Here is a 72,089-nt window from a genome sequence, read left to right as displayed (position 1 = left end):
GAAGCGTCTGGAGCAGTTGTTAAATCGGTTACTACTGCTACAATGGCAGGTTAGCAGGATCTAATAGAGTTTGAACGTGGTGTTATAGTCGGCGCAATAGCAGTGGGAAACGGTAAAACGTCAAATCTCCTGCATCGCTGCGGCCGGAAAAAGATCCCGCAAGAACTGGACCAACGACGACTAAAGAGAATCGTCCGGTTTGACAGAAGTGCAACCCATCCGCAAACTGCTGAGATTTCAATGCTAGGCCATCAACAAGTGTAAGCGTGCGAACCTTTCAACGAAACATCATCGATATGGGCTTTCGGAGCCAAGGCCTACTCATGTACCCTTGATGACTGCAAGACATGAAGCTTTACTTCTCGCCTGGTCCTGTCAACACCGAAACTGAACTGTTGATGACTGAAACATATTGCGTGGTCGGACGGGTCTCGTTTCAAATTGTATGGAGCGCATGGACGTGTACGGGTATGGAGACAACCTCATGAATCCATGGGCTCTGCATGTTAGCAGGGGACTGTTCAAGCTGGTGGAGGATCTGTAATGGTGTGCGGCGTGTGCAGTTGGAGTGGTATGGTAGCTCTGACAGGTCTAGATACGACTCTGACAGGTGACATGGTGACATGTACCTAAGCATCCAGTTTGATCACATGCATCCATTCATATTCGTTATTCATTCCGACTGACTTGGGCAATTCCAGCAGGAAAATGCGATACCTCACAAGTCCAGAATTGTTGCAGAGTGGCTCCAGGAACACTCTTCTGAGTTTATGCACTTCCGCTGGCCACCAAAATCCCTAGACATGAGCATTGTTGAGATATCTGGGATGCCTTGCAACTTGCTGTTCAGAAGAAATCTCCACCTCTCATACTTTCAATGATTTATGGACAGCCCTGCAGAATTCATGATGTTAGTTCCCTCCAGGACTTCTTCAGACTTTAGTCGAGTCCATGCCACGTCGTGTTGCGGCAGTTCTGCGTGCTCTCGGGGGCCCTACACGGTATTAGGCAGGTGTACCAGTTTCTTTAACTCTTAAGTGTATATTATTCGCTCTGAAGTATTGGTTAAAAAAGCGGGTGAATAGTTTAGTAGGGTGGGCCCCCCTTTTTAAGTAGCTATTTTGCTCCTAATATGTTGTTTGTTGTTTCCGTCTTCCATTTGGGTATAGGTTTGACGAAGCTCTATTCAACACTATACAAGCCTCTGCATAACAATTGCAACCTACGTAAGCACCTGCTTACTGTAACCAGTTGTCTTTCTCAGTCTATAGATTGTTACTGCGGGATTTACCTTCATTGCACCTACTGATCCCTGCTTTTATGCGTGCCACTGATTTCTGCCGGTTGCATTCAGTACTTCTACATTTGATTTGCCCACCAACTCTTCCTCTTTCTTCTGTTGTGTCAGATTTCAAAATCTCCAATTGTTTTCTTTATCGTCCACGTTACAGTTCCGTATAAGGCGACAAACCAGACACTTTCAGGAAATAATTAGCAACGTTAATATTTATAGCAGAGGTTAAGTTATTTCTGTTTCTCACAAGCGTTTATGTTGTTATTGCCAGCAGCACTTTTTCGTTCCAGTTTGCCATTGGTTCCTGCTGCAGTTTAGGACCAATAAGATGGAAAATGCAGTGGGAGAGGATGCAAACCTACGTTGCGTAACTCACTAAACTGATTCAGAGTGGACATTATTTCGAAATTTTGTTCTATAAACTTTCTTTAAGTTCAGTCGTCGTTATACGTTCTTCTTAGGCTGTCGAGAAGTGAAGGTAATGGGAGGAGAAAATTTCTTGTCGTTGAAAATATTCCTTTCGCTTAATTCAATGGCTATGAAAACGTGCAGTTATTCCTAAGATTCCTTACATCATACACTGCTGCCGACGTTTTGCTAATGAATGTTGTGTTGTACAAACATAATGATTTATTACAAAATTTTCTTCTATCTACATTAAAATGTATGGGGAAGAATGTTAAACTTGAATTACTGACTTCCTATCCTTCTCTTACGAACTGGCCGTCAGTTGGTTTTCCACGACCCGTTACGAAGTAAGTATATGACACGTGTCTCGTCTGCTCTCCCTTGGTGACGTACATTAGAAAAAATTGGACACAGTTATGTTGTTTCATTTCCAGCTTTGAAACTAATAAATTAAAAACAAATAAAGAGTAAGGCTTAACGTCCAGTCGACATCGATGTCATTAGAGACGGAGCAGAAGCTCGGATTAGGAAAGGGTGGGGAAGAAAATCAGCCGTGATTTTTCAGAAGAACTACCCAGGCATGTGCCTATTGCGATTTGAGGAAATCACAGAAAACATAATGGTGGAATGCAGATTTGGATAGCGTCCTCCCGAATGCGAGTCCAGTGTAGCACTGCACCGCCTCGCTCGGATAATACACTCCTGGAAATGGAAAAAAGAACACATTGACACCGGTGTGTCAGACCCACCATACTTGCTCCGGACACTGCGAGAGGGCTGTACAAGCAATGATCACACGCACGGCACAGCGGACACACCAGGAACCGCGGTGTTGGCCGTCGAATGGCGCTAGCTGCGCAGCATTTGTGCACCGCCACCGTCAGTGTCAGCCAGTTTGCCATGGCATACGGAGCTCCATCGCAGTCTTTAACACTGGTAGCATGCCGCGACAGCGTGGACGTGAACCGTATGTGCAGTTGACGGACTTTGAGCGAGGGCGTATAGTGGGCATGCGGGAGGCCGGGTGGACGTACCGCCGAATTGCTCAACACGTGGGGCGTGAGGTCTCCACAGTACATCGATGTTGTCGCCAGTGGTCGGCGGAAGGTGCACGTGCCCGTCGACCTGGGACCGGACCGCAGCGACGCACGGATGCACGCCAAGACCGTAGGATCCTACGCAGTGCCGTAGGGGACCGTACCGCCACTTCCCAGCAAATTAGGGACACTGTTGCTCCTGGGGTATCGGCGAGGACCATTCGCAACCGTCTCCATGAAGCTGGGCTACGGTCCCGCACACCGTTAGGCCGTCTTCCGCTAACGCCCCAACATCGTGCAGCCCGCCTCCAGTGGTGTCGCGACAGGCGTGAATGGAGGGACGAATGGAGACGTGTCGTCTTCAGCGATGAGAGTCGCTTCTGCCTTGGTGCCAATGATGGTCGTATGCGTGTTTGGCGCCGTGCAGGTGAGCGCCACAATCAGGACGGCGTACGACCGAGGCACACAGGGCCAACACCCAGCATCATGGTGTGGGGAGCGATCTCCTACACTGGCCGTACACCACTGGTGATCGTCGAGGGGACACTGAATAGTGCACGGTACATCCAAACCGTCATCGAACCCATCGTTCTACCATTCCTATACCGGCAAGGGAACTTGCTGTTCCAACAGGACAATGCACGTCCGCATGTATCCCGTGCCACCCAACGTTCTCTAGAAGGTGTAAGTCAACTACCCTGGCCAGCAAGATCTCCGGATCTGTCCCCCATTGAGGATGTTTGGGACTGGATGAAGCGTCGTCTCACGCGGTCTGCACGTCCAGCAAGAACGCTGGTCCAACTGAGGCGCCAGGTGGAAATGGCATGGCAAGCCGTTCCACAGGACTACATCCAGCATCTCTACGATCGTCTCCATGTGAGAATAGCAGCCTGCATTGCTGCGAAAGGTGGATATACACTGTACTAGTGCCGACATTGTGCATGCTCTGTTGCCTGTGTCTATGTGCCTGTGGTTCTGTCAGTGTGATCATGTGATGTATCTGACCCCAGGAATGTGTCAATAAGGTTTCCCCTTCCTGGGACAATGAATTCACGGTGTTCTTATTTCAATTTCCAGGAGTGTATATTCAGTGCAATGACTTTAATGGTTGTAAAACGTGAAGACTTCCAAGTGGCGATTTTTCTTTACACATCACTGACACTTATCAAAAAGTAATAACATTTACAGATTGGAAATTCAGATGCGCAAACGCAGAACAGGGCTTCTATAACCAACGTACATTTGTTTTAAGATAACGTACTGACTGTAAGCGCCTTACAGATTCAGCGTGTCATTACATCGCTGGTACGTAGCATCATGGATTTTGTACACACGGTTCATAGGCATCTCAGTAACATGTTTTAGATATCTGGGATGAACTGAAAGGCTATAAAGGATTACCTCCAGGTTATTTCGCTTGTATCCGGCAAGATTCACCGTCTCAGACACTTGTTTATGAAAATAGAAAAAGAAGGATAGCCACGGTTAGTGTTTATGTTTTGTAGTGCATTTTATCCGATTGCCGAGTATTTGTTTAAAAAAAAAAATTTGCTGCGCGGTATTTCATTTTCACTTTCTGGTGCAATCAATTTAATCTTCGGTCATCTTTAATGAAATTGAAATGTTAGTCGTACATAATAATTCTACACGTCATAGATACTTGTAAGTACAGTTTCTTAATGTAACTACTGTAAAGTAAACATAATGGCTTGGAAATCTGTGCATTCAGGGGTAAATGACTTTGTCACATATAAATCTTATCTGCAGGTTAAAACTGCTTTTTGTATGAACGGTTATGACGCAACACGCTACAACACAACCGTATTTATAGCACTTTCTTCGTAAACGGACAGCCATATAGTCACATAAATTAGCCCTACGGTATTAGCCCATCATTAAAATATGTCTCAACATTGTTTAGACATTTTGTAACACATGAAGTACCTCTCCGTAGAGTGATAATCGTAATTAGACCTTTATGGTACTTACGAAAAATAGCTTCTCCACCTTTGACGTGTTCCTGTGTGCGTTAGTATCGGAGACAGTTACCCATAAATTCTGTTATCAATTAACATAAGTGTAAAAACTGTGCAAATGCTGTGGCACCATAGTTTCGATCGTAGCACAAAATGAAAACAAATAGGGTTATACAAAAGTCATGTAACAATTACAGTTTCATGTTGGCGACGTGCGCCGTACAAGATCTCACTCCATAGATATTCATACTCTATGGCAATTAAAATATTCTGTGACCTGTACTTCTACGAGCAGTTTTAAACAGCTTATACGTTAAAACAGATTCTGTAGATTGCTGTCTCCAGACCACGTTAGCATTCCATATAAGTATAATTCCTTTTCCGTATAAATATTTTTATGTTCTCTTTGAAATTATTTGTTTCCAAAGGAGATTTTTATCTCTGACCGAGCACGACGCGTCATTCCAAGGTACAACGCAGCTCACTAATCCCTTCAAAAATGAGGAACAGGTTGCATATCTTAAGAAAATTGTTGTAATTCCACGCTGTAAATGTATCACGGAAAATAGCTATACATAATTAAATATTATATGCAACGGTTTAAAACTAAAAAAAAGCATTCAGTGATGATGAAAGAAACATTCTGCGATCATTGTTTAAAAAGATGGTAACTAATTAATTTAGATAATTTCTTAGACCTGTTATGAGCAACTGATACACCTTGCGTATCTCTGTGTTATCTATTGCGTGTTGTGCAACATGTATACGTACTTTCATATGGCATGTAATCATGTTTTCCATCTGACTAACGTGTTTAGATCTTTAAAACAGGTTACATCTGACTTTCAGAGCCTATCTATTGTGGTGGATTGTATACATCGAAACGGAGCAGAAGTCAAAACAGTGTGTGACACCAGTGAACGTATTCTGAAGTTGGTGACGTCGATTTTAACGGCAGTAAACGTTGTGCTCAGTCTATACGAGTTGAACAAAAAATCCTCTTTTTGATCATTTTGCGAAGATTAAAACAATAAAAGATGAACGCGAAGCATGTCTTGATAGAAAAGCATGATAGAAAAGTCCTTGATCTCTAAGGCATCTGAGAGATTTGAAGAACGAATTGTTGAAACACCCATCCTTTGTTTCATATATGGCAGCCTCTCACTTCGAGCAGTCTTTGCAGTCCTGCTCAGATAAGAAACTAGACTGGAAAGTAGGCGTTGTTTGGACCTAAAAGTCACAGTCGCTCGCTGCCACGTCCAAAAACATCTCCTACCCTCTTCTTTCCCGAATGTGTTTCGACGCAGTTCCATAATTCTGAATGGGCTCTTTCATCAGGCCATTTTGTGCTTCCGAGAAGCTCTGTTACGACTTATGTCCGAGTTTTTTGGATTGCAGTATGAATGTGCCGCGGATATGGTCGGCTGCTGTATTGTCAACTATTGACGGTATGTCTTTAGTGCAGTGTCTCCAATTACGACCTTTACACTGCAGAGTGCCTTTTACAGAGCGCCTTAAGCACCCTACTACCAGGGCCCTCAGCACATCCATCTATATTTCCTTTTACTTTTACAAATCAGTTTCTCTGAGAAACCGAACTGTCAAGACAAGCAGTTACTGATAGACTGCTTGTTCCGCACTTCCTGTGTCCTAATGTGGGCAACATATACCGTATTTTACGGACTATAAGACGCTACGAGCTATAAGATGCATCTTAATTTGTAAACAATTTATTAAACATATCAAGATTACCATTTATGTTTTTAGATTTCAAAGCCGGGCTAAAAGAAAATTTAGTTTATAAAACTGAACTAACCATTAAAATCCCTGAAAATCGTCATCAAAACTTCCTTCTTTTTTCTTCTTCTTCTTGTTTTTCTTCTTCGTCTTCGTCTTCATCGTTGACTTTTTCATATATATAGGATGGTCTTCACTGCCATCGAGAGCGTTATCTATGCTGCACATCTTGAAAGATTTAACAATAATGTCTTTTCTCACTCTAGACGACGGCTGTTTTACCCACTAACAGACATGTTTTATTGTAGGAAGTCTGAAGTTCCACGAGAATTCATGTTGGGATTCATTCATCATCCATTTCTTCCATTTCTATGGTTTATTTATTGAGACATTAAGAGGTTGCAATTGTGAAGTAAACCCTCCCGGAATAACAACATGCTCTGTGTTTCCCTGTCTCAGTTTCTCTTTCACAGAATTTTTAAATGACTACTAAACTTATCTAGCAAAAGAAGAGAACTCTTATTCAACAAAGCACCTTCCTTCTCTTCCACACCCTGTTAGTCCATATTTCACACCAGCCTCGTCCATCAAATCCTTGTCATCTGCGTCAATAAAACAGTTTTGGAAGGCTTTGGCACTGTTTCGCGTTCTTAAATGATCATTGGATTAAGTTCAATACCGTCAGCACAACATGATAGCACAAATCTAGAGTGGAGTTTCTCATGTCCACTTGTTTTTATAGTTACAATTTTAGCACCTTTCATGGCAGCGGTTCTGTTACTCGGCACTTCAAATATCAGGGGAGTTACGTCCATATTCGCTTATTTCCACACTGACTTTTTTTTCGTGATGTTGAATAATAAAGCGATGGGAATATAATATTTTCTCTTCATACTTTTGTGGCATTTTCTAAGATATTTTGCTTTTGGTTCGCGAGCTAAGCCCATGACGCTTCATAATCCTATAGCACAAACCAACTCCACTCTTAAAATCAGTTATTCCACTGTAGCGCTAGCTTACGAGCGTGTATTTGAATCATTTTTGTTTTAATTCCAATGCCGTTTTGACGGTTTCATTAAATCTATTTCAATAGTCATCTTCTAGTTTTTGTCATTTTGTATTCAGTCTTGTATCTGCACATATAGTCTTCCTGGAAGAAAGGATACTGCGGAGACATGGCTTAGCCACATCCTAGGGGATGTTTCCAGAATGAGACTGTCACTCTGCAGCGGATTGTGCGCTGATACGAAACTTCCTGGCAGTGTGCCCGACTGAGACTCGAACTCAGGCTCTTTGCCTTTCGCGGGAAAGTGCTCTAGCATCTGAGCTACCCAAGCACGACTCACGCCCCGTCCTCACAGCTTTACTTCAGCCAGTACCTAGTCTCCTACCTTCCAAACTTCACAGAAGCTCTCCTGCTGTTTCCAATTCTTTTTTACTAGCCTTCCAAACACGTTTTTTTTTTTTTTTTTTTTTTTTTTTTTTTTTTTTTTTGTGGTGGGATGAAATGCTGCTCAGCTGCTCTGATGTTCTTCTGCATGTGCTATTACTTTCAAATCAAAGCCCGCAACATATGAATTACCTTTTACTTTTTCCATTACGAAACTAGCTACTAACAAAAATAGGTACTGTTAGCGATAACACAAATCACTTTTAATTCAGGCTAGACAATGTTCTGTGTTTGTGATGGCGGGGCGGCGGGAAGACAGTGTTAGGAAGCTTGTGACACCACCCCCCCCCAAAAAAAAAAATCACATCCGTCCATCGGTCCACGTTTACTGCCAGTTGAATCCAGAGTTGCCAGGTAGAGATAGGTTTCCCGCAGCATCGAATATTTGTAATACTAGCAATAATTTAAAAGATAATTCTGGACATTTTTACATTAATTTCGAGTATAAGACGCACATAATTTTTGGATGGAATTTTTGGAAGAGAAAAGTGCGTCTTATGGTCCATAAAATATGGTATATACCAGTTCGCCGCCATGTGTCGTTATAGTGAGGTAATTATTTCAGTCGAAGTCCACAGTGATAGTACCACAAGTTAACTTTAATTATAGGAGAGCAGAGAGAGACAGAGAGAGAGAGGGTTTGGTAGAGAACGTTATGTCCGTTAACAGGTTCGTCACTTACCAATATTAACACATTTTCTTTGATCACAGGGTTCCAGGACACATGGTGCTAAACAGCTCTCCGCTGGTAATGTTTTTTGTTACCCCTAACTTTTCTGTCTGTTCGAGGCTGACGCTTCGCATGTGCTCTCCACGTTACGTCGAGGTAGATTGCTGTACTTGACTAATATGTTGTTGCTCTAACCAAGGAAGGTAACGAAAAACGTAGGTCCGTAACTCCACTTTTACCTTTAACGTAGCCTAGAACTATCTGACATCGCATTACTATCGTATCTGACCAGCGTTTCGGTAATCACGCTAAAGGAGGTCTCCGTTTCGGTAAGAAAAGCAGGCACTTTGTGTCTTCTTCCTCCATCAGTTTTCTTCTCCATCTCCTTTGCCTTGTTTTTGTTCTTCTGCTTGTGTTCAGGACTGTAAATTCGGCTAGACTAATGTTTGTATTAATAGTACTTCACTTTGTCAGTCCATCGGCAGCTGATAGTTTTCTGTGTTATAAACACTGAAGTGCCAAAGAAACGGGTATCGGCTTGCCTATTCAAATACGGAGATATATAAAAAGGCAGAATACAGCGCTACGGCAAGGACAAGAAGCGTCTGGAGCAGTTGTTAAATCGGTTACTACTGCTACAATGGCAGGTTAGCAGGATCTAATAGAGTTTGAACGTGGTGTTATAGTCGGCGCAATAGCAGTGGGAAACGGTAAAACGTCAAATCTCCTGCATCGCTGCGGCCGGAAAAAGATCCCGCAAGAACTGGACCAACGACGACTAAAGAGAATCGTCCGGTTTGACAGAAGTGCAACCCATCCGCAAACTGCTGAGATTTCAATGCTAGGCCATCAACAAGTGTAAGCGTGCGAACCTTTCAACGAAACATCATCGATATGGGCTTTCGGAGCCAAGGCCTACTCATGTACCCTTGATGACTGCAAGACATGAAGCTTTACTTCTCGCCTGGTCCTGTCAACACCGAAACTGAACTGTTGATGACTGAAACATATTGCGTGGTCGGACGGGTCTCGTTTCAAATTGTATGGAGCGCATGGACGTGTACGGGTATGGAGACAACCTCATGAATCCATGGGCTCTGCATGTTAGCAGGGGACTGTTCAAGCTGGTGGAGGATCTGTAATGGTGTGCGGCGTGTGCAGTTGGAGTGGTATGGTAGCTCTGACAAGTCTAGATACGACTCTGACAGGTGACATGGTGACATGTACCTAAGCATCCAGTTTGATCACATGCATCCATTCATATTCGTTATTCATTCCGACTGACTTGGGCAATTCCAGCAGGAAAATGCGATACCTCACAAGTCCAGAATTGTTGCAGAGTGGCTCCAGGAACACTCTTCTGAGTTTATGCACTTCCGCTGGCCACCAAAATCCCTAGACATGAGCATTGTTGAGATATCTGGGATGCCTTGCAACTTGCTGTTCAGAAGAAATCTCCACCTCTCATACTTTCAATGATTTATGGACAGCCCTGCAGAATTCATGATGTTAGTTCCCTCCAGGACTTCTTCAGACTTTAGTCGAGTCCATGCCACGTCGTGTTGCGGCAGTTCTGCGTGCTCTCGGGGGCCCTACACGGTATTAGGCAGGTGTACCAGTTTCTTTAACTCTTAAGTGTATATTATTCGCTCTGAAGTATTGGTTAAAAAAGCGGGTGAATAGTTTAGTAGGGTGGGCCCCCCTTTTTAAGTAGCTATTTTGCTCCTAATATGTTGTTTGTTGTTTCCGTCTTCCATTTGGGTATAGGTTTGACGAAGCTCTATTCAACACTATACAAGCCTCTGCATAACAATTGCAACCTACGTAAGCACCTGCTTACTGTAACCAGTTGTCTTTCTCAGTCTATAGATTGTTACTGCGGGATTTACCTTCATTGCACCTACTGATCCCTGCTTTTATGCGTGCCACTGATTTCTGCCGGTTGCATTCAGTACTTCTACATTTGATTTGCCCACCAACTCTTCCTCTTTCTTCTGTTGTGTCAGATTTCAAAATCTCCAATTGTTTTCTTTATCGTCCACGTTACAGTTCCGTATAAGGCGACAAACCAGACACTTTCAGGAAATAATTAGCAACGTTAATATTTATAGCAGAGGTTAAGTTATTTCTGTTTCTCACAAGCGTTTATGTTGTTATTGCCAGCAGCACTTTTTCGTTCCAGTTTGCCATTGGTTCCTGCTGCAGTTTAGGACCAATAAGATGGAAAATGCAGTGGGAGAGGATGCAAACCTACGTTGCGTAACTCACTAAACTGATTCAGAGTGGACATTATTTCGAAATTTTGTTCTATAAACTTTCTTTAAGTTCAGTCGTCGTTATACGTTCTTCTTAGGCTGTCGAGAAGTGAAGGTAATGGGAGGAGAAAATTTCTTGTCGTTGAAAATATTCCTTTCGCTTAATTCAATGGCTATGAAAACGTGCAGTTATTCCTAAGATTCCTTACATCATACACTGCTGCCGACGTTTTGCTAATGAATGTTGTGTTGTACAAACATAATGATTTATTACAAAATTTTCTTCTATCTACATTAAAATGTATGGGGAAGAATGTTAAACTTGAATTACTGACTTCCTATCCTTCTCTTACGAACTGGCCGTCAGTTGGTTTTCCACGACCCGTTACGAAGTAAGTATATGACACGTGTCTCGTCTGCTCTCCCTTGGTGACGTACATTAGAAAAAATTGGACACAGTTATGTTGTTTCATTTCCAGCTTTGAAACTAATAAATTAAAAACAAATAAAGAGTAAGGCTTAACGTCCAGTCGACATCGATGTCATTAGAGACGGAGCAGAAGCTCGGATTAGGAAAGGGTGGGGAAGAAAATCAGCCGTGATTTTTCAGAAGAACTACCCAGGCATGTGCCTATTGCGATTTGAGGAAATCACAGAAAACCTAATGGCGGAATGCAGATTTGGATAGCGTCCTCCCGAATGCGAGTCCAGTGTAGCACTGCACCGCCTCGCTCGGATAATACACTCCTGGAAATGGAAAAAAGAACACATTGACGCCGGTGTGTCAGACCCACCATACTTGCTCCGGACACTGCGAGAGGGCTGTACAAGCAATGATCACACGCACGGCACAGCGGACACACCAGGAACCGCGGTGTTGGCCGTCGAATGGCGCTAGCTGCGCAGCATTTGTGCACCGCCACCGTCAGTGTCAGCCAGTTTGCCATGGCATACGGAGCTCCATCGCAGTCTTTAACACTGGTAGCATGCCGCGACAGCGTGGACGTGAACCGTATGTGCAGTTGACGGACTTTGAGCGAGGGCGTATAGTGGGCATGCGGGAGGCCGGGTGGACGTACCGCCGAATTGCTCAACACGTGGGGCGTGAGGTCTCCACAGTACATCGATGTTGTCGCCAGTGGTCGGCGGAAGGTGCACGTGCCCGTCGACCTGGGACCGGACCGCAGCGACGCACGGATGCACGCCAAGACCGTAGGATCCTACGCAGTGCCGTAGGGGACCGTACCGCCACTTCCCAGCAAATTAGGGACACTGTTGCTCCTGGGGTATCGGCGAGGACCATTCGCAACCGTCTCCATGAAGCTGGGCTACGGTCCCGCACACCGTTAGGCCGTCTTCCGCTAACGCCCCAACATCGTGCAGCCCGCCTCCAGTGGTGTCGCGACAGGCGTGAATGGAGGGACGAATGGAGACGTGTCGTCTTCAGCGATGAGAGTCGCTTCTGCCTTGGTGCCAATGATGGTCGTATGCGTGTTTGGCGCCGTGCAGGTGAGCGCCACAATCAGGACTGCATACGACCGAGGCACACAGGGCCAACACCCGGCATCATGGTGTGGGGAGCGATCTCCTACACTGGCCGTACACCACTGGTGATCGTCGAGGGGACACTGAATAGTGCACGGTACATCCAAACCGTCATCGAACCCATCGTTCTACCATTCCTAGACCGGCAAGGGAACATGCTGTTCCAACAGGACAATGCACGTCCGCATGTATCCCGTGCCACCCAACGTGCTCTAGAAGGTGTAAGTCAACTACCCTGGCCAGCAAGATCTCCGGATCTGTCCCCCATTGAGCATGTTTGGGACTGGATGAAGTGTCGTCTCACGCGGTCTGCACGTCCAGCACGAACGCTGGTCCAACTGAGGCGCCAGGTGGAAATGGCATGGCAAGCCGTTCCACAGGAATACATCCAGCATCTCTACGATCGTCTCCATGGGAGAATAGCAGCCTGCATTGCTGCGAAAGGTGGATATACACTGTACTAGTGCGACATTGTGCATGCTCTGTTGCCTGTGTCTATGTGCCTGTGGTTCTGTCAGTGTGATCATGTGATGTATCTGACCCCAGGAATGTGTCAATAAAGTTTCCCCTTCCTGGGACAATGAATTCACGGTGTTCTTATTTCAATTTCCAGGAGTGTATATTCAGGGTAATACTTAAAAATAAGTCACTGAGCTTTCCAGCAACATTGTGCATCTACGCAATCAGTGTTTTATATCCTGTCTAGTTCAGTCATCGTCATTTATTCTTTTATCATAATAACAAATTTCGTTCAGCACTTTTAATGTACTATTTACCAATCTAACTGCCTCAACATAACCTAATTTAATTGCATTGCTCTCCATTACCCTTATATTATTGTAGCTAACATTATCCTCGTTACTTGTTTTCAAGGTACTATCTATTCATTTCAAATTTCTTCCAATTCATTTGCCGTCTCTGTCCGAATAACAGAGCAAACGCCAAACTTAAAGGTTTCTCACTTTCAAAATTTCTTGTTGTTTACTTTTACAACTTTTTCAATGTGCAGATTCGATGACATAGGGTACAAACCTCTCACACACCCTTTCACTTATATCTGCAGTCTGTTTTCTGTGCAAGTTATATATAACCTTCTAGATCCTGTATTTCATCAGTGCTACTTTCTGATTTTTGTAAAATGTATTCCAAACAACATCGTAAAAAATTTTCTATATCCAAAAATATAGGCTCTTTATAAATTAGTTATACAAAAGTAACCTTTAATTGTGAAAAGGATAAACAAGTGACAGAAATGTTGGATACGACACTGAATGAAATAAATTGTATCTTCAAGTTCTATTCCGGCCTCTCACTTTTAATTCCCGACGTTCCCGACAGGTGGCATGCACGTATGACTCACTCCAACAGTCATCATGGAGGCGTATAATGGTGCAGAGCTGATGCAGCGTTGTTTGTGGTTACATGAGTCCAAATCCTCTCCAGCATTTGAAAGGCAATTCAGGACTAAACATGGAAAGCCACAACCGTTTCATCGGAACTGTCTGTGTCACTAAGGATGGCAGGTCAGGATCGACCAGCAGTCTCTGATGCAGCAATTGAGCAAGTTCAGTAGTTTTGCATTTGTGGTCTGAGTAATTCAACGAGACGTACAAACTTAGAATTGAATATCCCTCGTGTTACGGCGAGGAAGCTGCTACGGAAATGCCTTCCATTCAAACTCTACGAATTGGAACTGTTGCAAGCTTGGAGAGAAAGTGACAAAGAAAAACGAGTTGAGTTTTTCGTATAAATGTTTAATAAACTGCAGACGGAAGGCGACTGTCTTAATAAAACTGTGTTTTGTGACGAAGCCACCTCCCGTACCTGCAGTAAAGTGAATAAAGAAACCATAAACAACACTACACACGCTCTGTGCCGTTATACGTCTCCATGATGACTGTTGAAGTAACTCATTTGCATGTGCAACCGCGCGGGAACGTCAGGAACTAGCAGTGTTAGGCGGGCATAACTGGAAGATACACGGCGTTCAGTGCTGTATTAAACATTTCTGACAGTTATTTATCATTTATCATTTTGCAATTAAAGGCAACAGCTGTATAACTAATTTATAAACATCCTTTACTTTGAATGCAGGTTTGTCTTTTCTTAATAAACGTATTATGACGGTTCTGTCGCGTTTTGAGAATTTTTTTTTCTTAGTAAGTAGTCTGTAAGTATTTTACGCAACACACAAAGAAATAATAAGGTGAGCGTCACTTAAATCATACAAAATACTGGCGCTGACGGAAAAACTGAGACGAAAATTCAAAAGGAGAACTGCGTTAAGTCCTGTGCTATTACATTACGGAATAGATTACTTTATTGTAAATTTCTACACCACGCAAGGAATTAAACCCTAACTTAGTACAGCAGAGTGAAGGACAACGAATGATAACATTTGTTGGCATTGGCAGCAGAGTGGTGGAAAGGACGTAAGATTGGATCCCTCGCGAGAGCAGCAGCCAGAAGGCGGGCAAAGGCAGAAGCTCGTCTCTAAGTGTGGGCGAGATATTGGCCGACCGTGGCAGCCAGTGGGGGGTCGGACGTAGGAGGGACAGGGAGCTCGGTTCTGTTGGCACTGCCATTGCAGACGACCCATCCAGCTGCAGTCGTAGACCCCACCGCGATTCACGGCTGATCCAGACCCAGGAACCAGGCTCTAAGGTACTACTCTCGGAAATAAAGAAGACTCCCGACTGTTAGGCCACATAAAGGAACAGACGGCGACCTTGCAGCATCATCCCGTATACTCAAAGATTTCCTGGAAAGACTGTTTTATTAACCGATCTTAATGCTATAGTAGTGATAGAAGATATTATTTATCTGAGTTAATAACTTAGACAAAAGGTATCTGAAGCTCCGTGTTATTGTCTCCCTAAAACCATTGTAAATTACTGATCGTCGACAGTTCCAAATTTTCTTCTGGGGTATTTAGTGAGGAACATGTCAGTGTCGATAGGAAGCTGCCTAGCGTCATCTCGCCAAAGTTAGTGCTATCAAACACGTCACAAATAAGTGCACATTCCGACTAACAGAGCTGTGACCGGCACAACTTTATATAAGAGACTTCACTTCGGCATTTACCTATTGGTTAATAAACCGTGCCACTGTTGTAACTTGTTATTGGAAGACAGACAATAAACTGCTATATTCTGATTAACGCGTGAGTAGAAAATGATGGTAAGAAACTTTTATATCTCATTTGGATCGTGTATCTGTTCGGCTCGCCGGCTAGTGTGGCCGTGCGGTTCTAGGCGCTTCAGTCTGGAACCGCGCGACTGCTACGGTCGCAGGTTCGAATCCTGCCCCGGGCATGGATGTGTGTGATGTCCTTAGGTTAGTTAGGTTTAAGTAGTTCTTAGTTCTAGGCGACTGATGACCTAAGATGTTAAGTCCCATAGTGCTCAGAGCCATTTGAACCATCTGTTCGGCTCAACGTCTTCCATGATGATGAGCCAAGCCTTTTCGGCAATGATTGTCAAAGCTCTGTGTTCCGATCTCGGGCTATTGGGGAGTGCTGGTACGAATGTAACAAGTTTTGCTTTGCGACAAGTCAGTTCCGTCATCTGCACCAAGAAGTGAGGAAGGGGAAGGGAATAGTAGACAGTGAATGTACTGGTTTGTAGCCTGGTCTAATCCCAGGGAAGGAAAACTTTTTGTACGGGCATTTGAAAATTCCGGCACCAACCGTCTACATAAAATGCTAATTTATGTGGTCAATAACTTTTGCTTTTGACTTCTCAAATGTTACGTTCTTGAATCCTACTCAAAACTCCAACCAAAAACAAGTCTGATAGCTGAAAACTTGTTATTGAACGAAAAGTTCTTGTGACAACTATCGCTTGGTGAATTAAGGGTCGCAATTAAATATCCCAAGAGTTAGTGAACACAGTCTAGCAGTAATTTTCAAAGTTATCGGTGTGAATAGATTATCACCAGTAATCGTCATACACGTAGCCTGTAGTGAGTGCTGTTCGTCAGTGTTTTATAACTTGATTCATTACAAGTACCTGAAGTTTGTTGTTCTTGATGGGATTTATAGAATACAATAAATTAATACATGATAAAATCAATCAGTTCATATTAATCATCCGAGGAGTGCATTCAATCTACTTTTGGAGTAGGTGTTCACTCAGAAACACTAAAATTCTTGTTTATTTTGATTGACAATATCTTGTTCGCGCTCTCGGTGCCACGTCGATGGCTCTTCTATTATGCTGTGCTGAATGGTGCAACCCTTGTCATTTAGGTACAATTTCTCCTTGTAGACGAGAAGATCCTCCCCTCCCCCCTCCCCCCCTCCCCACTCCCCCCACCTTCACCACCACTGCAGGCGTATCTTCCAGGAGCTCAGCTACTTAGAAAGTGTCAAAGACCGAAAAAAAGATGATATTGAAGAAGTAAAAGAAATCAAATGCCAGGTGTTCTTACCAACTGACGTGGGCCCCAACCAAGTTTAACAAAACCTGAATAAAAATATCTTAAATAATGTACCCTTCTCAATATGGTAAACTTAAGGATGTCTGGATTAATTAGAAGATCACAGAAGGCCAAGGACGCATGTCGTTTGCAGGATTTGGTACTGCGGTAGCACCATGTACCACACGACGTTGTGGATCACACAAAATAGTTATCTCTTGTGGCGAGGATCAGAAATATACTGTGGCAGAGCAGAGCACTAGCGAAGGATACGTGTTGAATTTCTAACCTAGAAACTCTGTCATATAATGGGCTCTTGTACGCTGTGATCAAAGAAGTGCTGTAAATAAAGGAAAACGAAATAACGCTTTGCAATCAAATGATGATTAGTATATTTGTACACACATCAAAAAAATGTTTTGCATTACCCCGGTTCCCATAACTCCTGAAGATAGACGTTGTCTGTGGTTATTGTATCACTGTCAGTCCCTTTGGCTGTTCAGAGATGTCACTAAACCCGTCCAATGATGTAAACGACCATGCATGAGCAGCACCTATTACACGGAGGGGGTCAGACAGCCGATCAGTTTCAGTTATTCCACCAGGAAGGAGTTACTGGCTCGTGTTGTCTGTAGTTCAACCATGCCTAGACGGACAGTGCCGTGGTTCGATCGCGTCCGCATTGTTACTTTGTGCCAGGAACGGCTCTCAACAACGGAAGTGTCCAGGCGTCTCGGAGCGAACCAAAGAGATGTTGTTCGGGCATGGAGGAGATACAGAGAGACAGGAACTGTCGATGACATGCCTCGTTTAGACTGCCCAAGGGCTACTACTGCAGTGGATGACCGCTACCTACCGATTATAGTTTGGAGGAACCCTAACAGCAACGCCACCATGTTGAATAATGCTTTCCGTGCAGCCACAGAACGTCGTGTTACGACTAAAACTGTGCGTAATAGGCTGCGTGATTCGCAACTTCACTCCCGGCGTCCATGGAGAGATGCATCTTTGCAATCGCAAAATGCAACGCGGTACAGATGGGCCCAACAACATGCCGAATGGACCGCTCAAGATTGGCATCACGTTCTCTTCGCCGATGAGTGTCACATATGCCTTCAACCACACAATCGTCGGAGACGTTTTGGAGGCAACCCAGTCAGGCTGAACGCAGTGAACACACTCCAGCGAGTGCAGCAAAGAGGAGGTTCCCTTCTGTTTTGGGGTGGCATTACGTGGGGCTGATGTACGCCATTGGTGGTCATGGAAGGCGCCGTAATTGCTGTATGATACGTGAATGCCATCCTCCGACCGATAGTGCAACCATCTCGATAGCATATTGGCGTGGCATTCGTCTTCATGGACGACAATTCGTGCCCCCATCGTGCGCATCTTGTGAATGTCTTCCTTCAGGATAACTACATCGCTCGACTAGAGTGGCCTGCATGTTCTCCAGAAATGAACCCTATGGAACATGCCTGGGACAGATTGAAAAAGACTGTTTATTGACGGCGTGACCCACAAACCACTCTGAGGGATCTACGCCGAATCGCCGTTGAGGAGTGGGAAAATCTGGACCAACAGTGCCTTGATGAAGTTGTGGATAGTATGCCACGACGAATACAGGCATGCATCAATACATGAGGAGATGCTACTGGGTATTAGAGATACCGATGTGTACAGCAATCTGGACCACCACCTTTGAAGATCACGCTCTATGGTGGTACAACATGCATTTGTGGTTTTCATGAGCAATGAAAAGGGCAAAAAAAATGGCTCTGAGCACTATGGGACTCAACTTCTCAGGTCATCAGTCCCCTAGAACTTAGAACTACTTAAACCTAACTAGCCTAAGGACATCACACACTTCCATTCCCGAGGCAGGATTCGAATCTGCGATCGCAGCGGCCGCGCGGTTCCAGACTGTAACGCCTAGAACCGCTCTGCCACTCCGGCCGGCTAAAAAGGGCAGAAATGATGTTTATATTGACCTCTATTCCAATTTTCTGTACAGTTTTCGAAACTCTTGGAACCGAAGAGATGAAAACAATTTTGATGTGTGTACCATAGTCCCCTAGAATGTTCTAGCAGTCTCGGCACTTTCCAGCGTCATATGGCAGTGAGCGTGTCGGTGGAGTTTGCAGTTTATCCAGCACTGGGTGACATACGCCGTCGGTTCCCCACGCCATAGGTCATGAGTATGATAGTGAGCTCCACGTATGCAATCATAGATCGTCGAATTGTTAGTGTCCTAATCTCACGTGCTTGTGTGGGCTCTGAACAGTGAGTACGAAAAATATGATTTGCTGAATTTATTATGTTTGAAGGTTATTGTCTGACTGTACTGATTTTCTAAAGAAGGTAAGCAATACAGAAAGCTGTTAATGTTGAAAATAGTAATACAGAAACCTGATAATGTTGAAAATATTCATATTGAGGAGTGAACTCTCCTGCCCGTGTTTGCTTGGAAAATGATTTGTTTTTGAAGAGGGGTACACCTTGAGCAAAACACAATTTTTATTTTTATTCCCCAGTTATGTTCCGTTGAGGACTCAGCATGATCAGTGGGTTTTTTGTTTTCTCTTACAAAGCAGGAAAAATGCTTCTTACTGCTTGCACACATGTAAATTTAAAATTTTGAAACAGTATTTACATGTATGAAAAACTGACAAAATTTTGCATGTATACCTTGTTACCACATGCTGTGGTTTTCCTGGATTTTATAAATTTAATGCACTTCGAAAATTTACGATTGGGCGGGATTTCCTGGATTTTATATATTTAATGCCGTTATTTTGTTTCACATCTTGTCATCTGCCACCATCCAGAGCTGACTGTTGAAGAGTTTACTACGAAAACCTGCGATTGGGCGTGTAATGGTTATGCCTAACATTAACTAGTAGTATGTGAAAGATGTGTGCAAGTGTGTTTTGCTGATTTCCCAATTATCTTCACTGTGAAAATCTGCACTATGTAACTCTTTAGTGTCACTGTTAACAAACATTAGAAGGAAGATGGCGAACAGCTGAAGAGTTGAATACTTTCTGGGCGGGAGTCTTGAATCTTTATGGGGAGCACCTATCACACTGTGTGTCTGTGTGTATATGTGTGTGTGTGTGGGGGGGGGGGGGTGACTGGGTGTCAGTTTTGTTAGTTTAATTATTCCTTTTTGTTTTTTAATTTAACTTCTTATTTTTATTTCATTAATTAATTTTTGTTCAGTTATTTCTTATTAATTGTGTTTGTGTGTGTGTGTGTGAAGTTCAAATGGCTCTGAGCACTATGGGACTCAACTTCTGAGGTCATTAGTCCCCTAGAACTTAGAACTAGTTAAACCTAACTAACCTAAGGACATCACAAACATCCATGCCCGAGGCAGGATTCGAACCTGCGACCTTAGCGGTCTTGCGGTTCCAGACTGCAGCGCCTTTAACCGCACGGCCACTTCGGCCGGCTGTGTGTGTGTGTGTGTGTGTGTGTGTGTGTGTGTGTGTGTGCTTTTTTGGTGTTTATGGGTTTACATTTATAATGTCCAGGAAATCTGCAGCATGGTTTATATAAAACTTTGCCTATTGTTTAAACATGTAAATAGTGTTGTAAAAACTCAAATTTATGTATGTACACATAGTAAAAAGCATTTTCCCCTTTTATGGAAGATGACAAGAAACCCACTGATGACGCTGAAACTTCAGCGAAACATGCCTGAGGAATATGGAGAGGAAGAAAAATTGTGTTTTGGCCAAGGCGGACCTTCTTCAAAAACATATCTAGTTTAAAATATTGCTGTAGTATATTCATTCATACTACAGCTGTGAGTGTTGCTGGCATAAATATTTTCGCTAAAGTTCGTTGATACGACGTTGCATGGAAATTTAATAGTTTGAAACATACTCATCATTTCTTATAGATGCCTTACTGTTGTGCACTGTTCTGTAAGATTGAAAAAGCAGAAAAAAACTAGTGCCGTAAGTTAATACTAATTTCCAGCTCATACTGACCCAAAAAATATGTGGCTAGGACTGATCTATCGAGAAAACTTCACGACAAAAGATTGTCAAATTCTCTTTACAGTCAACGTTTTGCTGAGGTGGCTTCAAAGAGAAAAATTCTGGAAATGGGTAGCATTTCCAGCACATTTCCACATTATATTCTCAATAAAATTTCAGTTGCAGTAACAATTAGGCGCCAAACTGAAATCAGCCTTCCAATAATCCGGTGTGTAGTAAAAGTAAAAGAACTGCAAACCCTACGCAAGTAACCTGCACAAATGTTCCACTGGATGCATTCGCGGCAGCTGTAATTCAAACAGCATACGAATTACTTTAAAAAAGGCTTGGAAAAAGATCTAAGGCAACAAAAAAACTGCGTATGGAGACTGAACAACAGACTAAAAAGCAGGAGCGGTACATTTGCGTGCTGTCAGAGCGTCTTGCCCAGTATGAAAATAACGCTTGCCATATTATCACAGGAGTTTCACTGTGAAAAAAATTTTCATGCAAAACCATCAGCGCTGCACATTCATGGGGAAAACAATGAGGAAAGTTCATACTAGCTACTACGCGCGAAGTGCAACGTAACTCTCTGTGTGTATAATAGTCATTGTCTTATGCTGACACCGGTATTAAAATACTCTAATATACCTTCTTAGAAAAGTAAAATTTACATTTTCTCCAAATAAATAACTTTTTGAAAATAGTTGAGGACCATTGAAGTCTAAATATGAGAATTTTAAACTAAACCTGCCGATGAGGCGCTTCGTATTTCTTCTGACACACACTACTTAATACTCTAAACTTTCAAAATTGGCTTATGTCGATGGTTATTTCGTTTGATCATATCATAAATGTTAATTATGAGTGAACAATATCAGCTTCTCATTCATTGTATCATCTCTGGCAATTAGCGTAATTATCAAAATGACCATTGTTTATGGCTATTTTTGACAGATTTGGGAGTGGCATGTTATCCCCTTCAAACTAAAATAGTTTTGGTCTCATGTGTACAGCGTAATCTTATGATTCCTTAAACTTAACTTTTTGGTCAACTATTGTTCCGAAACATTTTTTTTAATTTTCTTCGTTTTCTTTTTAGCTTCATATTTACATTTTGATCTGGTATTTGTTTCCTTTGAGCATGGCAGCTTATCAGTGATCGTGGTCTACAAAAAAGCACCGATGGAAACATAAGGTATATTGTATGGTAAATTCCTTCGCACGTTGTAGTTGTTCAGCGTAGATAAAAAACAAAGGCAAGTAGTGTTGGATAATTTAGGTATTTATTTTGCAGAAACACGAAAACTTGTGCACGTAGCAGTAATATCCATATTAACTTCACATTACAGCAGTATTATACAACATGCAGAACAGGCAGAGAAAACATTTTCTTAACCTGCACGCCTGGATCATGGATACCGTGATCTGCAGAGTGGCGGACTGTACTGTGTGCGTTACGACTGTTGAATTGAGAAGCACGTCTGGTTTACAGACTTTATTCCTGGATGTATGGCTTCAAGTCTTCAGTGTGTATTTCTGGAAAGAGAGCCGTTGACGCCCTCACTGTAAGTAGTCCAGCGGGTTGACCAAGGAGACGCTGGTGGAGGCAATATCCTGCAGATACTTGTTGATGAACGGAGCGATGCTGTCCGTGAAGAAACCCAGCACCCACGTAGCGATCTGCGACACCAGCCAGTTGAGGATCCCCAGGCCAGTCACTTCCAAATCAATATCACTGTAATACAGAAAGAACAGGTATGAGTGTACTGGGTTTCATACCGTAGATATCGAAAATCTATTAACAAGTATTTACGCTGTCTCAGGTCTCTTCGTCGCACCCTAGTCGAAGATACATTACTAGTCGAAGTTTAGGGTTCACCATTCCATTGGTCCCATTAGAAATGTATGAAAAGCTCAGACAGTAGAAGGAACCCTCCCGGTATTCAGGTCAACAAATTTATGGAAACCATATGAAACGTAAACTTGGGTAGCTAGGGGGGGGGGGGGGGATCAAATTTCATGCACCTTACGTGTCTCCAACGTCTCAATCAAAGTTCTGTGGAAAAGACTGCATGATAACAGTGTACCTTGTGCGCCTGAAGTTCTCATTTCTGGGGAAGAAAAGTATCCTGAGGCACATCCGTTGATAAACGGAGCGATGTTGTTCTTTGTTCCTATAGTTTTCTGTGTGATGGGGACATTCAGTGAGATTCAGATGATTCATTTTCAGCTGACGGTGATGTTGGTGAAAATGTAGTGTACTCTGAGGTGTCTATGTTACGCCAGTCATGTATTCATTCTTCAACGCGCCCGTCTCCCGTCACCAAACATTGCTGTGTTTTTGCAATGCTATGTGGTGTGATCCTCAGTCAGAGGTCTATATACATTTATAGAGTATACGTATGTCTAGGGTTCATGTATCTACATTGTGTACAGACAGCAAGAACGACTACAACGTGCTCACAGGGATGGAACACAGTCTACACGAGACTGACGAAACTAAATAACAAAGCCACAGCAATAATTCGATAATGGTGGAGTTAACATTGACTCAAAGCCTATCAATATATGGCAACGACAGGGTCGTTATAATTAAACTTTCGCTAACTGAGGAGGCCCCCACGAAGAACCAATGATTGTAGGACAGTGAAAGTTCGTGGAAACATTTGTAAAGATATGTGGAAGAGAAATAACGAAGAAACCATTGAAAGTGTTTTTTATTTCCACATGAGAGGGTAACATTTGCTAGTTGTGTGTTAACTTTATGTTCCAGGTTACAAACGTTGCTCAATGTGATTACTATCTGCATCCGTGACTACCTGTGACTGCACTATAGAATGCTCTATTGCTGCCCGAAACATCTCAGGGAGATGTTTGCTAATTTCCTAACTATGGTCATCTTCAATCCCCACCGTGTGTTAGTGTTCCGTTGATATATCGTGTTTTTCAGGTAGTACAACATCCAAAAATCACACCGGTCGAAATACTGCGGTCCAGGGTGCCAAGCAGTTTGGAACGATCAGCCAGTGATCCGGTTTTCCTAAATGTGTTTCGCAGTATCCGAGTGATCTCACGAGCCATGCGTCGATACTCGCGAAGGGCAGCAGCACTGTTGCTGTTGTCTGCTAAAACAACGTTATGAGTAAAGTCCTGCTCAACTTGTCCACACCTGTGTTGGCAGTCGGCAGCTGTACTGCACACTGATGCTTGTGTTTCAACCCTACGGTGCCGTACCAGTACCGGCGCCTAGCGGCCAGTCATGACACTAACACTAACGCAAATAGCGCAGCGCGCAGTCTTAATGTCGTTCCTGCAAAGCTGGCTATCCATGCGATAAGTACGTTTCCGTCTACACTGGTTCAGATAGTGACAGTTTAATTATAGCCCATATATATTCGTTAACATAAAGTCAATCGAATAGTCACATTAGCAAGCCAAGTGCCAGATAAAAACCTGGAGAGATTTTTCGTGTGCAGAACTGTCTTCGTGTACTTTCAAGAACAAATTTTGATGTCTACGTTAAGCGATAGAAATGTAGGTCGATCGTTGTTAGTAGACTAAGAAGAATCTAGAACACATTTACAAAAATTTTCCACAGAAGTTCACAACTGCTTATTGTAAATAGTAATCAAGTAAAAACGATAAATACAGTAAGTTAGGATTATAATGCCCAGTTGTCATTGTTTAATAATATGTACGATGTGTAAGTATTAAACTAAGTCGATAGCATAGTTCCAGAAGTGTATGGGGTGAAGAATTCAATATTCGAGAGATGCGGCTACCTGCGCATCCCAACATATTAGCTTAGGGGGCTGAGGGCCATCGTGGGAGGGGGTATTGTTCAAGGCTCGTAACTCCTGATGTTCTCATCTGGTATGTGAAGGAATGTGCGAGGAAACCATGTTTACATACTTAGAACCAAAAATGCATTTCTCTTTGGTTTTTAAAATGTTGTGTCAACTAGTCTTGAAAAGATTTCTCAGTTTGTCTGTGTACTGCCACTCAGATAACTATTAATGCAACAGTGCAATCACTGCCCCCAAAGACGATAGTGTTTACAGTAACGTTATTATCTGTGTTATTTGCCCCGTAGGGGGCCTCCCGGCGATTGACGCCAAACGGTCATTTCCATTTACCTGTGCTATTAGCTTGATATGTTTTAGCTCTCCATTTATAGCCCCATTAAAGAGAATTACGAACTCATTATCCTCTAGGGTTTCTTAATACAGCAGAACTACATGGCGGTGTTTCCATAAACTTGATATAATACTGGGATTCTCAATAACGCATCCCAAAATCATTAAGGCAGAATATATTTGAAGTCATTAATCCAGATAGGTGTCCTAAAGGGGAATACATCCTCACTGAAGCATTGCGAGACCCCTGTCAAGTGACTTCGGTTTTAACATGAAACGTTTCTAGTTTCCAGAAAAGTTTGTTTTGCTGTAACAATGAACGTATAAGGTGAGACAGTCCAAGTTTTTTTCTGCTCAGGGGAAGCAACTCCGCTAGATCCCTAGTATTTTCTGTATTATTTTTGATTAAACACCCAAACCGAATCATTAAACATTTATCAATACTATACCTTTACGACTCGTTCTTAAGGTTTTAAAATCATTTCTGACTGATTTCGAATGTTATGTTTTATGCGCCCGTTACAGACAGTTTTGATAAGCCTACCCTAAAAATGCCAACTTTTAATCTATTTCGTCTGTCTCAAAGTACAAAAATACTTTAAATAAAGTGGTAAGCTGTTCGCAGTTACTTCCTTCTCGTGTTCTTGCATTGTACTAATAACATAGTTTGCTTCTCAATCAGTACGAAAGACCTGCAACGAGCTATTTACTAATGAAGAAAAAACTCCAATGATAATGTCCGATTCAATAACGAAAACGGCTAGGAGATAAGCAATGCAAAAAAAGTGGAGTATATTCATCCTTTCGACCAGGAAATCGACGTTTCATAGGACAGTCTCTTAAATCGTAAACATTAGAGGTAAAATACAACATATGATACACACAGATAATTACAAGTATTAGAACGTGAAATTGCACACTAAACGTTTACTGAAAACGTTTTACAGCCGACTTGTTCAGTGCCTCCATTACACAATGGTGGTATAAAATCTGACATGTTTCTACTCTATGGAGATAATATCAGTCGGTTAGTGCCTCTAGCACTGCAATATTTCTCTGGGATTATAGAACTTTCTGCTGTCTCATTCTAGTTTAATTGAAATGTTGAGGACCACCGTTCCCATGTAAGGTGAGACTATGGAACAACAACACCGCAGTCGGTAACGGTGTCTCACTACACAAGTATATCTTTACTTTATCTCGACTGATAAAAGCATCTATAATGGAAGCACACAGTGTGTAACACACTGGTCTTGCAACTTACTCAATGTATTCAACGTAAAGCTCCTCGATGGTGGCCGTAGCATGCTGGAGTTCCTTCATGTCGACGCTGACCTTGAAGAAGAGAGAGTTAGAGCCGACCGTGGCGCTGACGGTGCCGCTAGGCCCGATATCCATGAACTCTGCGTGGTAATGGTTGAAGCCAACCTGCAAAAGAACACCCGCTGGGTTACAACACCTGCCAAAAGTAAGGCCACTTTCTTATCGCCAGAGATACTAGACTATTCAGAAGTATTAGTATGGTGTTAAATTTTTTTCGAGCTGAAAAATTATAGCTATGGCAGAGAGATGCCTATCACCAGTGTCGTTCTGACGATGAGATCAGGCCGAATTATGTCAGTCTCAACAAAGGCGAAACAATGTTAATGTGGCATAAAGGTATGGCAAATATAGAACTGTATTTGCCTCAATCCCTCACATAAAACCAGCATTTGATTAGCAAATTACAATAAAACGAACTGCGTTTTATGTCTTCAAAACTCTATTACTTAAAATTTACTCGGTTTTTGATTCGTATTAGTAGTAATTAATGCTTTTAAAACTAATGTCAGAACCATAACATTCCCCAAAAATCATTTTTAAATTACACTCGTCTACCCCGACTGTCACTTACGCAGCTGTTAAAACAGTCTTCTTTTTGACGTAGTCACACTGTACGACAGAGACCAATTCATTAATATTCAGTGACAGCGATTGATTGGCTGCATGCAAGTGTGCCCCCATACGAATGGTTGAGAGAATCAGTCGATTTATTCACGTCGTTGGCTAAGGTGCATTATTCAGAAGCTCTTCATTGAGTCACTACTACCTTCATAGATGAGAAATATTTTATTTCTTGGAATAACTCTTTTGGAGGATACGTTAAATCGACTTCGATTTTGCTTCTTTGTATCTACAAACAGTCCTGTTGGAGGAACATCCGCAACTGAGCATTATACCAGGGATTGAAAAGACCGCTGAAATTGAAAAGTTCTTTTATTATCACACGACCGGTTTAGGGCTCTTAGATGCCCATCTTCAGGTGTCGTAACTTGGTACTGTGAACCCCGAGCGCCACGGTGGTGTATACGAGGCGCGGTGTGCTACCTACGAGCGCATGTCATTTGGAATACCCTTTCCATCTTAAGCACTCTATTTTCTATGGTTTTCTCTGCTTTTGTGTAGCTTGTTACTCATTCTCCTATTTATTTAAGACAGTTTGTCTTAACATTTTATGAATTTTACAATTCGGAAGAGCATTATTGATACTGGTGATGAAATTTGTTTTTCACACGATTTCTCTCCGTTGATTCACATGCCTTATTAAAATCTACAAAACACATCATGCATTTCAAATTTCTGATTTTATTCATTTATATTATGTTCTGTGTATTTAGTATTTGCTCTGCAAAAAATGTTCCCTTCCTAAATCCTGCTCGATAGTCTCAGAGTTTTGGGTGGAGTATTCCTTCAGCTCTCTTTGAAAGCGCCATGGACAAGATCTTATGTGCTGCTGGTAAGAAGGAGATCACTCTATAATTGTTAGGATCACTTTTCTTTCCTTCTTTCATTCAGTGGATATATTAATGCCAATTCTGAAGGTAAGCTGTTTGTTGTCCAAATTTAAAACTAGTGTTTCTGATATTTATTTATTTCTTTATTTTTTAATAATTTTTTCTCTAGAGCGTTTCCGTAATTCAGCACCTATATTGTCTTATCCTGATGCTTTATTATTTTTAAGTTGTTTTATGATTTCTCTGATTTCCCCTATTGCTGATGACTTTGAATCTGGCTGTATATGGATTAAATTATCAAAATGAATTTTTTTTGGTGAATCGCAGTTGTGTAGTTCCCCGAAGCACTCTGTAAGTATCCTGTCGTTCTCTTTATTATTATACGCAGTCTTTTGTGTTTTTGGATCTATTAACTGTGAACTTGGTGGTTTGTACTTCTTTAAACTGTGTTTTAATGTTTTATAAAAGTTTCTTGTGTTGTTCTCCTTAAATTTATCGGTGTGAAATACTGATTAATTCTGCATTTTATTGTTAAAAGAACATAATTCAGTTGGAAATGGCTTCTGATATCATAATTGCGATCGCAACGCTGTTCAGTACCACTATTTTTTATCTCACCCATATTAATACGATTTCCACTTAGTTAATCAATTGTGGATACTATTCTGGTAGAATTAAGATTTTTTTTTGCCTCTGTATCACTGTTTTTACTATTTATATACGTTTCAGGTTGCGTCAGTTAGAGAGCAATCTGAAAGTTGTAAGATTGCTAGCAACTCTGTTTCTTACTGTGTCTGGTTTCGGCATATCAATGCTGTCAACATCGGATCATGTAAAATTATTAGCGGTACGTGTTTTCTACAGCACTGAAAGTCACATAGAGATGCTGCGTGAAGTAAAACGTGGCAACCGACATCAGCATGTCTTAAATGCAGTAACACACAATTAAAACATGTGCTGATGTTCTAGGATACACTAATAGCTTGACATCACACTGGCCATTGCTCCGTTGTGCCTTTTAGAATAGCGAGATCACCCAGGGATTGCCCTCCGGCCTCGACGCTTTCTACGATTGTTGCAAAGTGTCTGCTTTCAGATGTTTCAGGCTGTGGACGCCAACGGCCATATCTCCGATGGAGCATAAAACGTGATTCATCACTCAGTGGACGCCCAGCTGTTGGACAGGTGTGCAAATTCCAGCCTTAGTTGATGACGAATAGCGAACAGCGTGGGTGAATGAACCAGGCACCTACCGTAGAGGCCGATACTCAGCAATGTTCGTTGGACTGTCGTTAATGAGACACTATAGGTGGCCCCCTGGCGCATCTGGCTGATCAGTTGATCAACAGTTGCACGTCTACGTCTGCACACATCTTTTCACCTGTCGTTGAGCCCTGTTATTCATGGCCCGTGCTGCTTCACAGCTGTCTCGGCGCTGGTTTTGTTTAGCGCCATTTTGCCTTGCACAGCGAACTTCAACCACCGTGGTACGCGAACAGTTTATAAACGTAGCCGTTTCGGAAACGTGTCCATCCTTGTACTGAAAGCCGATGATCTTTCCTTTCGGACGTCAGGCAAATCGATCTGCATCCGCCTTATAACAACGAATGCAGGGTTTTCCACGTCCCCTCCCCCCCCCCCACATGTATTATGTATCCTCCACTGCTAATGCTGCCACCTGTCGTCTGTTTATAGTTATTGAACACTGACATCGAGCATCGAGCATCGGTGGCAGTCACATTTACGTGACTGTACAGTGTATGACAATACTTCCTTTGGAAAGCACTCGGCCTTTTCCAGCAACCAGAACTAGCGCTTGGCCTCTAAAGACCCCGCTGACAAAGGGTCGTTAGACCCTAACTGTCCTTCCTGCCTTTCTCCCTTTCCATATTTTGCGATATGCAGACAGGAACTCCATCACATCATCTGCAACATACCGATATCAGCAATGCTACTAAACAACTCCAAAGTCAATCTGGAGTTGTTGTGGTCTTCAGTCCTGAGACTGGTTTGATGCAGCTCTCCATGCTACTCTATCCTGTGCAAGTTTCTTCATCTCCCAGTACCTACTGCAACCTACATCCTTCTGAATCTGCTTAGTGTATTCATCTCTTGGTCTCCCCTGGAGGTGAGAGCATAATAGACGATGTCATACAACCAGTTCACTATTGAGCCGGCCGGTGTGGCCGGCGGTTCTAGGCGCTACAGTCTGGTCGCAGCTTCGAATCCGGCATTGATGTTTGTGATGTCCTTAGGTTAGTTAGGTTTAAGTAGTTCTAATTCTTGGGAACTGATGACCTCAGAAGTTAAGTCCCATAGTGCTCAGAGCCATTTGAACCATAGTTCACTACTGAAAGTTTTCCTTCACCAAGCTCTTCTCCTTTCCTGTAGAAAACGTGGACACCGGAGAATGGAATCGTGTTACAGCGGCGAGCTGTAATTTACGCTGTCACACAGCGGGGGCTGTACAGCTACAGGTATTTTCGCTGTCTGTCCTCCCCCAGTATTTGACACATGTTACTATCCCCGCCGATTTTGTGGAGCACAATCTCATTTCGGATGTTCACTTATCATCTTCTGTAGTTCCTCTTTTCAAATACTATGATTCTCTTTACTTACAGTTACAGTATGAAAAGACAGCAAGTGTGATTTCCGAGTACGTATGGCGTTCATACGATGTCCACACTCCTCCATGACTTTCCCTGCCACCTCTCCACAGTATTCTACACCAGGATAATACTTGAATATGCAATTCAGAAGCAATTTTTGAAACTCAAGATGGTGTTGAGATCTCAATGCCTTTATTTTTTCAACTCAAAATAAAGCTTCTTCACGATAAAGCCTTACTGTCGGTTGTATAACGATCGATCCTTTCTTCTTTCTTTGCTTCGCCAGTCTTCGGTCGGCGATATTCGAGAAGCACATATTTGCGCACTGCTCTCCTGGACGTAATGTTGACTTTCAAAGCCGGATTCACTGCTCTCTCTCAAGCGGTCCTTATGTTCTCGAGTCTGAGTGGGCCTCATTTCAAAACGCACCTTATCATAATCTGCGATTACTGCGGAGTGAGGGAGTGTTCGTGGAAGAGTCGGAGCGAATACTCCTCCGGTAGCTTTTATTACATCAAGTGGCAAGCTATTTGGGAAACTGGAGGAAGAATATACTTCATAGCGTTAACTTCCGTCGGTGTGGAGTGATTGTAATAAATTTCCTGAATTGTATGATATACAGTAACCCGTCTCTGCAGATCTTTGGTGTTTTATAAAGTTTTAGACTTCAGATACTTATTTTAAAGATTATTGGTGTAAATATATGCTGTAAAAGTAACTTATTAGTGGATTTCCATTCGTCTCAATCTTTCTTTTTGTGTTATTGATTCTAAGGGTCTGTTAATCGTGAATGTGCTTACGTAGTTCATCGAAGTCTCAGCAGTGTGTTTACATTTCGCGCTGAGCCGTTACAGCTGTAGCCGTTTTGAAGCTAAGTACTGACAAAGTTGTTTGTGAGCTGTTATTCAGTTATTAAATTTAGTAGTTTTCAACGGTGTCTCGCTCTTTTTCTGGTTAAATAATGATTTAATAAACTTTCGAAAACTTTCGCCCACAGTGTTGTTCAGAGTTGTTTGTGCGTTGAAAGCGTTCATTAAATTTACTGCGGTTGTTTTCAGCTGACGTTTCTTATTGTATTTCAGTAAAACTTTCGTTCACTGTGTTTAATTTCGTTGAGTGTTCCAGTGGGCGCCTGAACTTTTGATTTTAGATAAGCAATTGTGTGAAGTTATTGTGGTACTGGTATTAGCTGTGGTCTAGTTGTATTTATAAAAGTAGTTTCTTTCTTAGTAGAGAGATCACTGTTGTTAGTTCTTTAAATAGTTCTACTGTTGCAACTGAACTTAGGTAACGTAGACATTTAGATTTTTTCATTAACTGTTAAAATTTTAGTTAGTGTGTGAAATCTTATGGGACTTAACTGCTAAGGTCATCAGTCCCTAAACTTACACACAACCCAAATTATCCTAAGGACAAACACTTACACCCATGCCCGAGGGAGGACTCGAACCTCCGCCGAGACCAGCCGCACAGTCCATGACTGCAGCGCCGTATACCGCTTGGGTAATCCCGCGTGGCTGCGCGACTATTGTAAGTTCCTGAGTAATGGGTGACGGTGTGAGATTTGTTCAGAGTATTTTCATTGGGAAGAATGCAGTGGGGAAGCCAGTGGGCATTCTGGCGAGATCCTCTCCTGGAAATGAAGAATTTATAGAAGAAATAAGTTGATAGAGCAGCAGGAGCATAAGATCTGTGCCCTTCATGAGCAGTCATAAGACGCAAAGGAGGAACTAGATACGGTGAGGAGGGTGAAGGTTGCTGGGAAATGGAAACTGGCAGTTGTTTAGAATTCGGCCGTTTTACTTTGCGTATAGCCAATAGATTTGACCAACTGTCAGCGTTGAGAGGAGCCTCTTGTAACTGTAGGTATAGTAAACATGCAGCAGTCCTCAGCAGTTTTGGAGCCTAAGTCAGCCGCAAATTGTAACAGGAAGAACAAAGTTCTGCTGCTAGGTAGCTCGCATGGCAGATGTGTGGGTCAGGAGTTGCAGGAAGTGCTGGGGAGTGAGTACCACGTGATCAACATTGTCAAGCCTAGTGCAGCTTTGGTTCAAGTGACTGTAAACGTAAGGGAGTTATGCAAGAATTTTATGAAAGAGGATTAGGTAGTGATTTTGGGTGGAGCTGGGACGGGGAGTATGATGTACATGGTGACCTCGTAGAGATAGCTTCTTAAACTGATGCCACTAATATGCACTTCATGCAGTTATTTCAGCGTCATGATTTCCCTTGTCTTCATGCTGCTGTTGGAGTGTTAACATGGAGCTGGAGAAGGCACTGATGGTGGAGGGCATGGCCCACATTGCAGTGGTGCCAGTTGTGTGTATCAACTGGGCATGGCCTGCACGTCAGTAGGTATGGGAAAGGGAGGCTGGCAGTGTGGAGGGTGGTGGTGGGATGCTAAAATTCCTGTCGTAGTTGGTGTTAGAGGTACACCTCTTTTAAATGGTTCAAATGGCTCTGAGCACTATGGGACTTAACATCTCAGGTCATCAGTCCCCTAGAACTTAGAACTACTTAAACCTAATTAACCTAAGGACATCACACACATCCATTCCCGAGGCAGGAGTCGAACCTGCGACCGTAGCGGTCGTTCGGTTCCAGACTGAAGCGCCTAGAACCGCTTGGCCATACCGGCCGGCTACACCTCTTTTAGATTGAAGTCAGCTGATAGGTATCTCAGCTCAAAGGAAGTCCCTCTAACAATGGAATTACCTTCGTAGGAGGTCAGGTGTCCAAATAGTGAAGGAATTAGCATATTTCATCAAAATACAAGAGGTTTTAGAGATAGTGAACTGCTTATAGATGTTGACTCTGACATTAATGTCATATCTGAGCACCACTTACAAAATTTGACAATTCATAGACTTCCTTTGCCAGGATATACCTTAGCTGACTGTTTTTCAAAGAGTTCTTTGCGAAGTGGGGGAGTGGCCATTTAAGTAAAAAACAGTATTCCATTTGCACTGTACAGATATTTAATGTTCAGCAGAGGTAGTTCAATTTAGTGAAACTAAACTTCTAATTGTTGTTGTCTACAGGTCCCCTAACTTTGAGTTCTGAACATTTCTGTTCAAGTTAGAGATAGTTCTTCGTTCACTTTATAAGAAATATCAAAAATTAGTTACATGTGGTGATGTCAATATTAATTTTGTATGTGCTTGTGCTAGAATAAGGATGTTGGAAGATCTCCTAAATTCATACAATCTGATGCAGACTGTTTTTTTTGTTTTTTTTTCAGTTAGGGTGCAGGGGAACAGTAGCAAAGCCACAGACAATATTTTTATTCATTCTTCACTACTAAACAGGCATTCTGTTAGTAAAATGGTGAAAGGCCTTTCAGATTATGATGGACAAATGGTTTCGGTACTCAAATACATTATTTATAATTACAAACTACGTAGAAAACCTAATCTAATGGCAATAGAGGGTTTCTTAAAACTCGATAAGGGACAAGGCAGAATGTTTATAGTGATGATAACATAGATGACAAGTATAATGCTTTCCTTAACACATTTCTCATGCTCTTTGAAAGTTACTTTCCATTAGATCGCTCTAAACAGGGTGCTAGTAGTAAAAGGCAGCCTGGGTGGCTGACCAGAGGAATAAGGATATCATGTAGAACAAAGTGAGAATTATATCAAAATGTTGGAAGTTGTCGTAATGAACCTACAGTAGCCCATTACAAACAGTATCTGATAAGAAACTTCCTGGCAGATTAAAACTGTGTGCCCGAACGAGACTCGAACTCGGGACCTTTGCCTTTCGCGGGCAAGTGCTCTACGATCTGAGCTACCGAAGCACGACTCACGCCCGGTATCACAGCTTTACTTCTGCCAGTATCTCGTCTCCTACCTTCCAAACTTTACAGAAGCTCTCCTGCGAAACTTGCAGAACTAGCACTCCTGAAAGAAAGGATATTGCGGAGACATCGCTTAGCCACAGCCTGGGGGATGTTTCCAGAATGAGATTTTCACTCTGCAGCGGAGTGTGCGCTGATATGAAACTTCCTGGCAGATTAAAACTGTGTGCCCGACCGAGCTGTGAGACCGGGCGTGAGTCGTGCTTCGGTAGCTCAGATCGTATAGCACTTGCCCTCGAGAGGCAAAGGTCCCGAGTTCGAGTCTCGGTCGGGCACGCAGTTTTAATCTGCCAGGAAGTTTCATATCAGCGCACACTCCGCTGCAGAGTGAAAATCACATTCTGGAGTATCTGATAAGTCAGATATATATACACTTTTAACAGTCACTTTCTGCATATTACGGGTGAATTAAATAAAAAATTAGTTTCCACAGGGAATCGTATGGCCCTCTTAGAAAACGCGTATCCAAGATTGATGTCTGAAATACTCCTCTGTAATACTGACAAGGGGGGATTAAGCCAATAATCAAATCACTGAAGGCTAAGAACTCTCATGGCTATAGCAGAATATTGAAGTACTGCGCTACACATGTTAGCCCTGTACTGAGCTATATTTTTAATTTTTCCTTCAAGAAAGGTCAGTCTCCTGAACGATTTAAGTATTCAGTAATAAAGCGGCTTTATGAAACTGGAGAAAGGGATAATGGAGACAATTTTAGACCTATTACTTCAGTGTTTGCTAAAGTTATTTAAGAGGGTGTGTATGTAATGATAATTTATCATTATATTTCACATTATTTGCTGTCAAATGTACAACCGGTTTTTAGAAGTGGCTTAACAACTAAAAATGCTGTATTCTCTTTTCTCTGTGAGGCACTGGATGGATTATACAAAAGGTTTCGAACGCTAGGCATCTTTTTTGATGTAACTGATGCATTTGATTGTGTTGATCACAAAATATTGCCCCAGAAATTGGATCATAATAGAATATGGGCAGTAGCTCACAATTGGTTAAACTCTTACTTTAACTACAGACAGCCAAAGTTCATTATCCACAGTGTTGAGAATGGCTGTGGTGTGGGGTCTGAGTAGGGTACAGTCAAATGGGGGGTGCTCCAGAGATCAGTGTTGGGGCCACTTCTGTTCCTTATTTATGTAAATGATATGCCCTCATGTAGTACAGGTGATACTAAAATATTTATGTTTGCTGGTGACACTAGCTTGGTAGTATAGGATGTTGTGCGCAACATTGGCACTGTTTGAAATAGCACAGTTCGTGACATAAATTCATGGCTTGTAGAAAATAACGCTAAATCATAGTAAGACCCAGTTTCTAACACACTATTTAACAAAACTCGACTTTTTAAATTCACAGAATGGGCATATGGTTAGTGAAACTGAACATTTCAAATTTATAGGTGTTCAGATAGATAGTAAGATGTCGTGGAAAGCCCACGTTCACTATCTTGTTCAAAGACTTAATGCTGCTATTTTTCCTTATTCGAACGATGTTTGAAGTAAGTGATAATTCGACACGAAAAGCAGTCTACTTTGCTTATTTTCATTCTATTATGACATATGGTATTGTATTTTGGGGTAAATCTTCCCATTCTCAAAGGATACTTTTGGCTGAGAAACGGACAGTTCGGAGAGAAAGTGGTGTAAGTTCGCGAACCTCTTGTCGACCCCTGTCCAATGGTCTGGGTATTCTGTCAATGGCCTCTCAATATAAATATTCTTTACTGCCATTTATTGTTAACAATATCAGCCTATTACCGAGAATTATGGGCTTTCACTCAGTTAATACTAGGCAGAAATCTAATCTGCATTTCGATCGCACTTACTTGACTCTTGTGCAAAAAGGTGTGCGGTATAATGGTGCATCCATTTTCAATAAGCTACCACAAGAATTCAAAAAACCTTAGCAGTAATCTACGCACTTTCAAATCGAAGCTGAAGAGTTTCCTCTACGGTCACACCTTCTATTCCGTCGACGAGGTCCTTGAAAAATTAAGCTGATTCCTGTGCTAAATTGTTGATTGCGTTCACATAAAGTTAGGGCTTGTCTTTCTTTGGTTTTATAAACATTTTATTTTGTCTGTTATTACCTTTATGTTGTACTTGCATGTACTAACACGTTTCATGACCTTGGCGATTTCCTCCTCAATTTGTTCCTACGGAACTAGACACGTAAAATAAATAAAAATAAAAATAAAAAACAGAACATTTATTTCACTGCTATAGTCAGTCTTGCAATTGGTGCATCAAGAAGTATACAACTATGACATTAGCTGTAAAACCAGGTCTCAGTAAATGAGCCATAGCTAATGTTAATTTTTATATGTTGTAAGAATGAATCTGATTTTAAAATGAAAGTCTGCTATGTAAGTGAGTCACCATGGAATTCACACGATGATACCTATCGATTGACCTCATTCGAAAGAGCTTTCAGAAAGGTATCATGCGTTTTCTTCAAGAACGGTAACAGCCAAACAAACGTCGTAGCCATGTGGCAGGGACAAATTCTTGTGTGCACAGTGTTTCCCTAGCTGCTCATTGTTTATCTCTTATTGGTAGTTGTTCGCCTTTATACATAATCCTCTCTTGACAGGCATGACACTTGCAGCTGTCTCCAGTATCAGCTGTTCCATTTTTCATTTTTACTGGTTTGATGCAGACCTCCATCAATTACTCTACTGTGACAACATCCTCATCTCAAAGTAGTACTTGCCTCCAACGTCCTGAATTATTGGTCGGATTTATTCCAGTTTCTGTCTTCCCCTGCGCTTTTTACGCTCTACACCTACATCAAGCCCCATGGAAATTATTCGTCGATGTATTGACATTCGTTCTGTTGTCAAGTAATTTCTTCTTGTCAATGTTTTTCTAGTGTTCTTCTCTTCGTCGATTCTGCAGAAAACCTCATTTCTTATCAGTTCACCAGATTGCTCACATCTTTCTGCGGCACCACATCTCAAACGCTTCCATTCACTTTTTTTACCGTTTTACCACAGTCCATGATTCACTTTCATACAATGATATGCGGTAGACATGCATTCTCAGTAAATTAATCCTCAATTTAAGGCAAATTTTTGATACTAGAGGACTTCTATTGGTCAGCATAGCCCTTTTTGCCCATGCTACTCTGCACTTTACAACCCACTCCGTAATTGTTTACCTTGCTTCTAAGACTGCGGAATTTCTTTATTTTCTCTAATTCGTGGTTCCTAATTTCCAAGTCAAATTTGTCGCTGATTTCACTTTTACTATTCCTCACTACTCCAGTCTTTCTTCAGTTTGCTCTCACTCAGTAATGCGAATTCATTAAATTGTTCATTCCATTCAGTGATTCCTGCAACGTTATAATTTTCTTTTGTAAAAACTGTACAAAAATGAGCGGAAGGTCTATTCGCACCTAGTTATTGTGCTTCATTAAATGGTCTGCCGGCCTACGCAAGTTGGTTAACGATGGAGTAGGTTTCATCTAATGTGCGTGTTGTTAAGACACACACTTACAGAACTGAAATGTTTTCCTCAGGCAACTGTCAGTTTGTGTTTCAGAAAAATTATGACACTTGGCTGTATTAGAACAATTTATTAATTTGCTACCTCTTTCGGCTGCTGACCATAAGCTGGCACGAAAAGTTGGCTACTGCAAGTCAAACGTGAATCACGTTAAATCATACAATCGCATTAACTGTCAAGTTCATAAGTGTTGTCTTTGAGGTTGGAAGTGCTTTGCCTGCTCATGCTATGTCCTGACTAGTGATGACGAGTTGCCTTTTGAGTGTGCATGTGGAAGGTTTCTGATGTGTTAAAAACATTGCTCTTCTGTACTATTGCTCATACAACTAACAGTTAAGGCGTTTGTATGATTCATCGTGACTACCTTGTGGCTCGCAGTAGCCAATTTTTCGTATCTGATGACGGTCAGTGAGCGAAACCAGTAACAGATCAATAATTTGTTCTAATGCAGCCGATTGTGATGAATTTCTCGAAACATACACAATTAAATCGGTTTCCTGACAACTGGAAGCAATTTTAAGAAGGCGAGATATGATCGCACGAACTGTACTTTCTGTTGTAAGAAAATGGTTAGTTTCAATGATACCTGTAAGTTTCCAAGTCCAAGGGCGCCGAAGACTGTGAGGACACCTTTGTCGTATACGATGCTCATGTCGCCCGTCCTCCGGATGGTGGCGAGATCCTTAGCCCAGGCTCCCGTAGCGGTGAAAGAGCCACGCCACGTGACCCACAGGATCTGGAAGCAACCAGAAGTAGCACTACTCCAGATCCAGAAAGTCGGGTGTAATATTAAACAGTGCAAAGACCTTCAGGCAGATACTGTCTGGCAGCCTGAGTGGCCGTGCGGTTCTAGGCACTTCAGTCTGGAACCGCGCGACCGCTACGGTCGCAGGTTCGAATCCTGCCTTGGACATGGATGTGTATCATGTCTTTAGGTTAGTTAGGTTTAAGTAGTTCTAGGTTCTATGGGACTGATGACCTCAGCTGTTAAGTCCCATAGAGCTCAGAGCCATTTGAACCATTTTTTGTCCTTAGGTTAGTTACGTTTAAGTAGTTCTAAGTTCTAGGGGACTGATGACCTCAGAAGTAAAGTCCCATAGTGCTCAGCGCCATTTGAACCCAGATACTGTCTGTTGAATGTTGAGGTGGTTTTCAACAATTTAAGGTTTCACCTCTGCTGTAGTAACAAGTAATGAAATGCATATCCTGGAGGAAATTCTGGGGTTTCGTTTTACATATACATCAATAACTCACAACATTTACTATGCAGAACTGCTCCAGATCGTGGTCTTCCCGGTTGTGCGAGTAAATGTGGTATATTGTATCAAATGGTCATGTGCATGCTGGTTCGAGGCAGGAGCTGAATGCCTTCCCATACTAGTTCTTTAAGCTATGTATCAGCCTGTCCTACTTTCACGGGCTCATTAATGGAGAAAGAAATGTCCGTGATCTGTATTAAGTTACAAAAGGAACATGGTGTAGTAGCGCCATCACCCTTAGTATAATCCTAAACTGTGACTTAAGGTGTTAAGGCGTGGAGGTATTGGTTGGGATCTGTCTGTCAGAACTTTAAGATCAGGGGACCGTCGATGTTTGTCGAGAAGCAGCACTCGTGCTCACACACTCTCTTTCTGCTTTCTGTATCATTCTCTATCTTGTTGGCAAGAAAAAGACAAGCACTTCACCCAACACGTATTCACAGATGCGACGGAGACAGATTAAAACAGAATATAACAAATCTCTGAAGCAAAGTTCCCAAAAAGGTGCGAATAAAAATAACTATTACAACTACACCTGCTCCTTATCTGGAGACCTCCCAGTCGACAATGTTATAAAAGTATATTATTTGTATACATCCCGCGAAATTAAAGGCAAAGGAAACTTGTACAATCATTGGTCAAGTTCCTTAAACCCACGATGCAGGGTCTGTTATGGGGGTCATATGGTTTCAAATTAGATTTACACAGTCAGTTTTACTTCAAAAATATTTTTAATTCTGGGAATACAGAGTTATGTTAGGAATTTCATTGTTTCATTTGTGATCTGAAAATTACGTCGCTCCGTTGTTGTCTACTTAAGTTTATGCATGATTGTAGCCGGTCCCGAAAACTTCGAGTATCGTCATTTAAGACGTGGTGTGGAGTACAAACGACTTCCTCGTGGACTGCCGTCTTCTGATCTACAATGTAGTGTCGTTTGTTAAGATAAATTCGGAACTTGTTATGTCCCTAAAAAGAAGAAAAATAAGCTGAGATCAGGGGAACGAGATGGACAGTGGAGATTATTGACCATGGTTTCACAAGAGGCACGAAACCATTCGTAATCACCTTAATTAAGTTACTGACATATCTGAATTTTGGGAGGGTGATAATGAAGATCTTTGTGCATAATCCTTGGCACTGTTGACTCATTATTGTGGAAATCGACTGTTTAGTGCTCCGTATAGCAGACGTCTCATCTCGATCCACGTTTTCGGGTGTGTTGACGAAACCAGGTTCATTCTTCTTCTTCATGGAGCGAGATATGTTGAAGTTTCCATCCCATCTTATAATGGCGGTGCGGTCTGGAACAGGTCAGCGGACCAGAATTGTAATATGGGTTACGTCCTCTCCCTGAGGCCAACCGCTCTGCTGTAGTACCCAACACGAAACCACGCGGTATCCGTGAGGGACGTATAGTATCACTGAGATCTAATTGAATAAGAAATTGTGCTGCAGAAAAAATATATTTTCTGGTAGACAGAACATCTGTCACGCAGCGGCATCTTAAACATAGCTCTCCTGTTGCCTAAGAAGACAGGGAATCACATGTGGCAATTAGACTCATTAAACTCTTCGGAAGGTTTCCCTATGTCGTAAAACGAAGTTCTTTAGGAGGCCATTTGAATGAAATGAAATATGTAAAAATACGAGTGATAGTATTAATAAACGGAAATGGAAGGTTTTACATTAAAACTTATTGTTGTTCATTTTGTTCAGCTAGGTTTACCTCATTCTTCTCCAGTTTCGCACGTAAAATTGGAAATTTGTGGTACGTTCTATGGGACCAAACTGCTTAGGTCATCGGTCCCTAAGCTTACACAGTACTTAATCTAACTTAAACTAACTTACGCTAAGGATAACACACGCACACCCATGCCCGAGGGACGACTCGCACGTAAAGTCTCTATTTAACTCATTGGTTTCACATTTCGCATTTGTTTGGTTCTTCTATACTATTGCATCTGTGAGATTTTCTAAGCTTTGCTTTTACGACAGTAATGGCAATAGCTGTTTGAAGGTCCTCAGTTGAAATCATCCTGACGGAAACATCTACCGTATAAGCAGATACTCTCAATCTGCTAACTTAACTATGTGTTTTATATCTGCTCTGTGCCGTTGCCAACCCCTGACTTTTGTTTCATAGTAGAGTGATCATTACTCACCACCTTGGAGAAGGACGCATGCAATTCAGCGGGTATGTTGATGGTACGCAAGTTGGCGTTCGTCAGCTGCTTGGTGATCTCTGCTATTAACGCGTCGACGTATTCGTTGACGTTGGCCGTCATAGCACGAGAGTGCAACCTGTCATAGAAAACAGATCCTTCCGTGACTCCAATTACAACAGTGTACTTGCACTAGTAGTTTATGGTTAAATAGCGTAGACAACCTGTCTGCATAATTTTTTTCTTGGGTACATAGGGCTTTGGTAACAGCAGATTAATATTTACATAATTATGCCCTAGCATACCGATCTACAGCACAATAGCAACAAATTTTCTCTCCACATCTTAACCTTGAGTCGTTTTCTTCTTTAAAGTGAAGTTATATTGATCTGTACATCTAAATCATCGCTTTGCCAAAAAGGCTATTTATACTGTCATTTTTGTCCTTCTTAAAATAAAATTATGTTTTAAATATCTAGTATGTTTATTTGACCAAAACAAGAAAGTTGTTAAGTTCTTATTCCTTACTCAGAACCTTCAAAGCTTCGTGTGAGACCCACAAGATACGTTTTGACAAAGGGTCCTGACAGTAAAAAATCGTTGCCGTCCAGTGGTCTTGACTGTCGGAGTGCATTTTCCTACGGTTTGTTCCGTGATCAGGGGTTCATTTGATTCTCAAAGACCCTCAGACAAACCCGACACTTAAGCGGCTCATATAAAACTTACGGAGAGCCATAACGTAATATAACTAGTTATCAAGTGCTGAAGCGTTCTCTCCAAGTAAATGGTAGATCCCATACAATCCTGGAAATTTAAAAACCTTGGAACCGAAGTAGAAAGAACTGAAACTGTTAACAATAATTGAACATTTTATTGGAGAGGTTACATTAGGTTCTAATAAATTTAGATTAAACGCCGCATATTTCTATGAGCGCCATATTTAGAAACATAAATACCATAACCCGGAAATAGCCCATTCATATTTATATTCGTAAGTAGGGAGTGACCATGAAGATAAAAACAATCTTAATAATCAGTACTGTATGTGTCATCAAACAAAAAGAACTAACACTAGACGGCATCCGCCAAAAACAAAATTTACTCTGATGACAGGCGCAACCATTGGCGATAGCGAAGTTCCTACGTAACTTTATTACCTTACATAATCTTTTTGTTTCCAATGTCTGGATACTCCTACCCTTCATATTATCTCCTATAACGTAACTAGGACGTCCGTGATGGGCTACGCAGCCCGTAACATTATGAATCACCCCACTCGTTCTCATCAACACAGTCAAAAAAAAAAAAAAAAAAAAAAAATGGATCTGAGCACTATGGGACTTAACATCAGTCCCCTAGAACTTAGAACTAGTTAAACCTAACTAACCTAGGGACATCACACACATCCATGCCCGAGGTAGGATTCTAACCTGCAACCGTAGCGGTCGCGCGGTTCCAGACTGAAGCGCCTAGAACCGCTCGGCCACACCGGCCGGCTCAACACAGTAACTTCAGCTTTACAAAACATAATCTTTACACAAAAATATAACCTTAATATGAAGTAGTAATTTGTTTTTCGTGGAGCTCTAGTCAGTTTAGTTTATATCAAGACGCCACTGAAAATATCTCACAAATATGTGACATTAAGTCTGAAATAAAGAGATATTTCATAGGACAGTGTTCTCACCGCAGCTCTAGTTTCAGCTGTGTTGCCTACTAGAAGAGGATCATGTGTGATTGGCACTCAACTGTGTAGCAGGAAGATGATATGAGCAACAAGCAGTGAATAAGCGGAACCTATTACTGGGCCAAGAAAAGAGGAACATCCAGTAAATGGATGACCTATGATCTGCATCTTTCAGGAGGGTAACTCAACGACTTCTCGAATTCAGCGATTGGGAAAGTGGCGTCTTCGGGAGGAGAGTGGTTCAACATTTGTCCATTTATGAAATCCTGCACCCTGATTTAGGTTTTCAGTAGTTTCCCTATCTCGGTTAAGGCAGAAATCAGGGTGGTTTCTTTGAAACAGGCAAGTGCAATTTTCGTCATTTTCTTTCGCATTCCGATATGACAGTGCTTCCCAAATAGCCCCATCGCCGACGTGACTTTAAAAAATAATCTCCATTTCTTTCAAATGAATATCCCGTCCTTCCTACTGTAGCGTTTCCCTATTAATTTCCGCTATTCACAGCAGATAGTGTTGGTTAAGACACCTCGTAATGTGTTTAGAAAGGTATAGTTGTGTTCCTCTCGATAACGCTCAATAAAGCTTTGAGTACACTCTGCTGAATCTGACGGATACTCAGTAACTGGCATATTCTAGAATAGAAAGGGCTTATCTTTTCTTTCCACAGCACTTCGTTCAAATCCTACGGAAATTGCTGTCAACAGATCATGTACCTTTTGTCGCGTTGAACATATTTTCATTTAACAATAGTACAGACCTCCTGATCGAGCGCTATTAAACCAACCTCAGTAGAAACAAAATAACCAAATGCACTCGTATTCCGTAATTTCTTGGCAGTCGTGTGACATAATTTTATCTCTGAATCTGTCGTATCAAGAACTGCTATTCTGAAGCCGAAAAAACGGCACAGTTTATTTTAAGATTGCGAAATTCTTCATGTGTTCTCCGAAGCACAGACCTTTAGAATTTTATTATTAATGATTCACTCTGAGAAGATTCTATTCCGTTGGCTGAGTAGCGTATCAGTAAAAATCGAATGAACCTGATTGATGAACCAACAACTTGCTCGGTCAGTCAACTGTAGCCGGCAGACGACGCGGTGCTCGGTGCGTCTTCGTACTCGTCAACGAAAGCAGACGTGATTCACGGGGATAATTATAAAAATGTTATACTTAACTGGTTTCATTTGATTTAAATTTATTGACGTGGTAAATGAAGACACTCCGTGCTCACAGCATTAAATCTATCACTGGGAGCTACTGGAAACAAATGATTATCCGTCGGAAGTCATGCGCGTCTTCCGAAATCTGTCCACACAGCTACACCCGTCAGCTAGCGCACCAAGAGTCTTCTTGGAGCGAACGATTAGTATGCGTGCCTGCTTTTCTGTAAAGCATTTTCGTTAATAACGGAAAATGTCTTGATTCACTGAGTAATTGAGGAGGGTTATGAACTAAATGGCAAGGTTATCAGTCCCATGATTCCAAATTTACTTGCGGAAGAGAATCCGCTAAAAGTGGACGAATGCAGTCAGAGGAGTGTGTCTAAAAAATGTTGTAGTCCAGGCGGTCTAATTGGGAGACGATTATGTGGAAATGTACAATCACTTTATTTGAAGATCAGCTTGATGTACTACAGATTGAGTGACAGATTACTTACATGAAGCTGGTGATGGTGGGCTCGTCATCAAGGAGCAGCTCTTTGAGCGAGAACTCGCTGGCTACGGCGTCGAACTGCTTCTTCATATGCCTGTTCATGACGGAGCGAAGACGGGCCTTTATCTTGGCAATCACAGTCTCGTCTGAAAGCAACACAGACTCAGATGCGGAGGACAAAAATGGTTCAAATGGCTCTGAGCACTATGGGACTTAACATCTGAGGTCATCGGTCCCCTAGAACTTAGAACTACTTAAACCTAACTAACCTAAGGATATCACACACATCCACGCCCGAGGCAGGATTCGAACCTGTGGAAGAATGTAATACTTTAAAATGTGATACCATCTTTCGAGAATGAATGTTTTACTTTGCACCAGAATGATTGCTGAAAAACTTACTGATAGGTTAAAATTTTATTCGGAACCGAGACTTGAACCTGAAACTGCCTTTCACGGTCAGTTGTCTACCGACTCAGTTATCCGGTCACGACAATGACCCACACTAAAAGTTTCACCTCTCTCCATAACTTTCATAACTTTCGTAGCTTCCAAATTTCACTTTACTCCTGCGATGGTAATGGTATCGAAGACAGTGCCACTAACGCTGAGTTACTAAATACGGTTTTACAAAACTCCTTCGCCAAATAAGACGAGGTAAAAATTTCAGAATTCGAAACAAGAACTGCAGCCATGATGAGTAACTTAAAAATACACATATTCGGGGTAGCGAAGCAACTCAAGTCACTTAATAAAATCAAGTCTTTTGGTCCAGGTTGTACACCAATGACAGTCCTTTCAGAGTACTCACCAGGAAATTACTTGGCCTCGAACAAGCAGATCTGTATGAACGTTTGGTTGCAGGACCATTATGTACCTCTGAATGTGCTGGTGGGTGTCGTTTTTCTGCAAAACTCTGCAGTCATGCTCTAGATATCACTGTAGATCTAATTGTAGACGCCATACGCAATGCAGCAATCTTAACTATAAATGTAAATGCGGAATGTCAATGAAATGCTCCGAGCAATACGAATGACTGCAAAACGCACAGTGAAGAAACGCAAGTTGATCGCATGGCGTATTTGCACATTCTATAATATCAGTGTTGAACGCCACGTCAATGACACTTTTGAAGTTGTTCACTAGTTCACCAATATCGTAGCCAGCGTTCTGCCACGCGTAACGAAGCATTGGTCTGTATACTCCCGCAAATAACTGATTGTAAATGACAGAATGCATATTCATGATAAAGAATCTGTCGTGCAATTTGGGCTGCATATTACTGGAACGTAGTTTAATGAAGTCTGTTATTCTCTTGGCATGTATTTTATATTGCCTGAAGAAATACACATCCAGAGATTGTGCATATTTTGTAGATTTAGGCGGAATGATTTTTAAATCTACATGTTTTCCGCCAGATGCTTCCAGTAGTACTCGTTCATCATTATGTCCAGACCAGGAGTCACAAAGTACTAATGACTTTCTCGACAAATGTGGATTCAAAACTGACAGAAAAAACGTCTTCAGATGTTGTTTCATCATCTTCCTCCCCACACTTGCATCGACGACGACATTTGGAGGGCACCTCGTTTCTATTTCCCTTGACACGCGTGGTCCAAACTTTCCACTGGATTCTTGGAAGCAAATATAGAGTTTGTCTGCCAATCGTCCGTCCATTGATATAGCAACATCGATCGTGTAACTATGTGTTGCACAGTTAACTGATTGCAACATCGCGACAGTGTTTCTTTCCCCTTTCATGGATTGTGTTCTGTCACAAGAAAGTTCATAGTTGAACTGACCCTGACCACAGTTCCATACAGAACTAATATCGATGTTTTCTCTCGTGATATGCTCATTACCGTTAGCAACAAACGTTTGAGCTCTTTCAATCAGCTCTTCTTCGTCATCCTTATCTTTTCGTGCTTGGAGCATAGTGATACGGCGCGATGTTATCCTAAACTCCTTTTTCAAATTAGTAATAAATCCGAATGAATCTGTAAAGTTTGTACACCCGAGATTTCTGGCTACGTCCAATGCCCAATGTTGTAAATGCCAATAATGAACGGCGGAACCGCATTCTCGCGCTTCATCGAATTTCGCCATTACACGCTCCGTGATGGTCTTGAACAGCAGTGTACGATTTCCTTTGAAAACTGTATTTCCTTCTCTTTTCTTTGCCACGTAATCCAGTATGTTTTTAATATTGCTTTTAGACTTCAGTTTTGGGTATATTTTCAGAAGCTTGTCGTATGTGTCGAAACCTCTTACGTAGTAATCATCGTACATGTTCTCGAGTGTGTTGTCATCAAACGCCGTGACGATACTTGCAACTTTAACCTTCTTCTTGGGAGACGGTTGGTATTCACTGTCACTGCTTCCATCACCTCTTCCCGCACTTGCCGCAACACTACAGTTTGCAATGAGTTGTTCGTCATTTTCATCCCTATCATCATCATCATTATGTGTTAGTGTTACAACAGTATCTGTTTCTAACTTATGCTCACATTTCTGCACTATAATAGATACCAGAAAACATGCGAATGATTCGTCTGCTACACCAATACCATCTTCACGAAGAAGGGTTCTTCGTAACTTCATCTCAACCAATCGCAATACATTAGCAGGATTGATTACCAATCGCTGAGCCATCTGATGCTTCAATACGCAAATAATGTCACAGAACGCAACTTCAGAGGCACACTGCACCGTCCCTACTGGTTCCGACTGGCGTACCGGCAGGTCAGCGTGCAATGCGGCATGGCATACGCAGAGGTCTCTAACGGACTACTGCAGAGTTTTGTAGATGCAGGAGTATCACTAGTGCAATAAGAGACCTTTACATTGTTTCTCACACGAGTTTGGTGTATTTGTGTTTGTTCGAGCCCAAGCACTTTCCTGGTCAGATGTACAACCGCGCGTTGGACGCAAAACCATTCCCAAAGACTGTAAAGTTTCAAAAGTCACAACGATGTTCCGGATAGGAAATAGGAGTAACCGCTGAATTAAAGAGCCATAACACTGACGTCGATTTGCAGTAGGATTTTGGAACATATACTGTGTTAGAACATCATTAATTACCATGAAGAAAACGGTCTATTGATACATAGTCAGCACTGATTCAGATAATATCGTTCCTGTAAAACACAAGTATCATTTTATTTTTATGAGGTAATGGGCGCTAACGACAGGGGACCTCAAATCGGTTCCACATTCACAGAAGGTGTGTGACACCGTTCATCATAAGCGACTTTTTAATCAAATTGAGTGTCTACGGAGTGCCGTCTCAGTTGTGCGTCTGGATTCGTGATTTCCTGTCAGAAAAATCACCGTTCGTAGTATTTCACGGAAAGACATCGTGTAAAGCAGAAGTAATATCTGCCGTCCCCAAAGGAAGTGTTCCAGGCCCTCTGCTGTTCCTAACACGTATAAACGATTAAGGAGACACTCTGAGCATCCCTCTTATAGTCTTTGCAGATGATGCTGGTATTTACCGTCTAGTGAAGTCATCAGAAGATAAAAGCCAATTGAAAAATACACACGCTATCTGTATTATGTGAAAAGTAGCAATTGACTCTATATAATGGAAAGTATGAAGTCACCCTCCTGCGTAGCTAGGGATTACAACTACGAAAAATGTAAAATGGAGTGATTACAAAGATAATGTTGTGCAGAAGGCGAACCAAAGACGGCGATTTATTGGTGGTACACGTGGTTCTTCTAAAGAGACTGCCTACACTGCGCTTGTCGCCACTCTTCTGTAGGACTGATGGAGGACATCGAAAAACAGTCAAAGAAGGGCCGCTTGTTTCGTATTAATACGAAATAGGGGAGAGTGTGTTAAGGATATGATACGCGAATGGGCGAGATCTTTTCACGAAATTTCAAACTCCACCTTTCTACACCAAATGTCCACGCAGATTGGGATAAACGATGATCGTAATAAAATAAGAGAAATCAGAACTTGCACGGAAAGATATAAATGTTCCTTTTTTGCGCGGAGTTCAAGAGTGGAACGTAGATCAATAGTGGAAGTGATTCTATGAACCCTCTGCCAGGCACTTATGTATTAAATGCACAGTAGTCGTGTAGCGGTGGGAGAGACGTACTGCCAAGAGCGGAGCTGTGCATTTCGCAACATTGTAATCTGTCATCAAGTTTCATGACATCAACTGCTATATTTGTTCATAGTGAGGACCCTCTCTCCAGTATGACAGTGGGTCCATGCTCTTTAGAATTCGCTCCAGATGCCTCGTCGATGGTTATTAGTTATTACGTCCGTTTCTTGCTTGTGGTATAAAGCGACTGTTTCCTGTGCAGCTAGAGCCAAAAACTGGGGTCGTTCTCCATAAACTGAGTACCCGATTTCTATACAGCTCATCTTTTTTTCACCTACTTGGAGCCCGTTGATTTTAATTAATGAACCAGTTGTTAAAGAGAATAAAACTTGTATACTTTTAATTTGCCTGAGATGTTTGTGCTGATTTCTATGAAGTCAATTCAAAACAAACCGTGATGATGATTTTTAGATTAAAGTTCCTATTATTTTGGTTTCTTTCCAGTTCTTTTGCTCCTCAACTAATTTAACGCTCGCCAGGGAACAAATAATTTTCTCAATAACGGCAGTTATTACCTGCAAACGCGTTAAATGTTCTGAGGTGAAGTGAATGGATCATGGGGATGGAATCAATGAAAATGCAGCGAAATAAAATGATACCAGTGCCAACCGTTGAGATGCGATGAACCTGAAATTTAACGACTGCGCAGTAACAATTGAAATTAACACTTACGCGTAATTTTAAACGGATTTCCTACTTATCGTGAGCATTCGCCACCATTAGATTACCTTCGCACGTCCCCAGACATAACACAAACTTTCATTGTTGCTGACGTTTCTGTCTATGATTTCCAAACATTACTTTCAGAAGTTCTGTCATGGGGTGTTTGGGAAAAGAACACTGGTGGAATGTAAATAAGCATAAAATCAGGGTTCGTGTCCAGACCACCGCTACAGGAACTTCTTACGACTATTGTATTAACGGGTTCACTCGACAACCGTACAGGCATCTCCGTGAGAAGAAATACATTTATACCTTCATCGCGGCATTTCTGTACTGTGCGACAGCAATTACACCTACTTTTACCTAAGCAACAATGACTTACTGTACATGTCGTAAATACCTGTTCTTCAAGAGGAAATAATTACAATACACCGCAAATGAATTTTGGGATATCTCCACGAAATTTCTTAATAAATCTTCAAAAAGTACACTGTACTGCGGTTCTTGTAGGTGAGGGGCAATTCCTTACACGTGAAGATGGTCGGTTCCTTCCAGAACATTACCTCTGAGCGCAGATATTGACAGCGATGGCTCACTCTTCTAGGAGTTTTATGGACTACAACGATAGTACGTTAATAACATATACTGCTACTAAAATGTGTCGTTGTATAACTTATAAAACGTTCTAACAGTATATTTCCAGTTCTAACACATATTTTCGAACTATTTTGTGTCTGTATCAATATTTCTATATCAGTTTACAGTGTTGTATCTGTCATGAAAATTATTTTGACTGTGTATACGTATTTCAGTTATGTGAACTTTTTGAATGATGTTGTTTAAACTGTTCTTGCGTATTTAAATAACTACTGGAATATTTAAATAACTACTGGAATGATTACCGTAAATGATTTGGTCCATAGTTAGGGAACGTAGGGTTGAATGTAAAAGATGTGGAAAAGCCACGCACCTACGGAAGTAGCGTGGCGGAGAGGAAAAGGTGTGTTTGGCGCGCAAGTGGAAACTCGTCCTTCGTGACTGGTAAGGAGTCTGGGCTGAGCAGAGCTGTAGTTAACGTCTCGCTAGAAGTAGCGGATAATTGTGGCTCATGTTCTTGGAGTTTTGAGGCCAGAGGAGCTTAAGAGCAGTATTTATGTGGCCTCGGATGCTGAATTTGACTACTATTATCGTGGCATGGCTTTTGCCCTGTAAAGATATAGAGAAGATCTCTAACAGAGCGAGGCCAACAGTACTGCCATGACTGCATCGCCGCCATGTTAACAGCCACTGAAAATTACGCCACCAGTGCCACCAGCCATCCACTAAATAGTTTATATTTGGCACTCTGTAAATGGACCAAGTATTTGTGAAATTTGGTTGATTTTCATAATAATCGTGGTGTTGCTAAAAACTCTATCTTACATCCGTGATAATCGCAGATCCCAAACCTGCACAAGAATCATATCCTAGTGGATATAATTCCGAGTGTCCTAACTCATTATGGGAAGAATTATTCGGCAGCTGTGAAAGTGGTTGTGATTGCTTCCTAATGTGTGGTGTTATAGTGTTTAAAGTTCAGTTCTGAAGTCTGATAAACACTCCCAGGGCGTTTTTAAATCAATCTGCAGTCATTTTCTTACATAATTTGCCTTACTTGCAAAGCTGACTGAAAACAGTGAAGTTGATAGTTAAAAGAACCATTCTGTTGATCTCATGAGAAAGTTTTTGAACTTGAATCTGATGTTGTGTTGACATTTTTAAAGCCAACTGTATTTTGAGTAGGTTAAAAGACTCTTTATCAAAGCAAATTTGTTATTTAAAGAGTTATAGTTTGTGGTGACTTACTTAATTAATAATTATTGATGAGAATACTTATTATTTCTTATACCTAGTTGTGTAGTTTTGTTAATGAGCATGGTTCTTCAAACCATTAAAGTTAGAGGGACCTCATGTTCTAGGCTAGTTAGTTAATGAAGCAAAGCAAAGGCTCCTTCAGAGTCAGTGCATTTAGATATGCATTCTATTTAATTGCTTCAAACAGAGCTTAAGAAAGAAATATTTACCGTGTTAGCTATTCTATTGCAAGTTGGTTAATGCATTGCAAGTTGGTTAATGCACAGACATAGAGACCCTGTACTAAGCAATGATGTTTTAGACTATGATCATTAATAAACCCCCTGATTTAAGCCAGAATCATTTCATGCTCTTCCCTGTTTAGAACTACTATTAGTTTCATGTGTTTGGTTTGTGGAGCGCTCAACTGCGCGGTTATCAGCGCCCGTAAAAATTCCCAAACTTTACTCGGTCCAAACTCGCCACACTCATCAATGATGAGGAAATGATGATGACAACACAAACACCCAGTCATCTCGAGGCACGTGAAAATCCCTAACCCCGCCGGGAATCGAACCCGGGCACCGTGATCGGGAAGCGAGAACACGACAGCGAGACCACGAGCTGCGGTCAGTTTCATGTGTGTTGGTGATAAACTTCTGCGCCTAATTCATTTAAGGTAGATGTCGTTGAGAGGGGTATGTGGCTGTTTGCTGGCCTTTTGTTTGTCTGACATCCTAGTTAATAGTACATATATCTGCAAGGTTAGGTTACTGTGTTGTAGTGTGAACCTATATAAAGAAAGAGTTTAGTATGTGTATCAAGGAAGGTTAGGTTACACTTAGCACTGCCTTCTGCTTTATTATATTTTTTGACACAAGAATGTCTAATTAGGCCGGTGACAGACGTTAATACGTAATATTACAACTTGCCTCCGTGCTGGGAGAACGTCTGTTCCCGACCCACATGTTTACTCTTACTTATACTCTGCTGGAGTGTTTCAGAAACGAATGACAGTGTGATTGTTCTGTTCCCATTAGGTTATCTCACGCTCACAACTTTCTCAAGAATTCCTCACAGAGGTTTAACGTTAGCATCGACTGCCGTTTAACGTGGTCAGTTTTGCCGTTACACAGTCATTGAAGCCGCTGCAGAAATATACGTTAGGCTCATTATAAGTTACTTATTGTGTTTCTTACATCTGGGATTCAGTTGAAACGTATTAGGAAGAATAAATTCTATGTAATTAATGGTTAGATTTCTCTGAATACTTACCAAAAGACCGTGTAGAAATTTGCGTTTTGACTGGACCGTGAGGTGTGTAGTAGTGTGCCTGAAACAGTTTACGGTAATATTACAGAGTGACAATGAATACTTAATTTCGTGAGTTATAACACACCTTGAGAACAGAATGCATCTGCGAACAATTGATTTACTTTAGAGAGAGATAACTATTCTTGGGGAAGATGAAAATCGTTCAAGACAGCGAAAAAAAAAAAACATTTGTTAGGTCAGTCCTATTACTGGATTCTGTTCCTGTACTGCAATCCTGAAAGGCCTGCAAAATGCGCATCTGCAGCTCCAGTACCCTTCTCACTGGATTGAAAGCATTTTACATTCACAAAGTTTGAATAATAGATGACGTGAAAATAATGTCGTTGCCACAAGAGTTGATAAGGTATCTTTGTAGTCATTTCAGATTCAGATTATATTTTGAAAACTACAGAGTATTTTTCAAATTAATAACCTCGTTGAACTTAGTAAATTCCTACTTCAATGATGTTTCAATGGTAGGATAAAGTATAGAAAAATCTCTAAATTTTTGCCTTCAGGTTATGCTAACAGAAGTGACAACTCAACGAATCCTAAGGTTCCCTCCTATTCACAGATTAAGTAACATAAAATGAACCACCCTATTCGTCCGATAGTGAATGGTTGTCAAGAGCCTAATTACTTTGTCAGTAGATTTTGCCATGCAAAGCTGTAGCTGCATTTACGTTTACTGAAATTTGTACTTTAAAAAAGTGATACGAAACTGCAGTGCTGCCCAGGACAGCACCATCCCTCAAAGGGATGTTATCACCTCTTTAGATACCACCAACCGTCAGAGTAATATTTCAATTGACGAGATACTGCAAACTGTACGCACAAAGCTTTTAATGCAAAAGGAGATGAGAGTTGTAGAAATACTTGAGCTACTAGAATTAACACGTTTATTTCTTTTTTTCAGCTACTTCGCTTTTCACAGTGAAACATATTTTCAGAAAGATTGCCTAGCGATAGGCTGTAGTCTATCAAGCATTTTAGCTGACAATTTAATAAACGATTTAAAGAAATTTTGTTTAAGAATAACAGATCCATTACAGGTATTGCGATGATGTACCCGGTGGTGATGAGAGTGAGGTAATGAATCTAGCTAATAAACTCTGTCAGCAGCACGTAAATATCCACTTTACCTTTGAAACAGAAACTATCTTGACTTGAAGGTTGTAAGGGCCACTCCCTCGCACACGAAAGGCATTTTTTCATGCAATGTTTTGTAGACTTGCAAAACTGAATCTTGATAGGAATTGCATAGTTAGGCAAAACTGGTGTTATTGTGTTAAGTTAAAGTACAGGTTAGCCCCCATACGCGAAGAAAACTCAGTTCCGTCTCATGCACTTCAGTAGTCAAAGAGATAGATAGAGTTTTGAAGTCACACATTTACAAAATTACTAGTAGATCATGGTATATATGTGGGCAGTCTGGTCGTTGACTTTAAGACTAGATTTTGAGAGCATACTTATAAGAACGGTACTTCCTTGGATTTTATTTAGCTACCGATAATTATTCTGTGGGAGCGATTGAAAGTGGAATATTCATCTTGCACTTTGAGTCGAAAGATATAGATTTAAGTCGAAAGATATTTACATACACTTAAAGAACTTGATATTTGCAAACGTATGAATAATCCACACAACGTCCTGAACGAGAACATCAACGCGAACCGCAAATGTGTATACAGTTCTGGTTTTGCTCTTCTTTGTTTCAGCATCTCGATTCTTTACTGTGCATTCTTGTATGTTATTTTTAATTACCGCCTCCCCCAACCGCACCTCCCCAACCCACCCCTCCGCATCTTTTATCACATTACTTTACATGTGTACTGCTAGAAGCTTATAGTCATGATTACGATCTTCATTTCTAGTCATGGCGGGGGAACCTCTGGCCGTTTCAACATTGGTTGCCTGTTATAAACAAAATGCTACACATTATCTGTGCCGATTATTATGCTGGATAGCGCCACGGCGCTTTTTCATTAAAGTTATACTTAGTTCTATGAACATCATTTTATTTGTCTCATTTTGGTAATATGTCGGCACTGAATGTTTAATTCTTTGTAACTGTCTACGACATGCAAGGCATTTAGCTACTTTACCGCTTATGTGAGCTACTTTTTTGTTCTGTTTTGTTGTGCTAGTATGTCGACACTAAATGTTTAATTCGTTGTAATTGTTTATGCCAAACAGTGCATGTAGTTATTTTAACAGTTATGTACGCTACTTTTAATTTAGAACACGCAGAGGATTTTACTGTTCGGATTATTTGTTTTGCGCCTGTCGTCCGCAGCCGTGCTTATGTTTTATCGTGATCGCTATTTCTTCTATGTTTTAAAAAACGATGTCACTAGACAGCATCGTACCTGCATGTGCAATGTCATCTGGCGTCGAAAGTTTTTACCATCACGGTTGTCTTCTGTAAACATATCTTACTTCTTTTGTTAATTGCATTGTACTCTCTCGGTTTATGCCTTTTGTAAGCCAAATATAATTTCGTACTATGGCGCTGTAGAGCACCACGCCCATTGTTTGCAACGCCATCCGCAGCTCAAAATTTGCATCCACGTATATTGCTCAGAAATCTTATATCAGTCTGCTCATGTTCGTTACCACTACAACATGTAACTATTACGTCCACTGCTTACTTGAAGTTCCAGGATTCGTGTCTTCTTATGAGTGTCTTTGTTGGTTTTGTAATCCATTTTTATTTCATACGTAATCATGTGATTTGTTTAAACACATATCTGATGGTAGCAAACGCCGAAACGCGTAATATTGGTTTAATGAAATCATTTTCATTCAGTCAGTGACTTTTCCCTCAGCGAAGTATTCAGCATTGCATTTTAAAAACTGATAATATTTTTCAATATGTCACAGCTGTGTTAAGTTCCTTCGATGTGGACAGGCCGAAGTAGGACAGCACATCAGCACATAGCGCGGCGGTAAGCAGATGGCAAGCAGCGGGGGGGGGGGGGGGGGGGGAGGAGGGACTGGGGCTGGAGGAGGGTATAGGACGGGGGAATCGAATATGTGTGGAAGTGTGGAACAAAATCCAGACGCAACAGCCGACAATTGACCAAACAACCGAGATCTAGGTGAAACTTGACTTACGCTGTTGAAATTGTATCAAAGTGGTAAAAATAAAATTTATATGGTTTCAACTACGTCTTTATTGCTGATCCAAAATTTATTTTCCGTGCTCAACCTTATGTTAACGTTTCATAGTTTCCTAAGGAAATACCTTACAGCTTCTTAAATATCACTTATAAAGAGCAGTCAAATGAAAATGAGGCAAACTATGTAATGAGCATGGTGCGGACGTTGGCAATACTGGTAGGTGTGCGTATAGAGGTGCCCTTTATTGGGCACCACGAGCGAACAGCGTGAACGTTCGCCGCTGTACCATCTGTCTGTTAGACGTGCTCGACGTGAGGTCAGCGACTCATGAATGCGTCCGACTTCACTACAGAGGCCGAGAAAGAGAAACAGTGATTTGCAGTAAATTTTTGAGTGTGAAAGGATGGTCAGAAAGCCAAAATTATGCCAGAATATATGCCGTGTATGACGTATGCGTCATGTCATGTGCGCTTATGTTTGCGGGGAATAAACGATTTGGAGAAGGTCGCGTATCGTTGAAAGCCAATAGTCGGCCAAGATAGACTCACAGATTAACTACAGTTTCTGCCTCTGCTGCAGCAGATACTGTCGTCAAAAATGACCGACAGCGCACAGTAGAAGATATTCAGCACGTTTTGGGCTTCAGTCAGGGTATCGCTCTCGCCTTCAGGACAAGGCATCGGAAGTTCCGGAAAATCTGGGCACAGTGGCTGACGGAGGAGCAAAAGCTGAACAGAATGACGACATATTTGTAGTACATGGAACACTATCACGAAAAATAATATTTCCTATTCCGTATTGTAGAGGGAGATGGAACGTGGTGTCATCATTTTCAACCGAAGTGCAAGCATCAGAGCCAACAGTGAAAGCACATGAATTCACCCCCAATGGAAAAAATTCAGATACGTGTACCTCATCTCCGGGAAAGTCATTATGTCCATTTCCTTTGACTGCAAGGGCCCGCTGCTCATTGTCTTTCTGGAACACGGCGCCGCGATTAACGAACAGCGGTACGTGGAAACTTTGCAAAAACTGAAGCGAACTTTCAAGTCCAGACGACAGGAATGTTGATTGCTGGCATTGTGTTGCAGGCTGATCCCCGGCTACATGTTACCAAGGTTGTTTCGGCTACGCTGCGGAAACGTTGCTCGGAATCGCTTGTAAATTCTCCATACAGTCCTAATATCTTCCCCTGCGATATCCCTGCTTTTTTCCCCCTGGTGGAAGACATTCGTGCCCGTCGAGTTTCATAGGACGAAGACGTGAACGCCTGTGTAGAATCACCGTTACACCATTTTTCCACGGAGGCAATGACCGTCTTGTCTCACAGTGGGATAATGTATTAACAGTTATGGCGATTTCATTCGAAACAATAAACAATTTACTGAGTTTTTTCCATCTATCTCGTTCTCATTTGACTGAACCATAACATGAAAATACTGCACAATTGTAAAGCAATGCTGCAAAGTCAGACATAATGAAAATCACTCAGTACTCACTGTCAGGATTACTGCTGCCGGAACGTAATCGATGTCGTAGTTCTCAGATAGCAAACTGTCACCAGCCACTCTCAGACCAGTATAGCCCTTAAATGTCACAGATTCCAAGACCAACCTGCAGAAAGAAGGCGTTCCATTGCTTATATGCCGGCACAAAATTAAAAATGGTGATTTATGATACGAAATTTTATTTCGTTAATAACTAAAATCGTTACTTCATTCTACTGATACTTTATTCTTCACATGTCAAAATTTCTAGTCTAAACTTATTTTCCACACATTAGAGATGGAACAGAGAATATGAACTGATGTGAAAAAACAGAGATTTATTTCAATGATTTACTGAAGGTAGATGCAGGTAATAAAGAATTGGAAATTATGTTAAATTCCTATGGGAAGAAACTGCTGAGGTCATCGGTCCCTAGGCTTACACACTACTTAATCTAACTTAAACTAGCTTACGGTAAGGACACTAAGGATAACACACACACCCATGCCTGAGGAAGGACTCGAAACAAGGCGCCTCAAACCACGCGGCTACCCCGTGCGAGGCACGTAATAAAAGTATCTTTAAAGAGCTACTTATTTGGGTTTGTTCGTTACACAACTTTTCTCTTCTGTTGCTGGATCTTACTGTGGAAAGACCAATAGTACATTGAGGTACTATACTTTCTTATCTGTACACGTATGTAAGACCATTTACGGAGCGCCGGGTACAATAGATGTCAGTAGTAACCTACCTGAAGCTGCCTTCGCTAACGAGAGGTAATATCTTGAAGCTGGAAAGCGATGAGATGGAGAAGTTGCCGTCCACAATGATGGTGCCAACGTTGCCCTCAACGGCCATGTTCAAGTACTCGAGGTCGGCGCTGACGGAGGACACATTGAGGATCGGAGCAGACACCACGTGCACGTCCTTCACTTCACTGCAACGACACCGTTTTCACAAAAATCAGATGACAACTTTTGTCTTTCTTTGTTCATATGAACGGTGAAATACAAAATGATGTTAACACAGTCACATAAAGTAGGTGCTATGGCGTAGTTAATTCAAAGGTACCAACAGCTAAAATTCTGAAAAAAAGTACTCGCAGCCGTCATCGATGACTTTGGCCAATGCTCTCCTGGTCAGTGATTGACGGTGACCATCTGCATTACCACTGATAAGGTTTACCTCCTTGAATGTCACCCTGCACAAAGTCGTAAAAAGCTAACCACATGGAAATATATTCATTTGTAGTACTCTTTTTAAGGAAGAGTAGCTTTTAATTCCTGCACTGGTCATCGCTAGTATTTATGATTTACGTAGCGCCTAGTTAAATTCTTTGTTCATTTATTGTAAAATGTAAAAAATAATGTGCAGGTGTAAACTGGTTGAATAATGCGTTTCGACAATACAATTATAGACGAAGAAAGAAAACATAACGTAAACGCTTTGTTTGCATTAGTATACTCACACGGTCGTATCAGAGTCTATCTGGAAGAATAAATCGTTACCAGCCATCTGCGAAGCTTTTGTCATAGGGATAACTGGTAACGCTTCGAGACCCTGCAAATAAACGAAAAAAAAAATCATTAACCTTAAACAGCTAGAATTCATACAAGAAAGTATAATACGACTTTCCACTACATCCTAGCCCTTGGAATAAAGTTTGACACTCAGTAATTTAATTTCAGACTAGCTCTCTTTCGTTGATTCCTCATTTCATTCGAAAACTATAGGAAAATTAACTAACCATCTATACTACAGGTTCACAGGTTAGTAGAAGATAGGATGTTACTTACACTTATACTCGTATATTACTTGTGAATCATTGCTAAAATGGACAACACACTGATCCAATATTGAATACAAAACATTTATTTTTATTTTTATTGTAACCAATTCAAATAAACTGTTTTGGAATAGCATATAAAGGTCAGAAGTATAAATTTCGAAAGATAGGCTTAGATACTTCCCATGTTTCACTTAAAAATATGAGACTTCATTACTTATTAATTCACATTCATATTGTAAAACATACTATTCATGAAAATTCGCTAACTGAGATTTTAGGCAATAACTTATTTTTCGTCAACCACATGCCGATGTTTTTCATTACCCTATACATTAATCATTCAGAAATTATTAAAATTATTAAAAGCATCTCGCATTGGAGTACGTGCTATATTTAGAACTTCTGCAAAACTCTACCAATCTCTTAAATTTGGCATGCTTTTTTCGTTGCTTCTGCAACAGCGATGTGACCAGTTTTGTGGACCATGGGGGAACAGTACCATCACTTACTAATTTATGTGGTATATATCTCCCAACTGCAGTCGATACTGCCTGTTTCAAATCATTTCACATTTTTTCTACCCTTGCATGATGAGATCGGAAGGAGCGAAAAATGTCTCTTAAACAGGTGTTAAGAGCATTTTATCAGCTTTTTTAAATGGATACTATCTGTATTTGTTTTTGATGGTTGTGGGTGTTACGGTATTCAGACTAGCAGTAACTGCCTTGTGGTCGCTAATCCCTGTATTCGTCACGATACTACCTATTTGTCCAGGATTATTTGTTGCGAGCTAGGTTCCTACGATTTTATGTTCATAAGATTGCTTATTTACTACTTTAAGCTGTGTAGTTATGTTCTACACGAACTATAGCCTAAGGCCTTAGAAGGTTTGGGTCCTCTGATTGATTCTATGCAAGTTTTTATTTCCTTGTCCCAGCACATAAGAATACTTGTGTGCCCTATTCTGGAGTATTGCTGTGCGGTGTGGGATACGCATCAGGTGGGACTGACGGATGACATCGAAAAAGTACAAAGAAGGGCAGCTTGTTTTGTATTATCGCGAAGTAGGGGAGATAGTGCCACAAACATGATACGTGAATTGGAGTGGCAATCATTACAACAAATGCGCTTTTTGTTGCGACGAGATCTTCTCATGAAATTTCAATCACTAGTATTCTCCTCCGATTGCGAAAACATTCTGTTGGCACCCACCTACATAGGGAGAAATGATCATCACGATAAAATAAGAAGAATCAGGGCTCGCACAGAAAAATTTAAGTGCTAGTTTTTCCCACGCGCCGTTCGAGAGTGGAACGGTAGGGAGACAGCTGCGAGGTGGTTCATTGAACCCTCTGCCAGGCACTTTATTGTGAATAGCAGAGTAATCACGTAGATGTAGATGTTCTATGAGGGACAAGTTAGGGATTCTTGCCGGCTAGGGGAAGGCCTCGATATTGGGCCGACAGTTCGCAGAGTGGTCTGCCATTTGTGAATGAGCATTTTCCTATTGAAAACTGATTTCACGGTACTGTCGCATTAGATACAATATGTGAGGACGCAAAGTGTCCGTGACGTAGCGTTATCCCGTCAGTGATCCCTCTATAACTTGCGGCAGTGACTTGAAGTATTAGCCAATGCTTCACCACAGCATGATGCCAGCAGTAACACCGCTGTGCCCCTCCGAACGTCCCGAAGAACGGAGTCTCTCGCCGGCTAAAGTCATCCAGGACAATGTCTGTATGCCACGTGAAACAATTACGGATTCGTAAACAATCATCAGTTCATCGTTGACAACAATATGGTGCCATTCATCAGGAATGAACTATTGCTGCTCAATGCCCAACAATGTCTGTATGCCACGTGAAACAATTACGGATTCGTAAACAATCATCAGTTCATCGCTGAAAACAATACGGTGCCATTCATCAGGAATGAACTATTGCTGCTCAATGCCCAACTCTAAAAGTAGTAATAGTGTCTTAGAAAAACGGCAGACTATGCATGGAACAGCCGTATAGCCCTAGTTCGGCTACGGTTAGTCTCCGACGAATGGTGTGGGATGACACAGAAAGTCGCCGGAAATTGATTGCTGGTTCTTGGATGGGAGTTGCAGAAGTGTATTTGGTGCAGAATACGGCGACCCACTCTTGTGGGAATCAGACGTGGTTGACCGGAACCTTTACGACGAGTATGTCTGCTGCCATCACGTTCCCATTCATTCCAACATCGGGCCCCTGTCACATATGACTGCCCCACAGATCTGGGTCTTGCATGATTCGAGCAGCCAGCCAAATGGAGATCCACACAGAGGCACCTTTCAGCTCTCAGACGCTGGCAACACTGTACGTAGCATCTCCGCGTCTTTCACTGTGATCACTCATCATATGACGACGTTTACGCTCCTTATGTACACTATCAGATCTGGGAACATCACTTAACACGAGCAACATTCATGCGTTCTGGAGAGCGATCTACCTACCGCAGAGAGTGTTGCAGTTCTAAACATTTCCACACCCGCCGAAAGTGTGTGCACGTACGAATTTGTATTTACATTCCATCATGACTTATGGGCGCTTCACTCGGTTTCCCAGGCAGTGTATTAGTCCAGATACTTTTGATCAAGTAGTGTGTATTATGACTGCACCGCTACTCTTCGTGGTACTAATCTCCAGACGTACATAAGCTGTTCCTTTACTATAGGAAACTTGCATCTTAAGTCGACTCTGGTGCAATGCTAAAATGCAACCTCAGTGCTACAGCTTGCCGTAAATCCTTTACCTACACATGACATTAAGCTTCTAGAGTGATACACAAATCCTCCTGCCATGCAAATAACATCTTCAGAAAATGTATGCGGATTGCGGGAGTGGCTGTCATTTTGGACGTTTCCGTAAGTATCTGGCAAGTATTCCTGAATATGTTGTAGTGACAGTTTTCCCTTTAATAGAAACGATTATAACAAATTCTTCCCTGTAATAATTGTAAAAATAAACACACAGCATAAATAGTAACACAATTTGAACAAAAGTTACGTCATGAGTCTGAGAAAGACTCTGTATTATTTGATAATACTTAACAGCATAGTAGATGTTTTGTTTACTAACAACAATGCCATGAAACTGAGGTGATGTACAACTACTAAAATGAATACAGTGTTGGAGAAAGTTCTCAAGCAATGTATTTTTATCTGCAGGAACAAGGAAATAAAAACAGGCATAGAAAGAATCAGAGGATACAATCTTTCTAAGGCCGCAGGATATAGTTCGTATAGAACATAAAGACACTGCTTAAAGAAGTAAATAAGCAATCTTATGAACATAAAATACACTCCTGGAAATTGAAATAAGAACACCGTGAATTCATTGTCCCAGGAAGGGGAAACTTTATTGACACATTCCTGGGGTCAGATACATCACATGATCACACTGACAGAACCACAGGCACATAGACACAGGCAACAGAGCATGCGCAATGTCGGCACTAGTACAGTGTATATCCACCTTTCGCAGCAATGCAGGCTGCTATTCTCCCATGGAGACGATCGTAGAGATGCTGGATGTAGTCCTGTGGAACGGCTTGCCATGCCATTTCCACCTGGCGCCTCAGTTGGACCAGCGTTCGTGCTGGACGTGCAGACCGCGTGAGACGACGCTTCATCCAGTCCCAAACATGCTCAATGGGGGACAGATCCGGATATCTTGCTGGCCAGGGTAGTTGACTTACACCTTCTAGAGCACGTTAGGTGGCACGGGATACATGCGGACGTGCATTGTCCTGTTGGAACAGCAAGTTCCCTTGCCGGTCTAGGAATGGTAGAACGATGGGTTCGATGACGGTTTGGATGTACCGTGCACTATTCAGTGTCCCCTCGACGATCACCAGTGGTGTACGGCCAGTGTAGGAGATCGCTCCCCACACCATGATGCCGGGTGTTGGCCCTGTGTGCCTCGGTCGTATGCAGTCCTGATTGTGGCGCTCACCTGCACGGCGCCAAACATGCATACGACCATCATTGGCACCAAGGCAGAAGCGACTCTCATCACTGAAGACGACACGTCTCCATTCGTCCCTCCATTCACGCCTGTCGCGACACCACTGGAGGCGGGCTGCACGATGATGGGGCGTGAGCGGAAGACGGCCTACGGTGTGCGGGACCGTAGCCCAGCTTCATGGAGACGGCTGCGAATGGTCCTCGCCGATACCCCAGGAGCAACAGTGTCCCTAATTTGCTGGGAAGTGGCGGTGCGGTCCCCTACGCACTGCGTAGGATTCTACGGTCTTGGCGTGCATCCGTGCGTCGCTGCGGTCCGGTCCCAGGTCGACGGGCACGTGCACCTTCCGCTGACCACTGGCGACAACATCGATGTACTGTGGAGACCTCACGCCCCACGTGTTGAGCAATTCGGCGGTACATCCACCCGGCCTCCCGCATGCCCACTATACGCCCTCGCTCAAAGTCCGTCAACTGCACATACGGTTCACGTCCACGCTGTCGCAGCATGCTTCCAGTGTTAAAGACTGCGATGGAGCTCCGTATGCCACGGCAAACTGGCTGACACTGACGGTGGCGGTGCACAAATGCTGCGCAGCTAGCGCCATTCGACGGCCAACACCGCGGTTCCTGGTGTGTCCACTGTGCCGTGCGTGTGATCATTGCTTGTACAGCCCTCTCGCAGTGTCCGGAGCAAGTATGGTGGATCTGACACACCGGTGTCAATGTGTTCTTTTTTCCATTTCCAGGAGTGTAGTAAGAACTTAGCTCGTTGTAGCTTCACAAAGGCGATAATGACACAACTGCCTATTGTAATATATCGCCTAGGATGTGAATGTTTCATAATGCCTTACAAATATCACTTATTGTGTGCAGACTTACTTGTAATGGCACTTGTTACTTACCGCGGCAATTCGCCTGTTGAATAGAGGCTCTGCATTCTTCACTGCAACTCTTAGGGCCTGACTGGCAACTACGAGAAATACCAGAAAGATAAAACGTCGTCTGGCACTGAAAGGATATTATCGTAAGTAAAATACATTCAGAACAAAAAAGTTATGTAGTAAAAACTGTTTAATAGGTGCCACCAAATGGGCTTCCCCCTATACTTGCTCAGAGTTGACTCTTGCTCTCTTGTTTGTGTACAGTAAGAATACAAAACGTTAGAATGCATGTTAATATTTGCTGCCATGTGTAGAGGAATATTACATTTATTAGGACAATGCACCGATACGCACCGAGCGATGACCCTTGCAGCTTGTCGGCCTTAACAGCAGCAAGGGCAACGGCTATGACCAACGGTAGACAGGCGGCTTGCATGTTGTTAGCGGGAGCGGGAGATGACCAGCATTTGCTACACGATACCTACCTACACGTAGAAAACAAATATAGTAAGCATGTGCATGAAATAAAGCCAACCACTAATTACACGAAGTGCCACATAAAAGAACTATTTCTTTATTTCCCTCTTGTTGAAATATAATGAGGTGAAAGAAGTCATCGGACAGCGATATTCACATATACAGATGGTGGAAATATTGCGTACACAAGGTATAAAGTGGTAGAGCACTGGTGGAGCTCTCATTTGTACTTGGTGATTCACGTGAAATGGTTTCCGACCTGATTAAGGCCGCACGACGGGAATTAACGGGCGCTGAAAGCGGGATGGCATTTCGAACTGGACGCTTGGGACCTTACATTTCGGCAATCGTTAGGGAATTCAATATTTCGAGATCCACGGTGTCAAGAGTGTGTCGAGAATACCAAATTTCAGGTAGTACTTATCACCTTGGTCAACGCAGTACCCGAAGGCTTTCACTTAACGACCGAGGGCAGCGGAACTGGTGAGGACTTGTCAGTGCTATCAAACAATCAACACTGCATGAAACATTCATAGAAATAAATGTGACAAGTGCGACGAATTTATCCATTAGGACAGTGCGGCGAAATTTGACATTAATGGGCTATGGCAGTGGACGATTGACGCGAGTGTCTTTGCTAACAGCACACCATCGACTGTAGTGCCTCTCCTGCGCTCCTGGCCATATCGGTTGGACCCTAGACAAACTAGAAAACCGTGGCATGGTCAGATGAGTCCCGATTTCAACTGGTAAAAGCTGGGGGTTCGGTTCGAAGGTGGCACATACCCCACGAAGCCACGGATCGAAGATATCAACAAGGCGCTGTTCAAGCTGGTGGTGGCTCCATAATGGTATGGACTGAGTTTACATGGATTGGACTTGGTCTTGTGGTCCAACTAAACCGACCATTGACTGAAAATGGTTGTTTTGGGCTACTTGGAGACCATTTACATCCAGTCACGAATTTCATGTTCTCAGACAACGTCGGAGTTCTTGTACATGACAATGCATCGTGTCACTAGGCAAGTTGTTCCCGACTGATTGGAAGAACATTTTGGACAATTTGAGCGAATGATTTGATCATCCCGGTTGCCAGACATGAATCCAGTCGAAAATTTATGGGCCACGATCAAGAGGTCGATGTGTGCCAAAATCCTCCATTGGCAACTCTTTCCAACTACGGACGGCTATAGAGGCAGCATGGCTCAACATTTCTGCAGGGAACATCCAACGACCTATTGAGTACAAGCCACGTCGAGTTTCTGCACTAGGGTGGGGGAGGGGAGGTCCTGTACGAAACTGGGAGGTATGACTTCTGTCACCTCAGTACGTATCGCATTTCAATAACTTTAGAGTTTGTTTTGTGTATGGTTCTTAGTTTCAGTACAAAATCACAGTTCTTGCTACTGGATACTAATAGTGTAATGCAAACTAATTTCAACAAAACTGTTTAGACTTTGGTTTCCAGCAGACAACGATTGACAAATATTTGTTAATTTATCGCTATTTCTGTAGATTGTACGGTAAGGATATTATATCACATTAAAGATCTTTAATAGCACTCTCAAATAAGCCAAAGAGACAGAACTACTGAACAACGTAAACAGATTAATCCTCTATGAACTACATAAAAAATCTCGAAATGTGATTTTCCGGATCTGAAGGAATCACGAAAAAAGCTGGAAGGGAGGACACATAGGTAATACCACTTCTGACCTCTACATAACCCATTAGCTTTACTAGTAAAATGAAAATAGAGAAACATAAACCTAGTTAGTTGTACGAGAAGTTAGGGTGGCTCAGACTGTCAAGGACATGCATGTCACTGATTCTTAACCTAGGTATTTTGAAAATAATAAACTACAGCGTAAATATAAAAAAGGTGACAATGCAGAATTATTTATATTTCTTGATAAATTCGTGGTGTAAGGTATCTTTCACATCAAATCAGTTAATAACTACATTAAAAGTTCACTACATCAAACCGTAAACCATTTGAATAAATAAATACAAGCATGAGAAAGCGTAGAGGGCTAATTGCACACTATAAAAATTTCTCAGGTAAATACAGGTGGATTATTAAAACTTACGGTTTGTATACAATAGGGTATACGTTAACAATTTAGATGACATTACTAGAATTCTATACGCTACAGGAAAATACATTGCAGTGCAACCAATAAAATACAGTGTTAATGCCAATATTAATTTAAAGGAAATTATAAGAAATGGTAATTCACAAGTAATTCATAAGCAAGCATCTTAATAATCATTTATTCGATATACTCGAGAGAATTAGAAGAACAACCAGGAAAAACGCACTTTCAGACAGTATTTCTCAAGGTGTCATTCAATACCATTTTAAAATACAAGACAGTTCTGAACGGACTTGACAATAAATCGTTAAACTGGTGAATTCTCGCAAAAGTTTGGTGCTGAGATCAAAATAAGTAATGTGACTTCATTTACGAATGTTTTTATAAAGAGTTAAATATGTCATATTCTTTTAAAATAGTTATTAGTGTAGGGCACTTTTGACTATTATTTCAATTTAGTCATAAAAATATCCTTCAAACATTAAATATTAGATAGCAGTATTATCTGTTTCTCGATACTATTTCCCTATTAGCATCATTGGGTATTTTTATGTTTGTTAGAGAAGATTTGTCTGTTTCATTCAAGATATTATGTTAGAAAAATTCAAGCTTCATAATAATGGTGCTGTAGTAGAGTAATTATAGTTAAATGATAAAGATGGAAAAAGTTCTGGTTGTTGTCAGATCAGTGATAGGGAACAAAGTGGTTTGATTTTGTGCCCTGCATTGCTTAGCGTAAATGACAATTGTATTGATTTTCATACACAATTATTAGCTACACTTGTACATGATAATTCCAATTGTTAGTGTTGATCGATATTAACTTCGTCATGACTATAAGTTGACAATGGCTGCGTAGTACTTATTTTGAAACAATTATTATGCCGAACTAATTTTGGATCTCATGTTCGTCTTCAGCGGTTTACTTGAAGCTTCATTATATCAGACGAATATTCTTTGAAACATCTTAGGAATAAACCACATCTCCATGTAGGGAAGAGATTGCCTCTTGGTGTTAAAAAAGCAAATACCACACTAACGTTAATAGAAAAAAAAAGAAATCTCGATAACTGTGCAAAAGGGTTAACTGTTTTTAAACGGCTTATTAAATGGTTTTCTGCAAATTTTGTGTCTCTTTGTTGTGAAAAGTCACTAGTAATGAGCCATGAGTAGGACTCTGTCGCTACCTATGCAAACTAGATTTAATGAACTCCGCAAAAGAATTTTTATTACCGAATGTACTTATGAAAACAAATTGGACGACACAAAAGTTGGACTTCTTAGCAACTAGAATCAGCCACATTGTGAGACTGAAAGGGTCAGGGAAATATGAATCACTATCTTGTTATTTCCCCGTTTTCGTTCTTTGAAGTCTCTTGGTGTAATATTCTTGGCGAAAATCGTCTTTGAGGGAAAAGGTGGAAATAAGATTTTATCTCTAAAAGACGTAAAGTATGATGACCCTAAACAACTATTATTTACTCCTTAACGAACTTTCTGCTCCACTGTCGAGTAGCCTACTTTTTCTAGAATCTTCCAGCATAACTGTAAATAGACAATACATAACTATGAGTTAAAAAGTGTTTCGATTGATGAAGCCTAAATAGTTCAACGCCACATCATAACAGTTTAAGTAACATCGGTTTTATCTGCACCAGGCGAGTGATTTTTTCACGCATTACGATACAGTATTTCGGTTCCGTAGTTCACAATATCAGGCATCTTTCAATCTTTCTTAAAGTATGGTACAATCGAGCGTGAATTCACGTACCCATGGACTCAAAAAGTATTTTCCGGACTATTGTGGAATTCAATGTCAGGACGTTTCACTAGCTCCCAGAATTAATTCATTCAACTGATTCAACACGCTAAAATCGATTTTCTGTTAGGGCCTACGGCTATTGCACAGAATTTCTACCTGAAATATCCAAGGCATGAGTCATTAAATGAAAACATACTCAAATCGAGATTACACCATTTTCCGGGGAAGCTATGCCAAACAATGATACGGGAAAGTGACCTAAGAACAATACCAGTGTTTCGTTTTTGTTAAATTGGTCGTCAGAGGGAGACAGAAGAAGAACAGAAACGAGACTTGCTGTATCATACCACACCTAGAAAAATAGGACTTACTGTGTCTATCACAGGTTGCGTCGCAGCAAGCACTGTTTACACTTGAGAAGCAGGTCTTCTATAAGTACTATTGGACTCACGATATCTGGCAAACACTTCACAATTATACACTGGTAGATCGATAACAATTAACATTAGTGTCAGCATTCGAGTGGGCGAGAGATTTGAAGATAAGTGATCGACACCTGCTATAACCCTGTGACAAGTTCAAACTGTGTGGGATTGTTTATCTTTCATGGCGCCGCAGTTTCGTCAGTGTACTTGACCGTATGTCACCTGCACAAGATTGGCTTGTTTTCTGAATTAGCTTCTCTTTTGTTCTGCCGGCCGCTGTGATCTGTTTGTCTAACCGCTATAGTTATCTCCCTGTCTCTCAGGAGGATTATGAAGTGTCAAGCACGTATTTTTGTTGTAAATCAATGTTTTATACCTAAGAGGATTTCACTCGCCACTGAGAAGGTCGTTGTTCGTAGATCCTTACACTGACACCCACCTCCGTAGGGAGAAATGATTATCATAATAAAATAAGAAAAATCAGAGCTCAAACGGAAAGATTTATGTGTTCCTTTTTCCCACGTGCCATTCGAGAGTGGAATGGTAGAGAAGTAGTATGAAAATGGTTCGATGAGCCCCCTGCAAGGCACTTAAGTGTGAACTGCCAAGTAACCATGTAGAGGTAGATGTTTTTGCCCCCATAGACTTATTACTCGAAGTAACAAATCGCAATCTTGTTTCCCACCGTAATAAAATTCTCTTTCCCATCCGCGTTTGGTTCCTCTGCTCGCTCTCATTTTTCTAACTGCAGCCCGCATCTCGTGGTCGTGCGGTAGCGTTCTCGCTTCCCACGCCCGGGTTCCCGGGTTCGATTCCCGGCGGGGTCAGGGATTTTCTCTGCCTCGTGATGGCTGGGTGTTGTGTGCTGTCCTTAGGTTAGTTAGGTTTAAGTAGTTCTAAGTTCTAGGGGACATGACCACAGCAGTTGAGTCCTATAGTGCTCAGAGCCATTCTAACTGCATCAGAAGGAGCCCATCGACGATTACAAATATTATTCACAACTGACTGCATCCGTTAGTCAACAACTGGACGTAAGCACTTTTTAATATGGTACCAACAGTAATAGGTTAGGCAACATTTAGCAGAGTTACATTCGGAGAATAATGTTTTAAAATACTATTTGTTGGTTATATTGATACATTCTGTTGCAAATGAGGGACTTCACCATTTTTAGTATTCTAATTTCTCACTGTCCCTCTAACGTGTTTACTAAATTACGTTTCGCATTACACTAAGGTGCCAGAAGCAATGGGATTCCTCCTAGTATCCTGTCGGACCTCCTTCTGCCCGTTGTAGCGCAGCAATTCGACGTGGCGTGGAGTCAATAAATCGATGGAAGTCCTCTCCACAAATACTTAGCCATGCCATCTCTATATCTGCCCACAACTGAGAATAATTGCAGGATTTCGTGCACGAACTGACGTCTCGATTATGTCCCATAAATGTTCGATGGGATACAAGTCGAGCGATCTGGGTAGCAAAACCATTTGCATGGAATTGTCCAAAATGTTCTTCAAACAAGTTGCAAACAACTGTGACCTCGTAACATGAAACATTGTCATTCATAAAAATTCCATGGACATGAAGTTCGGTCTAAGGCGCTACAGTTATGGACAGTGCGGCTGGTCCGGGCGGAGTTTCGAGTCCTGCCTCGGGCATGGGTGTGTGTGTTTGTACTTAGGGTAGTTGAGGTTAAGTAGTGTGTAAGCTTAGGGACTAATGTCCTTAGCAGTTAAGTCCCATAAGATTTCACATACATTTGAACATTTGACGTGGCGTTCATGAATGGCTGCAAATGATCCCCACGTAGCCGAACATAAACATTTCCAGTCAATGATCAGTTTAGTACGACCAGAGGATCTAGTCCATTCCATGTCAACACAGACCACACCATTATGGAACCACCACCAACTTGCACACTGTCTTGTTGACGAATTCGATCCATGGTCTCATGGGGTCTACGCCAAACTCGATCCCTACCGCCGCGTGGGATTAGCCGAGCGGTCTAGGCGCTGCAGTCATGGACTGTGCGGCTGGTCCCGGCGGAGGTTCGAGTCCTCCCTCGGGCATGGGTGCGTGTGTTTGTCCTTAGGATAATTTAGGTTAAGTAGTGTGTAAGCTTAGGGACTGATGACCATAGCAGTTGAGTTCCATAAGATTTCACACACATTTGAACATTTGAACCCTACCATCAAATCTTAGAAATTGAATTCGGAACTCGAATAGTATTAGTTGAAAACAGTCTTGGTTGCTATTTTAGTTTCTTTGTTTATCAACTACGCTTTTCAAAATGGTTCAAATGGCTCTGAGCACTACGCGACTTAACGTCTGAGGTCATCAGTTGCCTAGAACATAGAACTAATTAAACCTACCTAACCTAAGGACATCACACACATCCATGCCCGAGGCAGGATTCGAACCTGCGAGCGTAGCGGTCGCTCGGTTCTAGAATGTAGCGCCTAGAACCGCACAGCCACTCCGGCCGGCTCTAAGCGTTTCACCTTATTTAGGCATCGTCAGGCTGATCTTAATTTGGTACTTCATAAGACGATCCATTAGAAATACCAAATTAAGATCGGCCTGAAGATGCCTAAATAATGTGAAACGCGTACTTGATAAATAAAAAAAAAACTAAAATTGCAACAGAGACTGTTTGCAACTAATACTATTAAAAACGGGTTTGCTGATTCGTGCCACAGATGGATTGGAAGAATTTCGGAACTCATTTGATCAGACGGTTTTCCAGTCGTCTATGAGGCAATCAGTACTGTCACGATCCCAGGAGAGACACATTAGGCGATGCCGTGCTGTTAGTAAAGTCACTGACGTCGGTCATTTGCTGTCGTAGCCCATTAATGGCAAATTTCACTGCTCTATCCTGACGGATACGTTCTTCTTAAGTCCCACATCGATGTCTGCGATTCGTTCGCGCAGTGTTGCTTGTCTGTTAGCACTGAAAACTCTACGCAAATTCCGCTGCTCTCGGTCGTTCAGTGAATACAGTCCACTCTTGATACTGTAGGTCTCGGAATATTATATTCCCTAACGATTACCGAAACGAAATGGCCCGTGCATGTAGCTCCAACAGTCATTCTGCCTACAAAATTCATTCCTGTCGTGAAGTCATAATCAGGTCAGAAACGTCTTCAAATCAATAATCTGAGTAAGAATGACAGCCGCGCCAGATCACTGCCCTTTTACACCTTATGTATGTGATACTACCACCATGTGTTTATGTGGATGCAGCTATCTCATGACTTTTGTCACGCAGTCTGATCCAATCTGGATGGATCAGTTTTTCTAAGGGTGCTCTTTTCCGCAATAGATAATTGTTCTTAAATATTTTTTTCTCAAAAGGTGGTCGATTTTTTGATAGTGCAATTACTGCGTACCAACCAATTATTTTCACATTTGTAATCGTCAGCTAAATTATTTTCTACTATCTATTAACATTGCGACTAAATACACATGGAAGTTGAAGGAACTGAAACACTTCTTACGAAGGCCGTTCGTATGAAACCCGTCTTGCTTTGATCGTTCATGAAATCCATAACGCAGCAGATAGCATGATTCTTTTTTATCTGTGCTTCCTAACCATGGGAAGGTAATCGGACGTGCCCTATCAAAGGAACCATCCCGGAATTTGCCTGGAGTGATTTAGGGAAATCACGGTTA

General features: G+C 41.7%; 1 protein-coding gene across 1 annotated transcript; it reads right to left on the bottom strand.

Annotated features, from left to right (window-relative positions):
* Positions 1-22,111: 22,111 nt before the first annotated feature.
* On the bottom strand, positions 22,112-64,122 carry LOC126161277 (uncharacterized). Its single transcript, XM_049917020.1, has 11 exons — positions 64,009-64,122; positions 63,676-63,743; positions 58,459-58,550; positions 57,742-57,927; positions 57,002-57,116; positions 52,341-52,398; positions 44,456-44,597; positions 41,110-41,248; positions 38,272-38,421; positions 26,181-26,344; positions 22,112-22,515 (listed from the first exon to the last, which is right to left on the bottom strand). Exons 1-11 carry the CDS (start codon positions 64,088-64,090, stop codon positions 22,341-22,343), a joined length of 1,371 nt encoding a protein of 456 aa, XP_049772977.1. The 5' UTR covers positions 64,091-64,122; the 3' UTR covers positions 22,112-22,340.
* Positions 64,123-72,089: the final 7,967 nt, after the last annotated feature.

This window comes from Schistocerca cancellata, chromosome 1 (genome assembly GCF_023864275.1).
Source record: "Schistocerca cancellata isolate TAMUIC-IGC-003103 chromosome 1, iqSchCanc2.1, whole genome shotgun sequence".
Taxonomy (NCBI): Eukaryota; Metazoa; Arthropoda; class Insecta; order Orthoptera; family Acrididae; genus Schistocerca; species Schistocerca cancellata.
The sequence above is the reverse complement of the archived record's forward strand: the minus strand, read 5'-3'. Positions and strand labels throughout refer to the sequence as shown.

What these genes read in the sequence shown, in the direction of transcription:
- LOC126161277 (XM_049917020.1), bottom strand. Translation starts at nt 64,090, where the DNA reads ATGCAAGCCGCCTGTCTACCGTTGGTCATAGCCGTTGCCCTTGCTGCT. An exon ending in GTTAGCGAAGGCAGCTTCAG is followed by an intron (nt 57,117 to 57,741) that starts GTAGGTTACTAC and finishes TTCTTTCTGCAG; the next exon opens with GTTGGTCTTGGAATCTGTGA. An exon ending in AATTTCTACACGGTCTTTTG is followed by an intron (nt 44,598 to 52,340) that starts GTAAGTATTCAG and finishes TGTTGCTTTCAG; the next exon opens with ACGAGACTGTGATTGCCAAG.